Here is a 72,089-nt window from a genome sequence, read left to right as displayed (position 1 = left end):
TCGCGCCCCTGCCTCGCAACCAGCACGGCCATGGATGCTGCTTCGTTCTCGGGCTTGCTTGCTGCTGAAGCGGATGCCCGGGTTGGAGCAGGAGCCCGGAGAGTGGGACAGATGGATGGAACGATGATGATGCTGCAGCTGCTGGTTTGCGGCCATGGAGCTGGGGATCATGGGATTTTATAGCGTGTCAAGTCGATGGAATGCTGTTGGTGGTGTAGGTGCCGAGTGATTAACTTTAAACTGAGTAACATGCGTGGGCCTGGAGTATGGACGCGAGGACTGGCTGCCGACGTGGACAAGCCGAGCGGGTCGGATCTTCTGTGGCGTTGCCTCAGCCTCAGATTGGTCCGTGGAGTTTTCACTCCAACCAGCGCTGGTCTGAATCAGATATGTTCAGTTTTCGTACAAGGCTTTATTAGTTTGTTGGATATTTTTTACTTCTGTGAAAAGTCGGCCCGATCGGCGGGCAGAATTTTGGCTGAAACTGGCTAAAAAACATTGTTCCGGATGAATTATTGTGAGAGAAAAACACTGTTCCGGCTAAAAAAAGAAGCTGAACAAGTCAAATATGGGGTAAGCCGAACAGGAGGCTGATTGGCATTCTAGACTTCTCTACTAATAAATAATGGTGATTTATTTTACTAGACCACATGTTATTTTCGGTTTTAATCTGGATAAGAGTTCTCTTTGGGTAAGCCACAAATCCGGCTTTGATGTGTGTACATAAAAGAATAATAGTCAGAGTTATTTATTGCAAGAATTTAATTATGTTTCATAATTTTTCAACTTCTGACGTTGTCTTGACACCCACATTTAATTTAGTTCTTTTAGATAATCGGCATCCACATCAGCTACCGACGGCAGTAACATTTTTTATATTTAAAATACATACACTAGATAGAATGTGAAATCTCACAGATAGATTAAGCCATGCATGAACCCACAACTCTATGATTGTACCAAAGGTATAATAGATTTCACATGTAATGATTTTGGGAAGCTAGCATACATATGTAAGAGATTTAACAAGATCAAAAACTACTTTTGCACACTAGTTCTAAAAGGTTGGGAACCTTTCGGTTTATCTTCTAGAATCTAGAAAATTGGTGTGTGAATTGGTTGATCTAAATCATGTCCTTTTCTATCTAGAACACAGGGGTTGGAATTTTATGAATAGCCAATATCTACTACATATACTAGAATCCTTTCAAAGTTTTGTTGTATTAAACCACCAGCAACCACTGTTGCTTTCCATTGAGACATCACCATGGACTATGGCCCTGTTCGCTTAGCTGATAAGCCAGGCTGAAAAGAACTGTTGGCTGATTTGTTGTGAGAGAAAAACATCGTTCGTTCGCTGAAAAAGTACAGCTTATAAGACAAACAAATAAGACCTATAAGCAGATATACAGTCAATTCTTAATAGAAACACAATAAATTAAGAGGATATATCAATAAGTAGTTTGAAAGTAGCCGTAATTCACAAAATCAGGTAGGAGCTGATACACGTACCTATCAGGAGGATCACTAGCTTATGAGCCACAAGAATTCTATTGTAAAGCCTCTTTCCATGTACGTTGGGTGATTCTAGCGTCCGGACGTCCGGCGCGGGAGTGCGTCCGGACGCCGGTCCCTTATGGAACCCTGCCCGCCCCCCGCGGACGGAACCCCGCCCTCCCCCGTGTATAGAATGGAACCCGCCCCCTGTCCTCCGCTCCTCACCGCGCCCCTGTCCCCCGTTCCCCAACGCGCACCGTTCTCCCACCGCGCTCCTGTCCTAAAAAGAGCATGAAACACTTCAACTGCAATATTGCAAAACATATGGAAAAACTATGTAGTGTAATATCGGGTTGTAAATACTACAACATCGAAAAAATATGTAGTGCAACATTGAAAAACATACACTACAACATCAAAAATATGTACTGCAACAATGAAAAAATGTATTGCAACATAAAAAAATATGCACTGTAACATCAAAAGACATGTACTACAACATCGAAAATTATGTGCTACAACATCAAAATTTATGTACTACAACATCTCAAGCAGTAGTACTACAACATCGCAAAATTATCTGTTGCAATGACCCAAAAATCCCATTGCAACATTCAAAAATCATCTGTTACAACATCCCAAACACCCATTGCAACACGGGAGAAATAACAAAAAGTGTACAAACAGCCCCTGGCCCATCACCTTCGAGCTCACCGGAGGAAGGAGGGAATAGGACCCCAGAGCTCGCCGAAACTCTAACCACTCTCGTGTCCCTCAGATCCAGAGGAGGAGGAGGTGGAGGAGGGTTCAGATCCAAAGAAGAATCGACCTACCTCGTCGGAGCCGCCGCCGTAGTCCTCGTCTCCGGTGAGGGTCGCATGGAGGTCGCAGAGGGGGGAGGGAGGGAGGGGCGGCAACGACCTGGCCCAGAGAACGGCGTGCGACACGGCAGAGTGGAAGCGGAGGAGAGGTGTCGGTGTTTTCAGACCACCGACAAGTAAATTTCTATTTGCGCGTCTGGCTCGGATGGTATGCTAAGAGGATACAAGGGTTTATACTGGTTCAGACGGAACGTCCTTATGTCCAGTTCGCTGCTGCTCGTGTAACTGGCACATGGTTTATAGTAGAGGTTACAAACAGACGAGAGAGGGAGAGGATCCCAAGTCTCTGGTAGAAGGAGTGAACGGGTGCTGAGAGCTCGCTTGCCGCTTAGCCGTGTGCTCTTGTCGTGCTCTTGTGTCCCCATCCCCCTTTCATGGGGCGTCCTGTTTCCCCTTTTATAGATGAAGGAAATGCGCGGGTTACAGAGGAGAAAAAAGGGAAGAACGAGAGAGAGAAGAAGGCTTCCATGATTGTCGGGTCCTTCTTCTCCTTTATGTGGGTCCCACCGATCTTGTAGGTGTCAACAAGGGTGGCTCCATGTCGCGGCCCTGTTCGTCACTGGTGCCATGGGCAGACATCATCTGCCGGTCAATGCGTTCCACTCTGTCCCGATGGACGTCGTGGTGAACTGACACGCCTGTCAGCGTCCGTACGAGGATTAGGCAGAACAATACCGGCACGTCCGACACTGTTCTTGATGTGAATCCCCAAGTATGGCCCGTCATGGCCACGAGTTACATCGAGGCGTGCCAGTATCTTCCCTGGCATTAGAGTTTTGACCCAGGCCCATACGCTTGGACCTAGAGTGGTTGGTAGCGGTATGGGTCCCCGTCGGACGAGACGGAACCCGCGCCCTCGAGGTCGGGTGAGACGGAGCCCGCGACCTTGGGCGAGACGGAAACTGCGTCCTTTGGGCCGGGCGAGACGGAACCCGCGGCCTCGAGGTCGGGCAAGATGGAGCCCGCGGCCTTGAACGAGACGGAACCCGCGTCCTTGGGGTCGGGCGAGACGGAGCCCGTTGCCTTGGGGTCGGGCGAGACCTTTTAATACGTCTCGAGCCATCTGGGGAAGTCAGCGTGGGCGCTAACTTCCTTGCTTTGGGTATCCCTAATATCGATACCCGACGACAGGGGGGAGAGCGGGCGAGTGGAGCGAGCGAGTGGGCGCAGCGGGTCACGGATAGGATGAGATAAGGCGCAAGGGCACGTCGAGTCGTTCCCGTGTGCGGGTTCGTCCGGACGGGGCGGATGCCCACACCATATCATTATCGTTTTTGTTTTGTTCCATAACCTTCTTTGTAGCCATGAAAAAAAAAGACAAATAACCACCACCCAGAGGAAGCATCACCATCATCCGATCCAATCAGGTCGACATCGCCGGTTCATATAGACCGTGTCCACCAAGGTCAGAGCAGAAGATGCCCATGCCCCCCGTCCCGGCCCTGAGATCGTGGATCTATTAGCAGATGATAGCGAACAAAAGCGCGTATCTGCAGGGCGAGTATGGCCGCGCGAACGTAACCCGCCCTTCGCAGCTGCTTCTCTTGCAGTCGCAGCTCTCGTCGTCGTCGGCCGAGCGTCGTCCAAACCGGCGCGTACGCGCATATGCACGCACACGCACTCTCCGCTGCCCAGCCCAGCTCTCCTCCTCCTATCACCTGCGTATCAGGCAGAATGATGGCGCTTCCTTGCCTTAGTTGACAACCTGAAAGTCCATGGGCGCATGGCCAAGTCCATCTTTTCCATGCATGGCTGCGGCCGGCATGCTCGCTAGCTCTCTCGTATAGTATCACTCCATTCCTTTGTCTATCACAATTCACATATTCACATCGTCACTGACGTCGCTGCTGCGCGTGTTGCCCGAGGTGATGCTAGCTTTGTTTATTATTGATTTATTATACGTACGTGGAAGTAAGTAAACCATTTGTGTTCAGTGATCATGCTTGCGAAGCAAGTTGCATCATCGGCCCCTGCTGGTTATGCTATTGCTAGCTATGCATGCTCGTGGTGCCCACGCCACATGTATGTGCTCACTACTGTATGTGTTCTGTGTTGTGCTGTGCCCGGTTCTCCTTTTGGCTTTTGCTTACTTGTGGATGTGGAGAACTGGAACAGTTGCGCAGCCGCCGGCCGATGAGACACCAATTCAAACGCACTGCTGGCTGCCGACGTTCTTCCCCTTTGGAAGGCTCTTGGATCAAACGAACTTGCATTGGTTAGCAATGGCGCATGCAACAATTATACAGCCTGTCCGCTTGCTCGTAAACGATCGTAAATTTCCAGCCGGAAACAGTGTTTTTCTCTCACACCAAACCAGCCAGCAGTAAATAATCCACGATACGATACGGCCTCCCGAACATGCCAATAGTAAATACACACACACACGCGCGGTACTAGACTCTTCGATCGGTTGGCCTTTTGGCCACCGTGTGTACGTACTATCTAATACCCCTTAGCCGTCATTACGTCTCCCGGCCAGTAGGATGTGAAAAGCCGTTACGTACTGACGACGAGACGCACGTGCGAGTAATGCATTTGCTCCATGGGTGCGAGTGTGCGACGATGATCTGTCGTCATTTCTGGCGTTGTCACTGACGTTGCGGCATAGAGTAGAAATCGTGCATAGTTCGTGTACACGCCCATGAAAACTGGTGGCTATGTTGCAGCCAGGTCCGGGGCCATAAAGCCTAAAGGCGCGCACAAAGCAATCGTTGGAGTTTCCCGCAGCTAGGGGTCGGTGGCAGTCGGGCATAGCAGCTAGTCCTCATCCGGTCAGTCTTCCTTCCTTGAATCCGGTAAATGGCTACGAAGTTGCAAGAAAACAATCACCAAAACCGCACCAAAGCAAGCACGATGTGATCGATCGAGTGTGACGCTGACGACCCTGTGCGCGCGAAATCTTTGCCGAATTCGCTGGTGGCAGCGCGGAGCAATACACGCGGGTGTGCTAGCATTTCGATCGAGAGCAGACGTGACAGCGAGCTAGCGATCGATCATATCGCGTCGTCATGCAGGGGAGCAAGCCAGCCGTTCATCAGATCGGTCAGGGGGACATGCCGCGCGGCGCTGCGACCCAGCGGCGCGACCGACGCGGACGTGCGCGCGGCCGGCCGATCCCGGCCTGCAGCTCCACCCACCGGAATCGAATTAAACACCGCCGTCGCCGTGGCGACCAATCGACGGCGCGGCCGGGTTCTGTGCTCTCGACAGGCCATGCGTGCCAAAAGTTGATCCCGGCCAGCCGGCCAGGCATGCCGATCTGGGCCTGTTGGCGTCGTGCACGGTCTCCGCCACCGCGGGCATGCAATGATGGAGGCGATCGAGATTGATGGCAGGATAGCCCAGCCGGCCGGTAGCTGCTAGCTAGTGAATGCTGAAAGATAAGCTAAAGCCCAAGCTGGGGCCACCGTACAGGCATGCGTGCAGCTGTTCGATCAGTTGTTGCGGGTGTATCTCCGCTTTGTTTCCTTTCGGTTTCAGGTCATGTCGATCGTGCCTTGGATGTGTCGTCATCGTCGTCTATGGGCGTGTTTGAGAGGGTGGCTGAGGCCGGCTCGGCCGTCCGTCGAACCCAGGCCAATCCAGATCTGCCCCAAGTGGTGCAACAACTCATGTTTGGCATGGAGTATGAAACGGACCAGGCCCATTTGGAATTGTGTTTGGTTCCAACCATGCAGCCGGGCTAAGAAGCCAACTAACTTCAACTACCAAACCAAGATTGTGTTTGGTTGTTGGCTGTCTCAGCCAGGCCCATAATCAGAATGCAAAAATACAGATATAGCAATGGAATGATCAAGAATTAGAGATCCATTACAACATGTTTGAATAATTAAACCATACAATTAGTAAAAGCACTAGGCCTCAGACAAGTTAACCATGGAGTCATAGCTACTCTACATAGTATCAATGAAGCAAGGCAAAATAATAACATCAACAGTCTAATTAGTAAGTGATAGTACTAGAAGAACAGATAGGAGATAGGTAACAGAAATGGATTACACAAATTAGTAAGTGGGGCAGCTCATCCATCATCTAGTTGTAGTCATCACAGACCTAAGTGGGGCAGTTGTAGTGCCCAGTATTGCCCACCTTCATCCATAGTCCAAACATCAAGATAACAAGTGAGGTGATTAACACATTCTTCCATCAACCAGGTTTACCATTACCATCAGAAGGAGTAATGATTTGAGCAAAAGCATTCTGAGGAACCGGATCATAGGGGAGGTGAGTTGTTGCTGCCACAGATGAATTCATATGTCTCACTGATATCTGAAAATCTCTAACAATCTACTCATAGTTACTATACTTCTTGTATATAGCATTTCTCTCCCCAAAAACTTGTTTGTTGCACTCATGCCAAGTGAGGTAAATCCCAGGAGTCTTCCCATAGAAAACAATATAGCAACTGGCAATTTCTGTGAAATAAAACAGTGGTTTAGCCTTAGTCAAATATAATGCATGAAACTAGACATGAGTGTGGAACTTGAAGATCTATGGTTTGTGATGAAACAAATCATTGATCTCAAGTCCCTCACAGATGACCAGCATCATCAAGTTCAAATCAACAGTTATGACATCACAGGCATTGTAAGAAAAGATTGGCCTTAGCTTTAAAATCTGGTGTTGTAATTCAATGGCTAAATCATTGGTGGCTGCCTTACAAATAAAAAACCAGTAGAACAACAAGTTACAAACTACAGGCAATAGAAGAACCAAACAAGTACAAATCCAAGGTCATGGCTGTCATGGAACTCATGTGCACGTCCATTCACTGCCATCAGCACAAGAAAGAAGGGGTTGTTGCTAGGAAATGGATGTGTCACGTGGATTTGATGACATATATAACAAATCATAAGAATCAAGTAAACAAGGCAGCCACCTCATGTACAAATTTTGCATCATAGGCCATTTAAAATCCCCACAGTTACCAATAATGCAAAGAAACAAATCAAACAGTTCACAAGTAAGAGATTAAACATCAAGTGGTCTCAAATAAAGTAGCAAACAGAGGCTACAAATTGTCATTTACAACAACATGTTCTGCCCAACAGTTCTAGGCTCAAATGCCTACCATGGTGCCCTCTAGCACATATTGTTAGCCACCCTCCTAAGAAAGAACCCAAAAGGACAAGTGTGGGTTAGCCAAGTAACCTGCACAAAATACCTATAGCTCAACTGTAGTCAAAAGAGAGAGAGTGGGTGAGGAAGATGGAGGAACTATACATCTCGACAGTCAACCCTCTCAATGCACAGCTTGCCAACATGTACAGGAACTACATGTAGTAGTTTTTGGCCAGGTAGTTCCTAAGCCAAATGTCCCTATGGCTGCCACTCATGCCTACAAAGTCCCTGCCTTGGGCCTTGTTTTCTAGCAGGTAGGTGTAGGCAACTATCAGTGCCTCCTCAGTAAAGCCATGCATCTCCATCACATCAAGGTAGAGGTTAGTATCAACATGGGCTGCTCCAGTCTCCCTAAGAGCATTGGCAATATTGTTGACAACATCAGACATGTTGGTCAACATAAGCATCTCATCCTCACTGAAGTCGTCTCTCTTCCTCTTTCCACCCATAACTGAGGAGAGGAGCTCTGTGGCCTTGCTACTGCATCCTACATCAGTGTGGGTCTTCTCAGCTGGCACATGGGTAGAGGAAGGACCCTCTACCTTCGAAGCAACACTATCAGCCTGGTTGGCCCCTAGGGCTTCACCAGAAGCAAGTGCAAACCTACTAGTGGCCATAGCATGGCTAAAGATGAACTCCATCTCAGTGTAGAACCTTATAAGGCAGTTTAAAAACTCTGCATCTTTAGGATGGTCCTATATTAAGGGGGGAGGGTAGAGTTTTAGACAAGTAATTGAAAAACAGGTACAAGGAGACATAGGAAAAGAAATCAAAGTTCTACCTTGCAGTGGACAAGGTAGTGCTCCTGCTCAAGAATGATAGCATTGGTGTCACTATCCCATAGTGCCCCACTTAGGTCCTTGAGATTACAGACCCTAGACAACTTCTGCCTCCACTTCGTCAGGTGGTTGTACACTTGAGTTGGTGAAAGCTCTAGTTTGGTTTTGGTGAATTGATAAAACCCTAAGTACTAACCTAGTTTATCAAGTGATCATCAGATAGGTAGCACATTTCAAGTGGTAAAGCAAATGAAGATCATGACATGATGATGGTGATGCCATGGTGATGATCAAGTGCTAGGACTTGAAAAGAAGAAACATAAAAACAAAAGGCTCAAGGCAAAGGTATAAATGGTAGGAGCCATTTTGTTTTGGTGATCTAAACACTTAGCGAGTGTGATCACGTTTAGGTTCGATAGCCGTACTATTAAGAGGGGTGAAACTCGTATCGAAATATGGTTATCAAAGTGCCACTAGATGCTCTAACTCATTGCATGTGCATTTAGGATCTAGTGGAGTGCTAACACCCTTAAAAACATTTGTGAAAATATGCTAACACATGTGCACAAAGTGATACACTTGGTGGTTGGCATATTTGAGCAAGGGTTAGGAACTTCACCAGCGGAGTGTCCGCTCGTAGTGTGCGTACAGTCCGCCGGTGCCACTGGCACCCTAGATAGAAAAGACGAAGATCACTGTAAGTGACCGGACGCTGGTGTCTGAAGGACCGACATGTCTGGTCAGTAGCAGCAGAAGAAGCGCAGCATCGGTCGTCGACCGGACGTTGGCGCTGAAACAACCGAACGCTGGCTGGCTACGTTTGGTCACACTAACATGGTCATGCATAGGGGAGTCGCTGTGTGACCGGACGCTGGGTGAGTCCGATCAAGCATGACCGGACACGTTCGATCGTGAAAAGTCGTCTCTAGATGCTTACTGGAAACGACCGGACGCTGGGGTTCAGCATCCGGTCACTTTGAGCTACTACGTCCGGTCATCACTTGACCGTTGAGATCGGGCGATCAACATTTAAAGAGAGGGGGCATGTGGCACGCATTGCATGACCGGACACTGAGGTCCAGTGTCCGGTCACCCCGTGTTGTGCCCAGTGAAGGAGCACAACGGCTCTATTTTATGGGGGCCTCTATTTAAGTCCCATGGCTGGCTCAAGCTCACTCTCTTGGCCATTTGTATTGACATAGCATCCTTGTGAGCTTAGCCAAAGCCCTCCCGCTCATCTCCATCATTTATTCATCATCTTTGTGAGATTGGGAGAGAATCCAAGTGCATTGCTTGAGTGTTTGCATCTAGAGGCACTTGGTGTTCGTGTTTTGCTGTGGGATTCACTTGTTACTCTTGGTGGTTGCCACCACCTAGATGACTTAGAGCAGCGAGAATCATTGAGCGGAGGGTGATGATTGTCTCTGGCTCTGATCATGGTGATTGTGAGAGGTTCTCGACCTTTCCCTGGCGGAGAGCCAAAAGGTACTCTAGTGAATTGCTCATGGCTTATGTGATCCTCATCTTGTGTTGGTTGTGCGGCACCCTATCGAGGGTTTGGCGTGTGATGCCAATTAGCACGTGAACCTCCAAGTGAGTGAATCGCCACAACGAGGAGTAGCTTACCGGCAAGCAAGTGAACCTCGGTAAAAAATCATTGTGTTCATTATTTGATTCCGAGGTGATTGGTCTTCATTGGTATTTATTCTTGTGATTAATTGGCTCCTTCCTCGACACGGCGGTATAAACAAATTGCTCACTCTCTTTACTTTACCACAAACTAGTTGTCAAGCTCTTTAGTGTAGCTAGCTAGTTGTGAGAGCTTGTTAGTTTGGTTAGTGTGGCTCTTTAGTTAGCCTTTGAGAACACATTAACTTAGTATAGTGTCATAGCTTTTGTATGGATAGAAACTATACAAACTAGAATTGTGGTAGGTGGCTTGCTATTTTAGTAGGCTAGGGCAACACTTGCTTCGCCTCATAATTATCTTACCAGTTTGTTAAGTGTTGTTGTAGAAATTCTTAATAGGCTATTTACCCCCCTCTAGCCATTAGGACCTTTCAAGTGGTATCGGAGCCAAGGTCACCGTGATTTGAGGCTTAACAACCTTTTATGTAAAAATGGCTCAAATCAACAACACCAAGAAGCCACCCTAATTTGATGGCACAAATTATCCGTATTGGAAATCAAAGATGACCACACATATTAAGTCAATCAATAAAAAAGTGTGAAAGGTGGTAGAAACCAAAATTGAGATTGGTGATCCAGAGAATCCCACCGTGATTAAAGAAGTGCTTCTCCAAAATAATGACATTGCTCTAAGTGCCACTCATGATGCAATTGATGAGAGAATATTTGAGCAAATCAAGAATAATGAGATGGCTCATGAGGCTTAGAAGAAGTTGGAAGAATCATTTGAGGGCACTCAAGCCATGAAGGGTGCAAAGGTATACATTCTCAAAGAGAAGTTTGCAAGCTTCAAGATGAAGGAGGATGAGAGTGTGCCGGAGATGTTTCATAGGCTTCAAGTGCTTGTCAATGATCTCAAAGCACTTGGAGAAGAGGTGAAGGACAAGGACTTCTCCCATAAGTTCTTGAGATGTTTGCCTTCAAGATTTGGTACATTGGTCACTATTCTAGTGAGGAGCGGTTTGGACACCATGACACTAAACCAAGTGTTGGGAGATATAATGACCGATGATACATATAGAGATGATGATGATGAGAAGGAAGAAAAGGAGAAGAAAGATGAGTAGAAGGATGAGAAGAAGAAGAGTGTGGCATTCAAGGCCACATCATCCAAGGGCAAGGCAAAGCAAGAAACATCAAGTGAAGATGATGGCTCATGGGATGATGATGTTGATGATGAGAAGATGGCTCTCTTTGTCAAGAAATTTGGCAAGTTCATGATGAAGAAAGGGTACCATGGTAGAAGAAAGAAATCTTTATCCAAGAACAAGGAAGAGTCAAGAAGGTGCTTCAAATGTGGAAGCAAAGATCATCGTGTTGCTCAATGTCCATACAATAGCGACAATGATGATGACAACAAGAAGAACAAGAAGAAGGACAAGAAGGAAAAGAAAGAGAAGAATGACAAGATGACCTTCAAGAAGAAGAAGGGTGGTTCATATGTGGTCACTTGGGATAGTGATGCCTCCTCAAGTGATGATGATGATAGCGATGATGACAAGACCACCAAGAAGAAGGCACTTGCAAGCATGGCTATCAATGAGAAGTCTTCTCTCTTCGACACTCCATCGTGCTTCATGGCTAAGGCCACTAAGGTACAAACTTATGATGATGATGGAAGTGATGATGTACATGATAATAAAAATGATAGTGATAGTGATGATGATGAACCAACTAAAGATGAATTATTTGACATGCTAGAAAATGCCAAAGAACACTTTGACATTAAGAGAAAGGAATGCAAGAGCTTAAATAAGAAGGTAAAAGCCCTTAAGCAAGCCCTTGATGAGCTCAAAGCAACTCATGAGAGGAAGCCCATGAGAAGTTTGGTAAGGCTCACAAAAAGCTTGAAAAGGCTCATTCCTCTTTGCTTAATGAGCAAGATAAAAAGAAATATATTGAGACTTGTGATGTAGGTTTAATGTGTGATATAATTGATGAATCATTATCTATGTCTATCATTGTTGCTCCTAATAACCCTTCTTGTAGTACTTCTACTTCCACCTCATCTAGTAGTAATGGTCTCACTTGTGATACCTCACTAATAGTTGAGAATGAGAACCTCAAGAAGGAGGTCAATAAGCTCACACATACCTTGGCTAAGGCCTATGGTGGTGAGGACCGCTTGCTTATGTGCTTGGGTAGCCAAAGAGCTTCTCTCTACAAAGAGAGATTGGGCTATACCTCCAAGAAAGACAAGGTGGCCTTTGCTCCTCACAAGACTAGTTTTGTGAAGAACAATGGTCGGTTTTGCACTAGTTGCAAGCAAGTTGGTCATAAAGAGCATGAATGCAAAAACAAGAGCAAAAATGCTAATGTATCCTCCATTAAGTTTGATTCTTTCTATATGCTTACCAAGGGTACAAATGGTGTAAAGGCTAAGTTCATTGGTAAACCATGGATGGGCTCAAAGAAGAAAGTCATTTGGATACCAAAGAGCTTAGTAACTAACCTTCAAGGACCCAAGCAAGTTTGGGTACCTAAAAAGAATTGATCTTCTTTTGTAGGTTAATTACAAAGCCGGAGGAAGGCATTGGGTTCTTGATAGTGGGTGCACTCAACACATGACTGGTGATGCAAGAATATTCAACTCAATCAACACCAATGGTAATGATGTTATGATAGTATTATGTTTGGTGACAATGGCAAAGATAAGGTCAAAGGGCTTGGTAAGATTGCCATATCCAATGACATGAGTATTTCTAATATGTTGCTAGTAGAGAGCTTGAACTTCAACTTGCTATCCGTGGCTCAATTGTGTGATCTTGGATTCAAATGCATATTTAGGGTAGATGATATAGAGATCATAAGTGTAGATGGCTCTAATTTGATCTTCAAAGGCTTTAGATATGAGAATCTATACTTGGTTGATTTCAATGCTAGTGAAGCTAAATTATCTACATGCTTGCTCACTAAGTCTAGCATGGGTTGGTTATGGCATAGAAGGCTTGGTCATGTTGGAATGAAACAATTGAATAGATTGGTTAAGCATAACTTGGTTAGAGGCTTGAAGATGTTGTGTTTGAAAAGGATAAGCTTTGTAGCTCTTGTCAAGCCGGCAAACAAGTTGGAAACACCCATCCTAAGAAAAGCATGATGAGCATTAGTAAAGCTTTTGAGTTATTGCACATAGATTTATTTGGGCCAACTCAATACACTAGCATTGGTGGTAACAAATATGGCTTTGTGATAGTGGATGATTATACTAGATATACTTGGGTATTTCTTTCTAGTGGATAAAAGTGATGTGTTTGTAACTTTCAAATCATTTGTCAAGGACATTCACAATGAGTTTGAAACAACCATCAAGAGAGTTAGAAGTGACAATGGTAGTGAGTTTAAGAATACTAAAATTGATGAGTTATGTGATGAATTTGGAATTAGACATCAATTCTCGGCCAAGTACACTCCATAATCAAATATCCTTGTTGAGAGGAAGAATAGAACACTCATTGATATGGCAAGGTCTATGCTTAGTGAGTACAATGTGAGTCAATCGTTTTGGGCCGAAGCTATCAATACAGCTTGCTATTGTAGCAATCGCCTCTATTGTCACCCATTAAAAGAGAAGACACCATATGAGCTCTTGAATGGTAGAAAGCCTAACATTACATATTTTTAGATCTTTGGTTGCTAATGCTATATCTTAAAGAAAGACACTAGGTTGGGTAAGTTTGACAAGAAATGTGATGAAGGATTCTTACTTGGCTACTCTACTACAAGCAAAGCATATAGAGTTTGGAATTTGGATAGTGGTACTCTTGAGAAAGTTCATGATGTTGAATTTAATGAAACCAAGGGTTCACAAGTAGAGAATGAGAACTTGGAAGATGTTAGAGGCATTCAACTTTCAAATGCCATAAAGAACATGGATGTTGATGAATTGAGGCCTAGGCAAGTGAATGATGATGAAGATGATCAAGTGCAAGTGCTCTCTAACTCAAATATGCAAGATGATACAAATCAAGCTAGTACAAGTGGATCTCATGACAATGAACAAGATCAAGTGGCTAGTACATCATCTCAACCCTATGATCAAGCAAGTGCAAGCAATCAAGTTTCAATCCTCTAACCAACCAATATTGCAAGAGATCATCCATTGGATACTATAATTGGTGATATTTTAAGAGGTGTACAAACAAGATCAAGATTGGCTTCATTTTGTGAGCATTTCTCATTTGTGTCATCTATTGAACCAAAGAAGATAGATAAAGCATTGAAGGTTGTTGATTGGGTGAATGCTATGCATGAAGAATTGAATAATTTTATAAGAAATCAAGTATGGGAATTAGTAGAGAGACCAAAAGAACACAATGTGATTATAACCAAATGGGTCTTTAGAAACAAGCAAGATCAAGGTGGGATAATAGTAAGGAACAAAGCAAGATTGGTAGCACAAGGCTATACACAAGTTGAAGGTCTTGACTTTGGAGAAACATATGCCCCGGTTGCTAGATTGAAAGCAATTAGGATCTTACTTGCCTATGCTTATGCCTACAACATTAAGCTCTATTAAATGGATATCAAGAGTGCATTTCTCAATGGTTACATCAATGAAGAAGTATATGTTGAGCAACCTCCTGGTTTTGAAGATGACAAGAAGCCTGACCATGTGTACAAGTTGAAGAAGGCATTGTATGGCTTGAAGCAAGTACCTAGAGCATGGTATGAGAGATTGAGGAACTTCCTACTCTCTAAAGGGTTCATGATGGGCAAGATTGACACCACTCTTTTCATTAAGAAGATTGGAAAAGATTTATTTGTGTTGCAAATCTGTGTTGATGATATCATATTTGAATCAACCAATCAAGATTTTTGTGATGAATTTGGAAAGATGAGGGCTAATGAGTTTGAGATGTCCATGATTGGAGAGTTGAGTTACTTCCTTGGTCTTCAAATCAAGCAATTGAAGAATGGTACATTTGTGAGTCAAGGCAAGTATATCAAGGACATGATCAAGAAGTTTGGCATGAGTGATAGCAAGGCCATTAGCACACCAATGAGAACCAATGGCAACTTGGATAGTGATGCAAGTGGAAATATGATGGATCAAAAATTATATCGGTCTATGATTGGAAGCCTACTCTATGACCGCATCAAGGTTGGATGTTATGTTTAGTGTATGCATGTGTGCAAGATTTCAAGCCTCACCAAGATAAAGTCATTTGAAGGCTACTAAGAGAATATTGAGGTACTTGAAGCATACACAAAATATTGGTTTGTGGTATCCCAAAGGAGCAAAGTTTGAGCTAGTTGGTTACTCCAACTCAGATTATGCGGGATGTAAGGTTGAAAGAAAGAGCACCTTAGGCATATGTCAATTGTTGGGAAGATCACTTATCTCATGGTCATCAAAGAAGTAAAATAGTGTTGCATTATCAACCGCCGAAGCCGAATATATATCCGCCGGTAGTTGTTGTGCACAAATACTTTGGATGAAGGCCACCTTGAGTGACTTTGGAATCAAGTTCAAGAAAGTGCCATTGCTATGTGACAATGAGAGTGCAATCAAGTTGACCAACAATCCGGTTCAATATGCAAGAACAAAACACATTGATGTCCGCCACCATTTCATAAGAGATCACCTACAAAAAGGGGACATTTGTATTGAGAGTGTAGACACCGAAGATCAACTTGCTGATATATTCACCAAGCCATTGGATGAGAAAATGTTTTACAAGCTAAGAAATGAGTTGAACATATTGGATTTCTCAAATATGTGTTGATGCACCCCCCACTTATATGACATGCCTCTCCTTCGAGCAATCCAAGGTAAAAGTTGATTGGCATGGCATACATCCTTACTAAGGACATGTTTAGTGCATCTAGACATCTTTCATATTTAATAGGCTCATTCATGAAAATCAAATGAAATTGATGATTGTATGGTACCACTATTGCTTCTATGCTTATTTTGATCTAGTGGTAGCAGATGATATGTTTGTGGGCTTATAAATCTAGTGTTTGATCTAGAAAATGAGCTTTAAGTGTTTAACTCAACATGGTACAAGATAACTCTTATTAGGAGGTGTGAAAAAGCTTATCCTTGGATTAAACCAAGTTAAATGTCTTTGGCAAGTATTCTAGATTGAACCAAATTTGGGAAAATAAGCCTTAGTGGTCATTGATGACAAAGGGGGAGAAATAGTGCACAAAGATAGTGAAAAGACAACACAAAGGGGAGAGAAATAAAGATATAAGTGATAGGGGAAGAACTTGACATAAGGCGAGAAATATGACAAAAGAAAATGATCAATTAAAATTTTGAGCACACAAGTAGGGGGAGCAAGCTCATGAACTTGTTTGGTGCATTTGAATGTGCATTTCATATGTTTGCTTGCATGACACAAGTTTTAAATGTCAATATTCATGCTTGAGTGGTGTATGCTAGTTATAAGTTTAAATGATGAAATGAAAATCTAGCATGCATAAGTTTATCTAGTGATTTCATTTCTAAGTGTTTCTAAGTGGTATCAAGCTAGCCATGGTGCTAAGGATGGTATAATGGTGCACTCTGATTGATATCACGCTTCAAAGGTCCATCTCTTATACCTTAGCATCATTTGGTAGACATTGTCTCCTATATTTCCTATCTAAGCATATGTGCAAGCTATAATCCAAACTCTTAGCACATATATAGGGGGAGAAATTACTACCATTTGGGGTTCATGAAACGTGTCCATATCCTTTTACACATAGTAAATATACTTGGACAAGCAACATGGATTCAATTGAATTTTAATTCATATCTTTGTGATGGGGTTGTCATCAATTACGAAAAAGGGGAGATTGAAAGCTCTAGTTTGGTTTTGGTGAATTGATGAAACCCTAAGTGCTAACCTAGTTTATCAAGTGATCATAAGATAGGTAGCACATTTTAAATGGTAAAGCAAATGAAGATCATGACATGATGATGGTGATGCCATGGTGATGATCAAGTGCTAGGACTTGAAAAGAAGAAAGAGAAAAATAAAAGGCTCAAGGCAAAGGTATAAATGTAAAGCCATTTTGTTTTGGTGATCTAGACACTTAGCGAGTGTGATCACATTTTGGTTCGATAGCCATACTATTAAGAGGGGTGAAACTCATATCAAAATTTGGTTATCAAAGTGCCACTAGATGCTCTAACTCGTTGCATATGCATTTAGGATCTAATGGAGTGCTAACACCCTTGAAAACGTTTGTGAAAATATGCTAACACATGTGTACAAGGTGATACACTTGGTGGTTGGCATATTTGAGCACGGGTTAGGAACTTCACTGGCGGAGTGTCCGCCCATAGTGTGCGGATAGTCCACCGGTGCCACTGACACCCTAGACAGAAAAGACGAAGGTCATTGTAAGTGACAGGACGCTGGTCTCTAAAGGACCGACGCGTCCAGTCAGTAGCAGCAGAAGAAGCGCAGCGTCGGTCATCGACTGAATGCTGGCGCTTAAATGATCGGATGCTGGCTAGCTATGTTCGGTCACACTGACATGGTCATGCACAGGGGAGTCGCTATGTGACCGAACGCTGGGTGAGTCCGGTCAAGCATGACCGGATGCGTCCGGTCATAAAAAGTCGTCCCTAGATGCTTACTGAAAACGACCGGACGCTGGGGTTCAGCGTCCGGTCACTTTGAGTTGCTACGTCCGGTCGTCACTTGGCCGTTGAGATCGGGCGATCAACATTTGAAGAGAGGGGACACATGGCACGCATCGCGTGACCGGACGCTGAGGTCCAACATCTGGTCACCCCGTATTGTGCCCAGTGAAGGGGCACAATGGCTCTATTTCATGGGGGCCTCTATTTAAGTCCCATGGCCAGCTCAAGCTCACTCTCTTGGCCATTTGTATTGACATAGCAACCTTGTGAGCTTAGCCAAAGGCCTCTCACTCATCTCCATCATTGATTCATCATCTTTGTGAGATTGGGAGAGAATCCAAGTGCATTGCTTGAGTGTTTGCATCTAGAGGCACTTGGTGTTCGTGTTTCGCTGTGGGATTTGCGTGTTACTCTTGGTGGTTGCCGTCACCTAGATGGCTTGGAGCAGTGAGGATCATCGAGCAGAGGGTGGTGATTGTCTCCGGCTCTGATCATGGTGATTGTGAGGGGTTCTCGACCTTTCTCCGGTGGAGAGCCAAAAGGTACTCTAGTAAATTGCTCGTGGCTTGTGTGATCCTCATCTTGTGTTGGTTGTGTGGCACCCTATTAAGGGTTTGGCGTATGATGCCAATTAGCGCGTGAACCTTCAAATGAGTGAATCGCCACAACGAGGAGTAGCTTGCTGGCAAGCAAGTGAACCTCGGTAAAAAATCATTGTGTTCATCATTTGATTCTGAGGTGATTGGTCTTTATTGGTATTCATTCTTGTGATTGATTGGCTCCTTCCTCAACACAACGGTATAAACAAATTGCTCACTCTCTTTACTTTACTGCAAACTAGTTGTCAAGCTCTTTAGTGTAGCTAGCTAGTTGTGAGAGCTTGTTAGTTTGGTTAGTGTGGCTCTTTAGTTAGCCTTTGAGAGCACATTAAGTTAGTGTAGTGTCATAGCTTTTGTGTGGATAGAAACTATATAAACTAGAATTATAGTAGGTGGCTTGCTATTTTAGTAGGCTAGGGCAACACTTGCTTTGCCTCATAATTACCTAACCGGTTTGTTAAGTGTTGTTGTAGAAATTCTTAATAGGCTTTTCACCCTCCTCTAGCCATTAGGACCTTTCAGTTGGGCTCACTGCCCCATATTGTACTCCTTAAGGGCTTTGGCAACATGGTTAACATCTTTATCTTTGAAGACTTTGTCAGGTCTACTACCATCACTAACAAGCTGAGCCATCCTACTAAGGACAAAGCCAGAGGTGTTGTTCCACCTCATGGCCCAAGGGCCCCCCTGCACCAGCACCACCACCACCATCTCCTACTGCTACAACAGCCACACCAACAGCACCCCCTAGTAGCCCATTGACTACATCAGAAGCAGCCACAAACCCACCCTAGGCACCGAGCACATCAACTGGGAGTGGAGCCATCCTATTTGGTATTCCAATTAGAAAGTAGGAGAATAACATCATAATCATAAGTAGACATAAGCTGTGGCCACAGAACACAGCCATACAACATCAGCATCATAATTCATCTATGGTGCAACCACTATATGGCTAAGTTTCATGGCCAGAGACCATGAAACAGTGATAGATGATGAAATGTCAACATGAACCAAACAATAAACAGCTGAGTAGGATAATAACTTGGTCTCAAGATTGTCCAACAAATTATTACATAACCATCACACAAACATGAGTTCCATAGCAGGGTAAACAAACTGAATTTAATAACAAAGTTACTACATGATCAGATCCTATAGGTACCCCTCCCTTCCCACATAGGATTACAGATGGCATCCCACCTAAGTGCCATGGCATTGGAGTCTCAAGACTGGCTCTCAATATTAGGCAGGTTGTCAAGTGGGTTAGGTTGGCTACCAGTGAAACCCTCCTTGGGATCCAATTGGTCAGAATATAGCAGGCCAATACAAGCTTCACCTAAGTCTTGTATGGGTGAAAGGGCTTGTTATCTAGGATACAAAACATGCTCTTCAGTGCACTAAAAGCCCTCTCCACAGTGACCCTTAGTGATGAGTGCTTCAGGTTGAAAAGCTCCCTTGCATTGGTTGGGTGGTTCTGCTCCCAAACTCAGTCAACTGGTACCTGACCCCATGTAGGGGGTAGAAAGCCACTACGACATGCATAGCCAGCATCTACCAGGTAGAATTTACCTGAGTCTTGTATGGGTGAAAGGGCTTGTTATCTAGGATACAAAACATGTTCTTCAGTGCACTAAAAGCCCTCTCCACAGTGACCCATAGTGATGAGTGCTTTCGGTTGAAAAGCTCCCTTGCATTGGTTGGGTGGTTTCTGCTCCCAAACTCAGTCAACTGGTACCTGACCCCCTATAGGGGGTAGAAAGCCACTATGACATGCATAGCCAGCATCTACCAGGTATAATTTATCTACATTTGGACATCTACTATGAGTGTGTGTGCAAATGTTAAGGACATAAGTGCATTGACTAGGTAGTGCAGTTACCTTCAGGTACAGTGAACCCATCATTCCTCTCTATGGCATCAGCCAGGATAAGTGCATCATGGGTAGAACCCTCCCAGCTAGCAAGGATATATGTGAACTTCAGATCAAAGTCCATAGCAGCCATGATATTTTGTGTGGGGTTGTGTTTCCTACCCCTAAAAGTAGCCTGCATGTGTCTAGGCACCCTTGCCAACACATGGGTGCCATTAATGGCACCAATGTAGTCCTAAAAACCAAGGAAGTGAGATAATAGTACATGTGAATATGCACATCTACCTAATGAAGGAACTTGTGCTTCACAATTACCTTCAAGAATAGATCCATCTATGGCTCCAAGTACCTTTGGGTGAATGGTAGTGCTAGGAGGCTTGATCATCTCATTCATAAGCTCACCAACAACATATAAAACCTGGTGGAAGTGTCTGTGGACTATCTCAATGGACCTCGTAAATGATTGGTGGACAACTCTAAATCTTTGGCTGTGACCAACCACATGAAGGAACATTGCAACCTGCTCCTCTACTATCACCTCTTCTCTATCAAACACTAGGCTCCTAGCTCTAAACAGATTACATAAAGCAAAAAAAGTGCTCTGGTCATCCTAAGCATGGATAGGCACTCTCCATCATTGGAGTTATAGATTAGGTTAAGGGTCTATTGCCTGTGCTGCTCAGCTTTATCCCTAAGTGCATACAGTAGAGGGCTAGGTTCAGTATCAAGCCTTTTCCTTTTAAGCCTGATGGTAACAAAGGATACCATGACTACAACTAGGGCAACTGCTTGCCTACACATCATCTCACGGCTCACAGAGGGATCCATCTACATGCATATAACAATGTAACACAAACTCAGATCATCATACCCTGCCTAGCCTCAACATGATTGTACAATGATTCAGTAAGCAAATAAAGCATGACTGCATTTAGGTACATGCCTCCTGGTGCTTAGGACAACATCATCAACCATATCATAAAAATACAGAAGCAAACCATATGAAAATCATGAAATGCATCAAGTATACACAACTCAATAAAGAAGAAGCACATCATAATGGCAAGCATGAAAGACTGTAAGAACGACCATCACTGAACTATCATATAAAACCCTAATTCATCAAGAAACATCAAGTACTACTCAAATCAGATGAACAAACCATGAACAGCAGCTACAATATGAAACCTTAACATCATGGCCATCAAGTAGTATGGAGGATTAGGGGTCGATGTCACCTCGGGGTCGGCGTCGACGCAAAGGAGCGGCATAGCAGGAAGAAGAACAAGATCAGGCGAGGCAGCAGAAGCAGATCCAGTCGAAGAGGAAGCAGATCGGTCTGAAAGAACAGCTTAATCACCACTGCCCCCATAAAAGAAGACGGCTGCCAACATGGAGTCCCCGTTGCTGAAGGAGCGGTGTCGCCTCATAGCAGATCCAAGGCGGGGGAACAGAGATGAAGACCACCATGGGAGGACGACGCTGCAATGCACACCAGGTCACCAACATCGCTAGTATCTCACATGGCTAGAGGAAGGCGAAGAGCAGGGAGAGGAAGGAAGGAGAAGCAGCATCGAGGGCCGCTTATAAATGCAAAGGATTTCACCGGTGGGGAGAGCACACTGTAACACCCTCAGTATTACACCCTAAATCATTTATTAAAACATATCATGAGCATCATGTTTATGTGTTGATGCATATGATAAAGTGTGTAGATCAATTTCGGTAACTCAAAATGATCAATAAAAATGTTAAACGAAAGTTGCTCCACGATTTGTACGGTTAACAAGTAGGGGTGTAAACTAATTTTTATTGAACAAAAACACTATAGAACATGTGTGTGATACTTAAATAAAGTTTGAAGTGCAAACTTTGTAGATGACAATGAGATACTTGCTATACAAAAATAATGTTACTAGCTAGTATTTCTAATAGTCTAAAACGGAACTTGAAAACAAATCCAGCTCAAAAATTTAGAAATTTTCCAAGTCTGTCAACAGCTAGACATTGCTATGTTTAGTAAATTATTTTGAGAGATTGGGTTAAGGAGTGGTGTAGTGTTATAGCTCAATTTGGTAGTCTCATATGCCATCTTCAACATGGTGAAGATGGTTTAGATCCTGGAGCAACCGTTTAGTCATGTTGGGTGCTTTAAAATTAGTGCGTGTCACCTGTCTCGGGTTAGTTGGTGTTGTGTGCGCGGTCACCACGTGGCCTCCCCACGCCACGCACATGGTCGTGTCTCGCACGGTCAGCCTACGCCACCACACTAGGTCGATCGGGCCGCCTAGGCTTGGCTAAGGCCAGCCACAGCGGGCCACTGGCCCCGCGCCCGGTTGCCTAGCCTCGCGCTACCACCATTGGTGCCGCCACGGCCACGTTGTCACTGTTGTCGCATCTGCCCATTGCTACCTCATGTTGCGACGTTGCCACTGCCATCGTGTCACTCCCGTACTCGTGTCTGCTTGCTGCATCGTGGTGCCCCCTCCCTAGCCTAGTTGGGTGTCGTCTGCATGTGGCCGTGCACGCCGTCATCATGATATTAATGGCGTTGCACGCACACGGGCCATGGTCGGTCGTGGATGCTCACGCTCGTCGTCTAGCGCTTGGGCGTGGGTCCCTTGACCACAACCGCTTGCGTCCTGCCAAGGTGAGGACCAACCGAGCTACCGGTCATGCCCCGTTTCTATCTTTCTCCCTCTGCATTCCGCCGCCATCGAGTCACGGTCACGGTGGGCCAAAAAGTGAGCACCTCTTATCAATTCCTCGTGCTCGCGTCTATGCCTTTACGTCCTCTTGTCGACCGCCCCACCTTGCCTTGATTATGGCCAGGCCAAGTTGCAATTTTGGAGCTTTACTCCTGCCACCGCGCCATTAAGGCCTAGCTACCTCATCGTGTCCAGCTCTAACCACATCATCCCATGTCAAATTGATCGCACCACTAGCCCCACCTAGAACCCCTCTTCATCATGCACATGCTAGTCGTAGCTCTAGTGCCGTCTTCTCACCGCTGACGTGGCCATGCCTTTGTGATCCGCCATTCACCTCACAGCGTGCACGTGGCCAGCCTTGCTCGAGTCATCCCCATCTGAGCCAGCATCTCGGTTAGGTCACTGTTGAGTCGTCGTTGCTCACCCACTACCCCTACTACCTTGTTGTTGTTGCGGCTCCCTGAATGGCGTCGCCATTGTTGTAGGGTGTCCACCGTCGTGGAGAGGTCCTTCTACGGCGTCCCAGCTCATGCAACCGCCATCCATCGTCTTGTGTCTGAAAGGTCCTAATGGCTAGAGGGGGTGAATAACCTATTAAAAATTCTACAACAACACTTAGCAAACCCGGTAGACAAATATGAGGCGAAGCGAGTGTTATGCTAGCCTACTAAAAATACAAGCCACCTACCATAATTCTAGTTTAGATAGTCTCTATCCACAAAATGGCTGTCACTATACTAAGTTAATGTGCTCTCAAAGGCTAACTAAAGAGCCACACTAACCAAACTAACAAGCTCTCACCACTAGCTACACTAAAGAGCTTGACAACTAGTTTGCGGTAATGTAAAGAGAGAGGGCAAGATGGTTATACCGCCGAGTCGAGCAATGAACCAATCAATCACAAGAATAAATATCAATGAAGACCAATCACCTTAGAATCAAATGTTGACACAGTGATTTTTACCGTGGTTCACTTGCTTGCCGGCAAGCTAGTCCTCGTTGTGGTGATTCACTCACTTGGAGGTTCACACCCTAATTGACATCACATATCAAACCCTCAATAGGGTGCCACACAACCAACACAAGATGAGAATCACACAAGCCACGAGCAATTTACTAGAGTACCTTTTGGCCCTCTACCAGGAAAAAGGTCAAGAACCCCTCACAATCACCATGATCGAGGTCGGAGATAATCACCAACCTCTACTTGATGATCCTTACTGCTCCAAGCCATCTAGGTGGCGGCAACCACCAAGAGTAACAAGCAAATCCCATAGTAAAACACGAACACCAAGTGCCTCTAGATGCAAACACTCAAGCAATACACTTAGATTCACTCCCAATCTCACAAAGATGATGAATCAATAATGGAGATTAGTGGGAGGGCTTTGGCTAAGCTCACTTGGTTGCTATATCAATGCAAATGGCTAAGAGAGTAAGCTTGAGCTAGCCATGGGGCTTAAATAGAAAGCCCCCACGAATAGAGCCATTGGCTCCTCAGTCCACTGAAAATCAAGTCGACCGAACGCTTTGGTCAGATTAACCGGACGTAGGACCCTAGTATCTGGTCACACGATGCATGCCAAGTGGCCCCTGCTTCAAATGCTGATCGCCCGATCTCAATGGTCAATAGTGCACTTAAGTTGTGACTGGATGCTCTACAGTGTAGGACTAGACACAGGACCCTAGCGTCTGGTCACTTCCAGTAAGGTTCCAGTCATGACTGGACATGTCAGTTCAATCACAACCGGACGTAGGACTCCAGTGCCCGGTCACTTCCTGTAAGGTTCCAGAGGTGAAAATTTACGACCGAACGTGTCCGATCATGCCCGACCAAACTCGCCCAGCGTCCAGTCACTCACTGACTTCTCTATGCGCCGCCACATCAGCAGGACCGGACGCTGAATAGTGTTTAGTCAGAGTCTGATCGCCTGTGTCCGATCAAGAAACTGAGGGTCACCTTCACTACACGCCACTGACCAAACGTAGGACCCCAGCGTTCGGTCACTGCATGACCAGCGTCCGGTGCACTCTGTGAAACCCTGTCTTTTCTGTACAGGGCATTGGTGGCACCATTGGACACTCCATCGGTGAAGTTTCGAACCATTGCTCCCAAGTGCTAAACACAATATGTATCACCTTTGTGCATATGTGTTAGCATATTTTCACAAACATTTTTAAGGATGTTAGCACTCCACTAGATCCTAAATGCATATGAAATGAGTTAGAGCATCTAGTGGCACTTTGATAACCGTATTTTGATACGAGTTTCACCCCTTTTAATAGTATGGCTATCATTTCTAAATATGATCACACTCTCTAAGTATCTCGATCACTAAACCGAAAAGCTCCTATCAATTTTACCTTTGCCTTGAGCTTTTTATTTTTCTTTCTTCTTTTTAAGTCTAAGTATTTGATCATCACCATGGCATCACCATCATCAAGTCATGATCTTCATTTGCTTCACCACTTGGAGTAGTGCTACCTATCTCATAATCACTTTGATAAACTAGGTTAGCACTTAGGATTTCATCAATTCACCAAAACCAAACTAGAGCTTTCAGCATCGACCCCTTGGTGAGATTCGGCCTCTTAGCTAGGTTAGCATGGGTCCCGGGTGGACGGCGCTGTCGCTAGTGCCACCGCTCACTACGCCGGAGCGCGCGGGGGAGGCCAGGGACCATGCCATTGTAAAGAGGAGAAAGTATAAGGGTCTTTTTGCATAGGTGTTGTCTCTAGGAATAGTAACATGCATCACGAGTTGTTTTGTCCATAGTCTAGGGGCGTTTTTGCTAATATGGCAGCGCGTGGGGATTCCCCCACCGTGGGCCGCCTCGCACTGTAGGCTGGCCTTGTGTGGGCCGCCGCGCGCTCGCGTGCATGCGCTGCGTCGCATGGGCCGCACGTGTGGGCCGCGCGGGAGAATTTGTTTTCCTTTTTCATAAGGAATTAGAAATAGTTTTCTGATTTAATTTTAAGCTGATCTTTGGTAAATCATATAAAATCATGTAGGTATCCAAAAATTATGCAACAAATTTTGTTAAGTTCCTAAAATTGTGCTCTATCAGTTAGTGCATTTAGTTCATATATATATATATGTTGATACTAGAAGCTATTAAATCATTTAAGAGTGCTTAATATTATTAGGTTAAATATTATAGGAATTTTTGTGATAAATTGGTGGTAGCTTTAATCCTAAAATTTTTATGATAGTTTTATGATATTATTATGTGCTCACTGTAATTTTGTAGCTCTAGAATAGTACTTAATATGGTAGCTAAATACCCATTAGGGCTAAAGGAATAATGGCATGATGTTGGTTTATAAAAGTTAAGCACTTATAGGGTAAGCTTGAAATCTATTTGGTAGAGATAATGATTAGCTTAGTATCTTAGTCTTTAGAGCCAGCTTAGTAGCTTAACATGTGTATTCTTATTTTAAGTGTTGCTATTGCCAAAATACTAAGTGTTGCATCATCATTGCATGCATGTAGAGAACGAGTTGGTGAAGTTCGTGACCATCGGAGAGCAAGAGTACGAAGAGGTGATCGTGGAGTACGAGGAGGAGGTCCTCGTACAGGAGGAGGTCCCAGAGCCATCACTGATTGACTTAGCTGATACCCCGCCTGCCCAAGGTAAGTCCCGGTGCATAACCCTTATTTTGAATAATCACTGGATATATATATATTTGTGATGTGCATTTACGTTACATGATTTATATTGAAACTACATGTATAAATAAACCTACCTATGAGTCCTACTAGCATAGGTCGAGTAGCTGCTATGCTTGAGCTATCGGTAGAGTGGGTAACCTACCGTTACTCATAATATGTGATTATTATTATTAATCTCATGATAAAATGGTGAAAGAAAATAGAGATCGGGTAGGGATACGGTACGGGTATTGGTGGGTGTAATAGGTTGTGTCCCACGGCCAACGGGGCATAGCTTGGTTACACTATTTTCCCTGTCCGTGTCGGTTAAGGACCGTCCGTTGTTGTGGATTCTAGTCAGGTCATAGACTTATTATCCTGGGCATATACTTGCTTATGCGAGCGGGAAGGCTTGTTGCTCTGTTATCGTGGGTTCCGGCTCTTTCTGGACCGACTGATTGGAGGCGGAGATAGTGAATGTCTAAGCACCATACTAAGTCCGGAACTCAGGAGTGGAGGCTTAAAGTCCAAGTTTGGACGGGGACCTAGACCTCTTGACAAGAGAGTGGTGAGTTGGTCTTGCTTGTGCCTGGGGTACAAGCGGAGCGTGTATTTTGGGGTGTCCAGTTGAGATACATTGGTTCGTGAATCATTGTGTGATACGGTACGACTTGGTTATGGTCTAGCACCGTAGTAATAACTGGAAGATGAAAGATGATGAAATGGATCTGATTGCTCAACTCTTACTTGAAAGTAGAACAGGTGCTTACATAGAATGGTTACCTAATGGACTAATCATGACTGCTAATAAAACACATACATAAGGATTCACTACTGGTAATACTTTTCACAAAAAGGAAACACAGCAAACCATAAAGCTTATCATATCCTTTGGAGTCAAGAAATTAATTCCACTAGTCGGGTAAGTCTTGCGAGTACATTGTGTACTCATGGTTTATTTACCCCTGTTGCAGGCGCAACTTGAGGAGTGGCTGTTGTGTGGAGGATTCTTCTGGTGGGTATAGATGAATCCTTATATCTTATTGTTAGATGTTTAATTCAATTCCGCTGTTTAAATTCCGCACTCTGAACTTGGTATTGTTAGAATGTATTTCCGAGAACTCTTGTTGTATGAAATGGACTAAGTATTGTAAGCTCGTACTCCTGGGTGAAAGACTTGGATTGTGAGTTCTTCCTTGGGGTGTGCTCGACAGAACTGTCCGATATAGCTAATTTTTTGGTGCTTAGTGTCTAGTGTAAGACGAGTGCCTTCGAAAACGTGTTATTTCGGACGGTTCTGCCACATGCGCGTGGAGCTTTCCCTCTTCCCGCGCGAGCCAGCCGCCGCCACCGAAATTGCCCGCCCTCGCGCCGCTCGCAACCGCGCCCGAGAGAAACAAACCCTAGTTTTGTTTCCCCAGAGCCAGGCGGAGGGGGCTGTTTTGCACCCCGGCGGCTGGGCTGCTGAGCGGGCCAAGGCTCCCAAACACAAGAGTTGTAGCCCACCAGCGCAGTCAGGCTTTTGGACCACGCTCGTAAACGTGCCCTATGTGCTCTCTCGTTTATTCATCGTTTCTTTCTTTTTTATGTAACGGGTTTGACCCATTTTTCGTTAAGAGGATTCATCGTTTCTTTCTGTTCGCATGGAAGATGAAATCTCACGCTGCTTTTTCATCAAGAGCCTTTTGGAGTATATATATACTGTACGTATTTTCGTGGTAGAAGGAAATGTTGTCAGTACTGTACTCGAGTTATTTGACTGCTACCATGACCAGAAGCCGTTGGGTGACGCCTGACGCGACGACAACCGACGAAGACACAGAGATAGAATTATGCAATGGCGCACGGTTGTTGGCACGTCCGTGCCGGGCGTGTGAACGCGACGAATCTATATGTGCATGCATGCGACCAGAGCTGGAATATAAGACTGTCTCCAATAAAGAGATTTAAATCCAAAATAGATAGTAAGAGATCTAAAATTAGTCTCCAACAGAGTACCTACACGGGAGATCTATTTTGGGTTGCCTGAGAGATACAACCTAAATATGGGTATCCTCTCTCCTGAAAACCTATTTGCAGAAAGGATTCTCTTTTGAATCTTGTTGTTGGAGAAGATGTCGAATATGTATTGAACATTTTGCCTGTAGCGCTATCTAAAATACGAATGAGTCTTGTATTTTAGGTGGTGTCGTTGGAGATAGCCTAACCGCAGAGCGGCCATACTGATTTGCGGTCCTGCAGATATAGCTGCATTTTTTTTTTGATGCTCACGATTCGTGGCCAGTGTCAGTTCATACATGTATGTATCGAGCCAACAGACAGAGTCTGAAAGTCCAGCTCGAAATTGCGTCGCATGTACAGCCGCAGCCAGCAACTCGTCGGCTCATGCATGCACCACCCAAAATGTGCTTACCCTTTTGATTACCTCGACATGTACATCTGGGCACTGTCGTCTAGATAGGTCTCTAGAGTTGTTGGCCGATCCAAGAGCCTTTTTCTCATATCTTACCTCTTTATCAGTTTTTCCACCGAACCTTCGATTATCTTGAAAGTTCTTTGGTCACAGTCAATCTTAATCAGTCCCATGCTTGCTGATTGTCGTTCTCAACTCACACATGCAGACTACTGATCAGCAGCCAACAATAGTATTACCGCTGGTGCTGGTAGGTTTTGTTCACTTATGTTTAGACCCATGCATGGTGTTTCAACAGTATTAGAGCAGATTTCAAAGAACGGCAGCTCCGTGGTTGGGTAGCTAGGTTAGGCACTGCTTGCGATTGTGCTGCATGATCAGTCATGGCCTGAAAACACAGCTGTCTTCTTTGGGAGAATCTTGATTAGTCTCAAGGTTCATATTTTGCAAATCAAAGCCTTTGTTTAATCCACCGAATTTCGTAAGAATCTCAGCACGTAGGTCGTTAGGGAGGTATAACCACCCAAAATGCATGACAGAACTAGTTTTGAAGCTAATGGTCCATTATTTTGGCGATGGATTCGCGTGAACTAACGATCGCTAATGATGCACCAACAGTAGCCCTACATGAGTGAGATTCGGTCAGACCATCAGTTGTTAAATCATTGGTAGACGCCGGGGGAACCTTAACTGCCCATTTCTTCATGACTTCGTATATATATTCTGCATACATAAATAATGGTCGATTGAGAGCTTGTTCAACACATCCAACTTAAAGAAAGGAAATGTCTGCATGTTAGTGACATTTACATATAAGTTTTTCTGAATGAGCACTGCCCAGGTAGCAACTCTTGTTGTCTCACTTGTTAGATCCCTTGGATCTGCGTCCTGATCGGGGGCGCCAAACCACTACATTGTTGACGGGCCACCGTCACACAACGCCATATAAAAAGGAGGTGGGGGCCGGGCACAAGGCATGAGGTTCACCTGAGCCGAAAGACACCCCACCTACATCCTAACCCTAACCGATCTAGAGAGGGGGCGCTGCCAGCGACGGAAAGCACCGCCACCGGCCACCGCCGCCACTGCGACCGCGTCTTCACCGCCAGACATCACCGCGTCACCGACAAGCACCGCCATGGCCAGCTCGCCTTCCTCGAAGGCGGCCGATGGTTTGCATCTCCGCAACCCCCTCTCTCTCACTCTATCTATAAATCCCGTACAAGTTCATGTTTCAGGACTTGCTATTTATCTCAAATGTCAGTATACATGCTAGATCTATAGCTAGATGATTCTGTCAAGTCTATCAATGGTATCGGTCGCCTAATTAGACGTAGATCTAGCTTATCGGGGTAGAAAACCGACTAGAAGAAATTAGAAGGAGGTGATTCGAATCGGATCGAACTTCAACCCAAAACCCTAACCCTAACCCTAACCCTAGAAGAATGGACGGAGAGGGGAAGAGACCTACCTGGTTTTTCTCGCCGCCGTCACCACCACCATCGTGAGGGAAGAAACAACGCCGCCACCTAGCCGGCACGCGAGGAGATAGCTGAGCCACGCTCGTCGCCGTGCGCGCGAGCCCCAGTAGAGGGCACCGTCATAGGACCGCTCGACGGCGCCGTGCACACCCATTGGGGAGCACGCGCTCCGGCGAGGGGACCCGTGGCGGCACCAGTAAGATCTAGGGTTTAGGGAGAGTCCCACCACAGCGCATGTGGGGGATTAGGGCATCGTCGCCCAGACCGCTCGACGGCGGCGCACTCAACATAGGGTGAGCGCGCGCGCCGACGAGAGGACCGGCCACAGCACCACTCTGCTGCTCACTCCTCTTTCCTTTCCATGCGCGGCGCTAAGAGAGAGAAGGTGTGGGAGCGAATGAATTAGGGTTAGGGCATTTGCGCCGCATCGGGCCATTTATGTATCCACCGAGAACGACGTACAACCGTCCGATCGCGATGAATGGCTGAGAGCCATCGGGCCAGATACTGCCCAGGCGGGCGAATGAAATCCTGGCTCAGGCCTAGGTTGCGGCCTGGGCACAGGGGAGCGAGGGCGCGAGCCGCCGCCGCAGGCCGAATTCGCTGCTGGGCCGCGATAGTGCGCAGCGCGCAAGCAGTTTCGGCCCAAGTTGCATAGTAACCTTTTTGTTTTTATCTTTTAATTTTCAAAAGCAAATTTTGATGATTTTAGACTAGTTTAAATCTCTATCAAAATTTAAACCAACAGGATAATTTTTTTCACAGAGTAGATGAATGCTTCGGAAAAGTAGATAAAGAATTTTTCTATGTTTCTGCTGCAATGTTAAAGTTTATTATCTTCTAAGTAAATTCGAACCAACAGGAGAATTTAATTTGAAGAGCAGTTGAATTTTATTCAGTAAATTATAATATTGTTAATTTTTCTGACCAACGTTGATAATAGCAATATTATAATGATTATTCATAAGTTTTTCCATGCATTAATTCTATTTCTGTCCAACGGTGATATAGAATGAGTGTATAAGAATGTTGTATGTTTTAATTTTGACCAACGTTAAATTAAAGCATGCAATTATGATGTCATATTTTCTCACTATCTCTGACGGTGTTTTTTAGGACTCAACCCAATGGCTTTTATCTCACACAGGGGGCAACTACAGGGTATGACGATAGAAGTATGAACTAGCACTTGCGCTGTCTGAAAATGACATAGCGCTTATCTCCCCATGTTTGACTGAGCCAATGGACCCATTGAGGGAAGATAATGAGACTAATGCTGATTTTATTGCTCGACAGCGAGATCATGTAGAAGTGCGGATGAAATATGATCTCGAACGCAAGAAATGTGACATTTCAAACCACAAGTGCTTGATGGTGGCTAAGTCCACTATTTCAGATGTGATAAGAGGGTCTATCCTAAATTGTGATACCGCCACAGAGTATCTTAAGAAAGTGGAAAGTCAGTTTATTAGCTCTTCAAAGGCTTATGCCAGTACTTTGATCAAGAAATTGTTCAATGAGAAACACACTGGTGGCGGTATCAGAGAGCACATACTGAAGATGAGCAACACGGCTTCAAAGCTGAAGCCAATAGATTTGGGGCTCAAGGATGAGTTCCTTATTTATTTGGTTTTTGCTTCCTTGCCTAAGGAATATGAAACTTTTGTTGTAAATTACAACATGCAGCCCGATAAGTGGAATATAGAGTGTGTGTTCAAGAAGAGAAGAGGCTTAAAAGCTCACATAGTGACTCTGCTAACCTTGTGAAGGACAACAAAAAGAAGAATTTCAATAAGAATGCCAAACCATAAGGGAAAGCCCCTTAGAATGACCACCATCAGAAGAACAATAATGCTCAAGTTGAGAAGGATCGGTGTAAATAGTGCAAGAAGCATGCACATTACCAGAGGGACTGTCTAGACTTCCTGAAGAGTCTTCTAAAGAGAGATGAGGATATTATTACATTCATAGATGAATCTTTATTTTTAAGTTATGCAAAATCTACTTGGTGGATTGATTTAGGAGCAACTATTAATGTTGCAAATTCATTACAGGGATTCCGTACGAGGAAGACCCTACAAAGAGGAGAAAGAAGAATTAAAGTTGTAAATGGAGTTGAAGCTGAAGTGAGGCCATTGGAGATCTCTCTCTAGAATTTGATGATGGTTTTAGACTTCAGCTTTCATATATTTTTTATGTACCCTCTTTGCGTAGAAACTTGATAAGTGTCTCATGACTTGACGATGATGGTTATGATTGCCATTTTAGCAATGGCAAATATCGAATTGTGTACAATAATAAGTGTGTTGGTCTTGCCTTCCGACAAGACAAACTTTATTTGTTATCACTTTCTAAGAATATGAATGTTGTAAGCACTAATAATGAGAATGCTTCCTCGTCTATGAATGCAACAAATAAGCGGAAGAGAGTGCATGATGTATCTTTGAAATTATAGCACTGTCGTTTAGGCCGTATTTCAAGGGGTAGAATTGAGCAATTGATTCAGAAATTAATTCTTCCGCCTTTAGAATTTATAGATTTAGAGCAATGCATTGATTGCATAAAAGAAAAATACGTTAAGAAAATAAAGAAATATGCCAAACGAAGTGCAGGTATTTTAGAAATAGTTCACACAGATATCTGTGGTCATTTTTCTATGAAAAGTATGGATGGTTATGATTCATTTATAACATTCATAGATGATTATTCTCGTTTTGGCTATATTTATCCAATTAAGGAAAGATCGGAGGCATTGGATAAATTGAAGATATTTAAGGCTAAAGTAGAAAATCAGCACAACTTAAAGATTAAGGTAGTAAGATCTGACCGTGGGGGATAGTACTATGGTCGACACACCCCATATGGCCAAGTTCCTAGATCTTTTGCAAGGTCCTTACAGGAAAATAGCATAGTAGCCTAATATTCTACACCGGGTGAGCCTCAGCGGAATGGAGACCGTACCTTAATGGATATGGTGAAAAACATGGTAAGTTACTCTTCTTTACCAATAAGTTTATGGATAGAGGCGTTGAAAACTGTCATTCCTATTCTTAATCGAGTGCCAAGTAAGTCAGTGTCTAAAATATCTTATGAGTTGTGGAAAGGAAAGGAACCCTCACTTAACTATTTACGTGTGTGGAGTTGTCCAGCTGAGGCAAGAGTCTTTAACCTAAACATAGGGAAGATAGACTCCAAGACAGTCAGTTGCCATTTCATTGATTATCCAGAAAAGACAAAAGGTTATCTCTTCTATTGTCCTGACAAACAAACGAAGTTTATAGAAACAAGACATGTTGTCTTCTTGGGGGATGATATGATCAGGGGGAGCATGATAGCGCGAGAAGTTAGTTTTAAAGAGAAGCAGGTATATGTGCCCACTCCTATGGTTCAGGAGCCATTCTTCACGCTACATGTTGTTGCTGTACCAACAGTGCAAGACACTATAGTAACAACACCTGTTGTTAGTTCTCCTATGGCAACAATGAATGAACATGAGGAACCAGTCTTTCAGGATCCCTTAGAGTCCATTGTCACACACGATGAAGAGCAACAACAGCCTCATATAGAACAAGCATCATCTAACAAGGCCCCTAGATGGTCTCAAAGAGTCAGAAGATCAGTTATTCCTGATGACTACGAAGTTTATGAATGTGAGGAATTTCAAATAGAGGGTGATCCCACCTCATTTGAAGAAGCCATGAGAAGCGTTCACTCATCAAAGTGGCTTGAAGCCATGAAAGATGAAATAAAATCAATGAAAACCAACGGTGTTTGGAACTTAGAAACAATTCCTAATGGAGCCAAGACAGTAGGTTGTAAATAGGTCTACAAAATCAAACATGACTCCAAAGGGAATATAGAAAGATTCAAAGCACGACTTGTGGCGAAAGGCTTTACGCAAAGAGAAGGTATAGATTATAATGAGATATTTTCTCCAATCTCATGTAAGGATTCCTTTAGAATCATAATGGGGCTGGTAGCACATTACGATTTAGAATTACATTAGATGGATGTAAAGACGATGTTCCTAAATGGGGATCTGGAGAAAAATGTTTACATGGCACAACCGAGAGGTTTTGTTGTGGAAGGAAAAGAACGTATGGGATGCCGCCTTAAGAAATCCATTTACGGATTAAAACAAGCTTCAAGACAGTGGTATTTGAAGTTTACAATAAGAAAGTTTGGCTTTTAAGAAAATATAGAGAACAATTGCGTTTATGCAAAGTTCAAGAATGGGAAATGTATTTTCCTAGTCTTGTAAGTGGATGACATCTTGCTCGCTAGTAGTGATGTTAATCTACTACTAGAAACAAAGAAGTTCTTGTCTTTGAAGTTTGATATGAAGAATCTCGGTGAAGCTTCGTTCGTCCTAGGAATAGAGATTCACCGAGATAGAGAAAAGGGGGTTTTAGGATTATCACAAAAGGCATACTTAGAAAAAGTTCTAAAGAAATACAGTATGCAAAATTATAAGTCTTCACCTGCTCCCATAGTCAAGGGCGACAGATATGGGGAATTTCAATGTCCTAGGAACCAATATGAGATCGGTCAAATAAAACCAGTTCCATATAGTTCAGCTGTCGGAAGTTTACAGTACGCTCAAGTGTGTACTTGCCCTGACTTAGCATTTTGTTACCGGGTTACAAGGCAGATATCAGAGTAATCTAGGAATATAACATTGAAAATTAGTAAAGAAAGTTTTGCGTTACCTGCAAGGTACAAAGGGTCTCATGCTAACGCACAGAAGATCTGATTCTCTACACATAGAGGGATATACAGATTCTAATTATGCGGGAGATAACAGAAAGTCCACGTCAGGATACATATTTAATCTCGCAGGATGAGCTATATCGTGGAAAAGCTCAAAGCAAAGTGTCACTACATCATCCACAATGTATGCTGAGTTTGTAGCATGTTATGAGGCCACATGGTAGGTGAATTGGCTAAAGAAATTCATGTCCGGGTTGAAAGTGATAGATGACATACATAAACCACTTAAATTATACTACAATAATAATCCAGCAGTATGTTATACTCACGATAATAAGTCAAGTGGTGCTGCCAAACACATTGACATAAAGTATTATGTTGTGAAAGACAAAGTTCGAGATCATATAATTAGTTTTGAGCATATAAGAACAGAAAAGATGCTCGCGGATCTGCTTACAAAAGGCTTACCACCCAGCGTGTTCAAAGAACACTTAGCCGGCATGGGTTTAAGGGAAAGCCTATGATTCCTGGACAATGAGGGCCTAGTTGAGAATCTGTTTTAAAATAGAGAGGTGCATTGTAGCTGTTTAATCTAATGGCAACTGACCGTGACGATGAGGCACGCTCTATGCACTAATCTGTGATGGAATGGGAACAAGATAAAGTAAGTAAGTTAAGTTTAAGTCATAAGGTGAGATCAAGGAGGAGAATATTAGATTGATCTCCACCAATTGGCCCAACGACCATTTGAGCCCTTGGATCCGCGTCCTGATTGGGGGCGTCCAACCACTCCATGGTTGGTGGGCCCCCGTCGCACAACGCCATATAAAAGGGAGGTAGGGGTCGAGGCATAAGGTATAAGATTCACCTGAGCCGCCAGATACCCTACCTACATCCTAACCCTAACCGATCTAGAGAAGGGGCGCTGCCAGCGACGGGAAGCACTGCCACCGGCCACCGCTGCCTCTGCACCGCCGCCACTGCGACCGCATCTTCACCGCCTGACTTCACCGCGTCACCGACAAGCACCGCCATTGCCAGCTCATCTTCCTCGAAGGCGGCCGATGGTTTGCATCTCTGCAACCCCTCTCTCTCTCACTCTATCTGTAAATCCCATACTAGTTCATGTTGTAGGACTTGCTATTTATCCCAAATGTCAGTATACATGCTAGATCTATGGCTAGATGATCATATCAAGTCTATCAGTACTCTCATGTAGTGTACTGTAATGTTCTCCATACACAGTGTGCACGTGGGGTAGGAATAATCCAGGTTAACAGACGTACGTAACTTGGGCTAAGACTAATAGCTGAAAGTGGAGCATGCAGAAACTATTTCAAGAAATTGGCTGGTGATTTTCCATGAAACTGCGAAACTAACAATCAATCTGTCATGGATGATCGCAAGAATATAATGTGAGTTGAGGTCAACGAGATATGACGAATAATGATGGCGATCGATGGAACGAGCTAGTACATATTGTATGATTTTGCGAGTAACATGAGTTTGTAGTCGATCATCTTGGAGTCCCTGATGTAGTCGTCAGAAATCACAATCGGATCCAATTAATAGTTTAGCGACCCATGTGAGTTACTTGGAAGGTGATGACGGCCTGATTATATTCCTGTACCAATGGCCCTTATTAGAAGCAAATTGAGCTGCCCTGAATTGTACATACGGCATCTGCGTCATGCATAACATATGCAATTCATCAGTCTCCAGATGCAAACTGTGCAGATCTTGACCGTTCTGATTCATACCGATCTTAGCCCTTGTTTAGTTCAAAAAAAAGTTTTCCCAAAAAGTGCTACAGTAGTCACATCGAATCTTGTGATACGTGTATGGAGCATTAAATATAGAAAAAAAAACTAATTGCACAGTTTGGTTCGAAATCGTGAGACGAACGTTTTGATCATAATTAGTCTATGATTAAATACTAATTGCCAAATAAAAACGAAAGTGTTACAGTAGCCAAATTCTTAAATTTCACCCAACGGTGCCATATATTGAATATTTCCCACACGCATTCCTAGGCGGATCTCTGAATGTCTCAACACTGGCATGCATGCAGTAGGCAGTAGCAGGTGTGTGTGTGTTTCAGCCTAACTGGTGAACCTCACTGAAGAATCTCAGTCTATGTAGTACGTTTGAAGAATTCTTTCAAGTTTGTGCCCCCCTTTGTGGACTAGTCATTGGGTTCGCCCTAGTATCGACACTCTAGCTCTTCCATACTGAAATATTCGGCAGTGTTAGCTATAATTAGCTACCACATCCTGACTAAAAGCTTGTTACAATTACAACAGGGGCCATATGCATGCATCCAGAAGGCGATTGTTCAGTAGAACTAACCACATCGATCGACGCATGTTACTGGCCACATGGATTGTTTGACAATCACCGCTACCTCATTTGCCTAGCATATGGGCCGGCGGCGTGTGCAGCTAGCTAGGTACTCCAATCCCGCTAGAGAAGAGACCAACACAAACACAGCTGTGGATCGAGCTGGGGCATCCCAGTTGTAGATAATCATCGTGGCTGGAGCCTGGAGAGAAACAAATTAACGGGATATATATCTGCAGAGCAGTCTTCTATCGCTCGTCATTCACCAGAGGGAGTCCCTGAAAACGGAGGGAGGACAGTGACATGCATGGTCGATGACATGCCTGAGCCCCGCAACCACACATGTGGCTGTAAACCAGAGCGACACGGTTCCCTGATCGATCGATTTGGAGCGCAGCGTGGCAGCGAGCAATGCAAGACCCGTCACTGATCCTGACCACTGTGAAGTGTGAACGGCGCCCAAGCTCGAGAAGGACGGACGACACCGACCCTCATGTTCTTTTGTGGGTGTCGTGGTTAGTGGTTAGGGCGTGTTTGGATGCTGCCCTCGCTTGGGCTTGCCTGCCAGGCAAGCGATCGCAGCCCCAGGCGATCGAAATCGAATGCCTAGGAACGCTGCTTGGCGTCTGAGCTGCCTGAGAGGCAGCATCCAAACACGCTCCAGCCCTGGCTACCTCGACGATTTCTGACACGTCTCCACTTATTACAGAATCGCGTGGCTCCGGGGGCGCTCACGTGGCCGCGCCGCGCCGTGTTTCCACGGTCCACCCGCATGGTCGATCTGGGCCAGCTCGTTGCTGCTCCGCCGCATGTGACGGGCCCCGTGGAGTCCATGTCATCTTCACGCGCGGCGCGACGCGACGCAGCGGGCCATGCATTCGCATTCAGCCGGAGCCCGGAGGCAACTACCAGCAGAATCCTCGCCGGAGAAAGGTTCGGTTGGTTGGCGTCGAGACAAGAAGACACCAACAACTGGAGTCGGATAGGACAAGTTCCGCCGCGGCCAGAGCAGCGGCGCATGCAACTGACCATTCGGCTTGGGGGCTGAGAATTTGAGATAGGTTTGCTTTCTTGCTCGATCGGCTTGCGCTTTTCAACTCTTCTGAAGCGAAATCATGGGTGGGCGGGCGGGCGAGGGGGAATAACCCCTACCGCCTCGGGACGAGCGCTTGCTGATAAACAGATCAGGTCTGTGGACTAGTAGCGCGGATAAAGGTCGGGTGTGAATGAAGGTGACTGATGATTCTATTGGATTTGGAGACGACGACAGGCGAGGCCAGCCATGCGCAATACGGCGGGGCGGGTAAAGCCTTTTTTCAAGTTTATTATTATTGATTGACATTTTCTAAGAAAAGTATATATTGATTATATATAAAATATTAAATAATATGAGAAACATCCCATTCCATCCGTCTCTAACCGATACTGTCCATCCCTCCGTAATTACCTCTGTATTTGGGCTCAAGCGGACGACTCGAGTGGAGAAGCAGGCCGGTCGAGTTCGTCCATGGGGATCTGTATTTGGGCTGGAATTTCCGGCCTGAAAAGCCCCTCGATGTTCATAGGAGCAGGCCTGTACATCTAACGCGGGCTACGGATTTACAGCTCAGTTCTTTGTTTTCCCTATTTATTCCTTTTGATTTTATGAAGATCGATCTCGGTACTTTGAGCATTGATTTAGGCGGTGTTTCATATGCATTAAATAAGTTGTTACATAGCATTTTTTTATGGCATGGCAATCTATTTAACGAGAGAGAAGAAATGAATTTCATGGGGATACCAACTCTCTTTGAGTCATGAAATTAAATGTCTATAATACTATAACATCAAACTTTCCATTGAGAGTAATCCAAGTTTTATTCATTTTATATGACATGGCAGTGTTGAAAGCAATGCTACGAAACTATCCAGACTGGCCTTACATAAATCAGAAACGTGACCCTCTAAAAAAACATAAATCAGAAATACAATTTTCTCTTGGTACCTGAACTTGACCATGCAAAAATTCGCGAAATCAATCTCACAACTATACTCATCCGTACGGATATATCCCCTCCTGAACAATTCGGTTCCCTGTTATTCAGCCGTGCCAAAAAAGCGAGCCCCAGAAATGAACTCATTCAAAACACGTTTCGCCACAACACTGATGATGAAAAATAAATGGATTAACTCATCCGGCACGTTTGCCTTTGCCCTGCCGTACTCGTACGCATCCACCAACGCCTGCGACGTCGGCGGTCGGCCGATCCACCAGGCGTGGCCGGTTCCCCCACGTTTTACTCGTGTGGCACATGACGCTTCTTGACTCGTGTCACGCCATTTTCTGGACTCCTCCCCTCCGGCCTCCGGGGGCGGGGCGGGGCGGCGCTCCGGCTTCAGTGCTTCACCTCTCGCAGCTCACACAACCACGTGTCCATGATCCATCCATCATCCGGTACAACCCGACGCGCCCAGCCTTTTTTCCCCCTCTCGGCAACCCGCATGGCCGCATGCGTACATGTGCATGGTAAACGTTTCCCTCGCCTCGCCTAGCCGAGCCAGACGCGGCAAGCACGCGCACCGATCAGCGCCGTCGCGTCCCTCTCAACGCCGCGGCACACACATGGACGAACGCGAGTGCCGACGCCGGGAAATGCTCGTTGGCTGGAGCGGGCCGATCGGTCAGACGCGACGACGCGGCGCGGATCTGGTAAACGGCCGGGAGGGGAGGAGCGAGGACACGTGTCCGCCGCTCCTGGCCCTCGGGCGCGGACGGGGAGGAACCGACCCCTTCCCCCTCCTAGTTGCCCCCTATTTATACGTCCCCCGATCGAGTTTCCCTTTCCCTCCCTCCCATGCGCTGCGCCGCGTTCATCCAAATTCCAATCCAAATGGTACGGTAGAGATCACCTTCGCCGAAGAAAAGATTAGATCTTAGGTTACTCCCGTGAGAAATAAAAAGGCAGGCTGCTGAAATCAGAAGATGATGATGGAGAAGCAGATCAGGGAGCACCAGGAAGCAGGGCGGCGGCAGCAGCAGCAGGTGGTGGTGGTGCACAGCCAGGTGCGGCGGATCAAGCAGGAGGAGGACGAGCGGGCCACGGTGCACGAGACGTACCAGCACCAACACGCCTCCGAGATGCGCCTCGTCCTCCGGGACCTCGACAGGCAACGCTCCCGCTCCCCGCTCGGCCGCGTCGCCCGCACCGCCATCTCCATCGGCGGTGACTCCTAGTCCTATGGAATTCATTCATTCAAGCCGATCGATCCCCTCGGGGAGGGCCGGGGTGGTGGAGAAGGCGTCCTCGGTCGGCGGTCGTCGTCGTCGTCATCGTCTCGCCTTCGCTCTTCCCTCTTCCCTCGTTAGGGTCGATTGATCGATCGTTGTTAGGATCCGTTTCGTTCGTCGTCGTCTTGTTCTTGGCATGGTCGGAGTGCTCGTTGAGATCCACACAACATTTTTATTCTATTGTTTTTAGGGTGATATAATGGATCAATCATGTAAATATATTTTCTTACATCATTCGATCGATCTACAGGGTGATGAACAATTCTCTATTTGCTTAGGTTTCGGGGAGAAAATATGGAAAGATTTCTTCTCTGAGGGCAATTGTTTCTGTTTTCTTGGAAATATTTTTGCGGTAGCTGGGTAATTACAGTTTTCTCTAGTCATACCGTGAAAACATTTCTTTCTATGTGAAGCACCCCAGTTAATCGGAAGATAAGGAACTTCAGAATCAAGAATATCATGGTTCTGCTTCGCTTCATTACCGCCACACTCTTTTAAGGCTTTATTATTACTCTTCAGGAATTTCAGAATCAAGAACATCATGGTTCTGCTTCATTTCCACTACACTCTTTTAAGGCTTAACTCTTCATGTAGAGATCAGTTGAAACTTGTGCAAGACATTTAAACGTGTTACACACTGAGAAACACCCTTTGAGCAGCCAAGAAGATGCAACTAATTCGTGTTCGGCACACAGGAAGTAGGAAGAAAGAAAACGAAATGGTAGAAGCGTCAAAATTGAGGCTTATTATTATACGCAATAATCAGTACAGGAAACTAATTGATTGTTGGATGCAGATGTAACTTTTCAATGTCAGGCATTGGAAGTAGGATGACAAGAATATGGTACACAATCAAAACTGGGGCTTGTGATATCTGCAGTAGCCAGTACAGAATGGTAACTGATTGTCTGACGACAAATTAAAGAACTACGCAGTGGATTTCTGCGGCGATAGCAGCTTGATTCTCCTGCTGATATTCTGCATCACGTCAACGATCATGAACTTCTTCTGCAATCTAAACTGCCTCGTCGTCCATTATCTTTGTGTGGAAGTGTTGGAGAGCAATCGCACGAAGGGCAAGAACTGTTCGGAGTACTGATGCTTCAATAGCGTTGCCTAAAGGAACTTGCACATCAAGGGACATCAGTGTTTTCAGGTCATGCTTGTGCACAGCCTCTGGATCATCCGCAAGAAGCACCCTTAGAGCAGCTAACAAGCGTCCATCAACAATGTCTGGGCCTCCTAAGCTTACCTGAAAGAAATCACATGTATTGCCCATAGCATGTGTGAGACTTAGCATACATGAATACTGCATTCAATATTAAGTAGACGTGGACTCAGCACGTACCACAAGATATACAAGCAAGTTAAGAATGTGGGAAAAAACCTTTAAAACGGCACCCTCTCCATGCAGATTTAGCTGTGACAATATATCTTGTTGCCACTTGGCTGGCGCTGAAAAGTTGGGAGAAGAGACTCCTGCTGCCATGCCTGCAGCATCAAGAAGGGTTCCATCATAACTTAGTTCCACTTGATCGTAAGGATTCGGTGTTATCACAAATCCATAATCAAGAAGAAAGAAATCATTTGGGTGGCAGCCATAGTTCAGTGTTATTGATGCATTTTGCTCAATCTTCTCAGCGAAAACCTATATAAAGCAATATAAATGTGAAGACGAAGTCAATAGACTTATCTCATATTACACAAACAAGGAAATTATGGACTAAAAGCAATATGCTCCCGGTAAATCAGTTGACTAAATGCACTTTAATGTGCCACAACTTTGCATTTTTTGGTACTAATCGAGAGCATTAGTCACCTATAGGTTCAGAAGTGGCAAAATCTTTATTACAGTATGGCATTGCTCACTAGACGAACAGTGGCTAGCAATGGCACAGAGATAGCTTAAAGTAGGGTGATAAGTTGATTTAAGTGTTGCATGGCTAACAAGTGCATTCCAACATATGAAATTGTATATGAAAAAGAGTAGGGAAGAACACGACTGATACATGGATGATGGATGTTACAATTGTGCATAGAGATGTAAGGAATGAGCGTATCAAATGACAAGTAGAGATCGAAGTAGAAATTTTGTGAAAGGCAAATATTTTCATAGTAATAAGAATAATCCAATAATACCATCCCCATTTGAAAAGTGGATATGAGAAAGAGGAAAAAGATAGCTTGATTCTGGAACAAAATTTTCAGAAGTGTATAGATGGAAAATTTAGGAGTGCAAGAACATCACAGGATACTTACCTTTACTGACATGTCTAAGCTGTTTACACTTACTTCCTGAACAATCCTAGGGGTTGAAACTATGGTTGCACATATCAATAAGAGGCAACAACATTGAGATTTCACCATGCAATCGGAATGCACGAGAAGAGGCAGCTGACATAGCCCATCCAAGGGAAGATGAATTTACATCTTGTCCATAGAAAGGAGATCTACCGAGGGCACAGTATGAAGCTTCTGCTGTATCTCTTTCTCAAACTCAAGGAGAAAACGACATCTTTTATTAACCTGAAATAGAATCAGTTAGAAAAGTAAGGGCAAAATGATAGGCCTCCCTCTAGATACAACCATATGTATTTAACAACCTGGTGGAGGAGAGGAGCATACTGCAAGTTTTTTTATGTCTTCCTCAGGAAAGAAGATTGGAACAGTAAATGCCTCTGGCAAATTGGCAATATAAGGCCACCAAAATGAATCAGATTTGGCCCTTTCTTGAAGCAACCTCAAGCCCAGCTTCATAGCCCATAGTTCCTCTATGAAAATGATTGAACTTATTCATTGTTTGAATTTACAAGTAGAAATCCCCTCATATATCTAAAAGAGGGGTTTGTGGTAAAAAATGGCACATTCAGCATGCGTAAACACAACAACATTGTAGCATCAATACACACACAGATTATCGAGCGAACAATAACAGGAAAACCTCAACACAATCTTGTTCAAATCAATAAAATATCTCTGGAAAATATATGGATAAAGAAATATCAAACTAAGAAATGCCTGTAATTCCATTTTGAGCAATGGAAATATAATGTATATCCTCAACCACTTTCTAAGTACTAATTTACTAAAACTGAGTTGATTCATGGAAAAGAGTACACACTGCAGATATAAACTACACCTACTCATATACTTACTGGGGGCCTAATTCTGACAATTTTGGGTTGACTTCAACAATTTAACATATCTCCAGGCCCCATAACATTGTTATAAGAATGGGGATTGATTCCACAGTTGATGGCTTCCAACACCAAACAGGTAAGCAAAAACAATTCAGGACAAACCCTGGATGACATGTTCAAATTGACATTCTTATATCACAACAACATTATCATACTAATAACAGAAAGACTGTTCACTGCTGCCAAGTGCAGAAGTGACCAAGTGAGAAATTCAACCGTGACCAAGCGTATAAATTAGCATTAAAGCTTAATTTCAGTCACTTCAAAATCATTATAGAGGCTCAAAGCATTAGCAACCACTAATTTACCTAACGTTTGATCAAAGTTTAAGAAGACGCTAGGTGCTTTCTTGGGGGCCCCTAGCTTAGCGCCTAGGCTAGCCTAGGCGTTTTGCCAATTTATTTAGCGCACAATATATATATATATATATATATATATATATATATATATATATATATATATATATATATATATATATATATATATATATATATATATATATATATATATATATATATATTAGCTGAGTAAATTAGTTAAATAGAAACATAGAGTATCTGAATACAGTATATAAGTGGCTTACTGGCTTAGGCTCAATAATCAATAGACAGCTTGTTCCTAGTTCCTACAACAAGGATTAACAGCTTGTAAATACTCAATAGACAGCAAGCAGTTCATCGAAAAATAGAAAATAGCAAGTTGACATTTATCTGAATGATTTCAGCCATCTCACATCCATGAACATACCATATCAGCAGCTAGTAATTACAAATTTTGAAGCACAAACAAGTGGGCAGGACAGCAGTACAATTGCACAACACAATTCATAAATAAATGTCTTGTTTAGAGAGCACATAGTTCTCACAAAAAAAGAAAAACACAGTCACACAACAGCAGTTCATAGGTTTAAAACATACATGAATGCATCATAAAAGATAAACCATGGCATGATAAAAAGGCCCCACTACCATATCATCTTTCTTTTTCAATAGGGTTCCACATAATTATCCTCATCTTCATCAAACTCTTCTTCGGACTCAAATTCTTCTCCTTCATAAAGTTGTCTCACTCTTGCACTTCTACGCAGCTCAAGTGGTTCTTATGCTCCCACTGCATCTCCAAAGACAGATTCGCTCCCTCAATTTCAGTTTCAGGTGTAGGTAAAGCTTCTGTTGTTGAAATCCTGCATTCAAGAGTTCAGAGCATACATTTAGGTTTCAGAGTTCAGTGAGCAAACATTCAGATTTCAGTGACATATACATCAGATTCAGTCAATCGAAATCGATAATACATTCAGTCAATCAATAATACATTCAGGCAATCACAAAATATATCCAGACAATCACAAAAAGACAGATTCAGTATCCATCCATTCATTCAGTATTCATAGAAGAGAATATATTCAGTATCCATCCATTCATTCAGTATTCACTTGAATCACTTCAGTCATTCAGTATGCAGGGGAGAGGAGCAGGGGAGGGGAGCTTCGAGCAGGGGAGAGGAGGGGGCTGGGGCGGGAGGGGTGCGCCGGCGAGGACGAGCACGACCGGCGTTGGCGGGGACGAGGTCGTCCGGCGGGAGGGGAGCACCTGGCGGGAGGAGCGCGTCCAGCGGGGAGGGGAGCGCCCGGCGGGGATGAGCAAATGGCAGGCGGGAAGTGCGTCCTCTCCCTCTTATCCTTCCCGCCTGTTTTCGCGCGGCCCAAGCCAGCTACGCGCGCGCTCGGTCGCGGCGTCCGCCTCTACGCGGGAAGTCTTCACGCGCTCGCCCGCTGCAGCAATTTTTTTGCGCGCTCGCCCTCTGCGTCCGCTTCCGCGCCGCACAGCTACATAAGTTGCCGCACAAGCAACTGAATCAGAAAGGACATTACCTGGGACTTGCTGGGCGAGCTGCACAAGCACATCGTCCGCGGCACCGGTGGGGCGGCGTAGTCGTAAAGGGAGCCGACCCGGGAGCGCGATGAGGACGTCCCCAGGGGGGATGTCGCCGTCGGCCGCGGCGGCAGAGACTCCGAGCCCGTGTTCTGGGTGATTCGCGACGCGGAGAGCAGGATGGACGAATCCACCCTCACGTTGCACCCACCGAACCAGGTACGACGGCTGCGGCACGAGGCGCGGTGCGGCGGTGGACGCGGCAGAGCAGGAGAGGCTACTGCCACGTGTGAGTGAGGATGAGAGGAGGGTGACCGTAGTGGTGAAGAGGGCCTTCCTCGCTGTCGCCGGCGTAGCCCCCGCGGCGGTGGCCGCCATGGGGACGCGCTGGCTGGTTGGATGCGGAGCGGGTGCGCACTCCGCACCACTGCACCTACGATAAAGAGCAGGTGGTCACTCCAAACTTTGGCTCCGTTCGGCTTACCTACAAACCGGCTTATTTTATCAGCCGGAACAATGTTTTTTTTTCTCATAACAATTCAGTCCGAACAATGTTTTTCAGTCAGTTTCAGACAAGTTTCAGCATGTATGCACTTAAGAGAGTCATTCTCATTTGGCATGCGAGAAAGAAATTCGAAATATAAGATATTTGGACACTAAATTAAAGAGGTTGTTGCATTAATTTTTTTTACTAAAATCTCTTCCTAATTAGATTATAAAGAATCTCTGGGAGTTGTTCGTACCCCTTCGTCCCTTTGCAAATATAAGGCGTTTAGCATTAAATCTTTTTTGTACTAAAATTTCTTCCTATAATGATCTAGTACTCCATCTATTTTAAAATATAAATTTTACTTGTGATAGCCTCCAAAATTAGCTTGCAAAAATTCTATACCAAGAACCTTTGTGCCACTTCCGATCCAGATCTGGCTCACTGGTAAGCATTCATTGATAATCATAATTTTTTTTTTGTTCTAATACCTCCTAGGTCTTTGGGCCTTCTAAACCATTTAGCCATATCCGATATTGGACTACTCATGATCACTTTCGACATATGTTGTAAGTTAACACTTTTTAGTAGTGTACACTTCGTCATATTAAGGGCTTGCTTGACATGTCTCCTCTTTACTAAGTATTCCTCTAGAGGAGTCAGAGCGAGGAGTCATAAATTGCAATCCTTTCCCTAAAATATTTAGTACAACTCCTCAGAATCCTTGTAGAAGCTGTTGTCAGAACCAGCTAGAGTTGAAACCATGCTAAACATGCTAAAAAATTACTAGGCTCATATATACCGCTTGCTTGAGGGCATTTAGGACGTATTTGGTCGGCGACCAAAACTTGCCACGCCTAACCTTAGACAAACTAAGTGTGGCAAGCAAATTGAAGTCACACTTGTGGTAAGATTTGTCACGGAAATGAGTCTATGACATGTGGGGCAAGGTGCTAAGAAAGTTTGGCGTGTCACAATTGTGGCAGTGAAACAAACAGCTACCGAAAAAACTGTGGCTCAACTAACCTTTGGCATAACAAGCTTTGGTCTCCAACCAAACACGTCGTTAAAGTTCTTGAGACGAGCTTGACGCTAATAATCGGGAAATCAGAAAAATACCCATGTTGCTCAAGTTGCTCCAAGAAAACTTCGGGGCAGGCTTTAGAAACAATTTCCAATTGAACGATCTGGCAAGTTCTAATAGAAAAACGCCTATAAAAAAGTTCTATATACAAAGGGACAAAAACTCTCGACTATCCTGAAAGGAAATACCGACGCTTGCAAAAGTTACTCTAGGAAAACTTTTATTTTAGATATATTTCGATTCTATTTCCAATAGAATAATCTGATAATTTATTATATATAGAGAGAAACAGAGCCAAAAACCTCTCAAGTCCCACCAAGTAAAAAAAAAAACTCTCAAGTCCCGAATAGGCCAACAGCCCAAAACCCTGCTCACCAAAACGAGCGAAACCATCCCACGCCGACGCCGTCACGCGGCAGCAATGGGTCTCGTCGTCTCCGCCACCTCCTCCTGCGGCGACATCTTCGGCCGACGCCGCTCCCCAACTGCGCCTCCCCCAACTCCTACCCCCGCGGCTAGCAGTAGCACCCCACCACCCACGGACACAACACCGGAGCCAGAGCTCGTCCGTGTGTTCCACCACTTCGACGCGAACGGCGACGGCCGCATCTCGGCGGCCGAGATGCGCGAGTCCTGCGGGTGCACGGCCGCGGAGGCGGAGGAGATGGTCTCTGCCGCGGACCTCGACGGGGACGGGTTCATCAGCCTCGAGGAGCTCGGGGCGCTGTTCGAGGACGGCGACCAGTCGGACACGCTGCGCGCCGCGTTCGCCGAGTACGACGAGAACGGCGACGGCGTGATCACCGCGGAGGAGCTGCGCCGCGCGCTGCGGAGGCTGGGGGTCGTCGGGGAGGAGATGACGGCCGAGCGGTGCGTGGAGATCGTCGCGGCGGTGGACCGAGACGGCGACGGGGTCATCTCCTTCGACGAGTTCAAGGCCATGATGGCTACCAAGCCGGCAGCGTGAGCCATACGCGCCCGGCGCCCCCACACCACACGTACGTGTACGTCTTTATCTCTGATTGTTCGTCGGCGACATGATGCACGTACGCAACTATTGTCGTAACCCTAATTAGCAGATGTAAAATACTCCATTAGTTTTAGGGTTTCACGTTTTACACTTCTACTGGTCGGTTCTAGTCTAGTTCGGGATTAGTTTGTGAAGCCTTATTGCTCGGAGAAAAGTTTTGAGTTTGATGTGAGGGCACTAAACTGAAAATTTGGAGGTATGCAGTTCAGCAGTTCAGGAGACAGATGTGAAAAAATAGCTTTGCTCGTACTCGACCATGATATCTCCTTATAATAATTTGTGTTGTGATCGATTGATTTCGACCCTTTCCTTTAATTTCTCACCCGTTTATAATTTGTGTTGTGATGTGCGCGATTGATTTCGATCCTTTCCTTTAATTTCTCACCCGTTGGACTATAGAATTTCAATTTGATTCCGCTCCCGGTCCCAACTGCCAACCCCACAAAAAAATTCAGTAGCAATATTGCTTGGTTGCTTGCGTGAATCATGATACTTTTCTATCCATTGTTTTAATTTTCTCTACCATTAGGGCAGTCCCAACAGTTGAAACTACGCTCGATATCCAAGATGATGACATCAGTAAAAGTCATCTATAGAAACTATGGGCATGTTTGGTTACCTGACTTCCTGCCTGATTACGAAATAAGTCAGGCTAGCCTAAGACTGCCTCCAGCAGCCAAGATAGACTTGTTTAGTTGCCTACATTATCTAAGCCTGGCTACCAACTAGTTTGTTTGGTTGCCTCGTTTGGCTTGGATAGAGTCACCTCTTCTTTAGGCAGGTAACTTCACATCTTTGAAGCAATTCGTCGAACACCTTTAATGCGGACAGACATAGCGGAGGAGAGCAGAGGCCATGGCCAATCGAACCGGCCGATGCCTCCCGAGAGGAAGGGTTGCACAGTTCATAGAATCATCAATGCATGCGAACAATAATGCAATTTCACATTTATTCATTATTGTTTACAGACGAAGCTGATAGTCCAACAATATCCCTTGTTCGCTTGATGACCGTGACAGCAGCAGTAGCAGAGCATCCTCCTCCTGCCGACAGGACACTAGCAGCATGGAGGCTCGGACTTGCAGCAACCTGGTGGTGGAGGAGCAGTAGAAGGGAGTGACAGTGCCGTCGGAGCTCGTCCCGCTCGGCGAGCGCGGAGGACACGAGCGCCACGCGGCCTCGGACTCCATGCGCCAGAGCCTCGCCTGGTGTGTGGCACGCGACGCATGGAGCTCGGCCAGCGCGTGGACCAGCGCTCGCGAGAGCTTCGGCGCCGTGGTCAAGTCCAGCTACTGGTGCGTGCAGGTACGTGTAGAGCCGTCGCTGCTCGAGTCTCCGGATCCCGTCGCGCTCCCGGAGTACGAATTCCGCCGGTGCCATGGGACCTCAACGCCGGGGACATGGTCGGAGTGCTTGACGACGACGACTGCGGCAGGGGGCGAGGGCTGGAAGAAGCGAGGGAGGTGACGTGATTCATATCCGAGGCCACCGACGGGCTAGCTAAGCCAGGCCAGCGAAAAATGGATCCCCGACTCATTTTTCTAGAGCCAGGCCGGGGCATCCAATTTGGCTTAGGGCCTGTTTAGTTGCACCCCAAAACGCTAAATTTTTTAAGATTCCCCGTCACATCGAATCTTTGGACGCATGCATGAAACATTAAATCTAAATAAAAAATAAAACTAATTACACAGTTTAGACGAAATCCACGAGACGAATTTTTAAGTCTAATTAGACTATAATTGGACACTAATTGCTAAATAACAACGAAAACGCTACAGTAACGTTTTGCCAAAAATTTTGGCATCCAAACTGGCCTTAGATGGACCTAGTTTCGTACTGTTTACAGGTAACCAAACATTTAGAAGTTGGTTACGGTGTTTAGCCACCCAACCTACCAAACAAACAGGCCCTGTCTCTCCCGATGCCAGTGTCTTTATGTAATAGATATTAGACTTTTTTTCTGTCTCACTTATCCCTTTCTCCCTCCGATACTCTCTCTCCTCTCTCTGAATCTCTCCCAGCCACACACGAGTACACGACGCAGAACACCCTCCGAGCACGGCGGCGCGGGCGTGCACTCGAGGCGGCTGGCGAGTTTTGCGGAAGCGCGGGCGAGCGCGCGTTGCTGCCGGCGCGGCCGGCGTGAGCGAGCTGGTCGGACGCGGCCGGCGCGAGCGGGTGGGCTCGGCCGAGCTGGGCCGGCGCGGTGGAGCAGAGCGGGCGCGGCCGAGCGGAGCGGACGCGGCTGGCGCGGTCGGCGCGAGCGGGCCCCTGTAGAAACCGGTGGTTTCTTCTGCGTTGACGGAAGAGAAGACGTCGTTTTTCTCTTTGCAAACGATTTCTACGAATTTTTCTTATCTTTTCTTATTAATTAGTCCCTCAGCATTTTAGTTAGGTGACATCTTATTTATTATTTAACAGAGATAGAGACCACCCAGACTCAGGGACGAAGCTATGAAAAAAATTAGAAGAGACTGAACAACAGCAATTAGCAAGAAAAGAATTTTAGTAAATCTCAGCTCCTCTTACCTGTACATCTACAGTTGAAATTTTAGACAACGACTCTACGAGGATTCGCTTTCTCGCGAGCCGTAGGGGGGGAGGGGGCGCTGAAGCCCCCTAGCCCCACCGCTGGCTCCGTGCATGCCCAGACTGCCCTTACTAGGCTCAGGCCACTTCGCTACCTGGTGGATCTGACACGTATGCTCGTTGCTCGCCTCAATTATCACTGGAAACCATGCGCGGCGTTGCCGCGCTCCTGCCTGTCTTGGGCCAGTTCATGATGTGTGTGTGAGTACGTGGAGACCATTCGTGTGTGCGGCAGCTCATGTGCTTGGATGATGTATAAGAATATCCATCGATATTATTGATTTCTGAATTATACAAATACAATGATGCAAAATGGTAATAACTGAAAATAGGAAATAATTACCTTTGATATTATGATGATAAGAATATGAAATTTGCAATTTTCTAAAGGTCGGCAAGTACAGATCTTACTTTGAGTGTGTAAATAGCAAATAAACAATCAACTCACAGTCCCCATCCTTGTTAGAGCACCCAATCGGGTATATTTTGAGTCCTGTTTCGATGTGGCTGGTAGATGTATCTGGACTCGAGGACACGTGTCTAAAGTTTTTGACATAGAGGAGCAACATGTAACTAATAAATATAAAAATATGTGCAAGCTGATAATGTTGGCAACTGAATATTCACTTATGTATTTTTCTGCTTAGTTGCCACACTCTTGCAAGATCAACTACTAAAAAAGCTAAGAAAGGTTATAAATGATATAATTTGCATGGACGTTTATGTATAGATATACTCATAAGGAGTATAATAAAACTGGATTTTCATTTTTACAATTTTTCTAAATTTTTCAAAGCTTCAACTGATTATATGCATAAAAGGGGGAAAACAGAAAAGAAAAGTATTTTGCATCGGCGACCCTGGTGTTTTAAGTAATTAACCCACAACATCTGTGTACTCACATGAGTCACGGAATTTGCATCTGAGAAAGAGTTTTTAATCATTTTTTTAGTAAAGTGCACCAACAGTTACAGCTGTGTCGTCTCGGTCCCTAAACTCATAAATCGATCGTTTAGATCCTCAAACTTGTTCATCCGTGTCATCTCGGTCCCTAAACTTGTTCGGCTGTGTCATCCCAGTTTCTAAACGGTCAATTTATAAATTTAGGGACCGGAATAACACAGCGGTACAAGTTTAGGGACCGCTGGTGCACTTTACTCATCATTTTTCTTCCCTCTTCCTTAACCTTACGAACAGAGCAGCAGGGTAACGGGTTCACAGCGCGATTCCGGCCGGTGGGGTGGCTCACCGTCGACGAGCGAGGGTGCTCGAGCATCAGCTTGCCGGCTCGCACGCAGGGTGGTCAGTAGGGATGAAAACGGATCGGATACGGACGGATATCACCGATATTATCAACTATGTCGGATAGAATATGATTGGATATCGACGTCATAAATATGTGATTTGAGTATTCGGATACGGATACGGTATCGGATGTTGGATATCCGGACTCGGATACGAACAGATCTGAATCCCTCTAAACGGATTCGGTTTCGAATACGGTCGGAAAATATCCGTACCGTTTTCATCCTGGTGGTCAGGGACGGCCTAAGGGAGCTGGGCCACGCGCACGTGCGTCCCGAGCAGAGGCCACGCTGGCACCGGTACCGGCACCGTCGCTGGAGCTCGCTGGGTGGCGGGCTGTAAGGACAGAGAAGTGGAGGGCAGCGACATCGTGCTGCGGGAGTCCGGGGCCGTGACGGTGGTGGCGAATCCGGCAGCGGCGGCGGCGTCTGCACCCATCGCGGCTGCTCACCGGCGCGGGCGTGGCCAGCTCTCCTGCGCGCAGGATACAGCCGACGGTGATGTGCACGCAGGCAGGGCGAGCGAACAGGCAGAGAAGCTGCGGCCCGTGAAGCTTCGCGATGGATCGGTCACGCTTGAAAGATCGGTCTAGAAAAACAAAAAACAACATAATTCTATCTTCGCTGGACACGACGCGTGTTCAGGTTCAGAGCTAAAATTACTTTTTTTTTTGGTTTTGACGGAGGGAGTAAGTACCTACGGTTCTGCCTCTTCCACCCGGGCTCGGTGGCCGCGTCCCAGTCTCCTCGCTTGTCCTGTCGCTATCCTGACTGAGAGATTCCAGCTGAGGCGAGGATCGTTCAAAGGGAGAATCTCTCGAGAGGAACACAATCTCTCACTCTCACTGCCGCTCCCACAGTAATAAGTGCCAGCGTGTCACCTCACTCTATCCTCGCCGGAAGGGAAGAAGACGATGGACGGTGACGCCGACATGATCCTCTCCTCGCCCTCCGCCGAGACATCGTCCTCCTCGTCCGATATCGCCACTGAGGTTCCTTCTTCTTTCACAACCATTGTGCATATGTGTGCATGAGCAGAATCTTTGAAATCCTGGTTTTGGTTTCTGTTGCCAGTCCACGGGGTCGTTTTTTCGGGACCGGAGCACGACGCTGGGCACGCTGATGGGCGTGTCCCTCGCCGACGAGGAGCAGGAGCAGGGGCAGGACCACCACCACCACTACCGGTCAGGGCAGGATGCTGTGGATGGGACGGGGACGGGGACGCCGCGTGCTCCGGTGCATGAGGATGAGGGGGAGGGGTGGAGGTGGCGCCGCAGGTGGAGGCGCCGGCACTGGCGCAGCGCCGCCGGCGGGTGGTGGAGGCTGTGCAGGGACGACGTCCGCGTGCCCACGTCGCTCGGCCACTTCCTGGACATGGAGAAGCAGCTCTCCGGCGCCGGGCTGCTGTGCGGCGGCGACGGCGCGGGGGAGCGGGACGCTGCCGCGGCGGCGGCTGTGGCTGTGGCGGCGGATGAAACGGGGAGGTGGAAGCTGCGGAGGCCGGCGCAGGGGACCTCGTCGTCCCTGGCGAGGCTGCCGGTGCTGCTCACGGCAATCTGCAGCGGTGGAACCGCGTAACCTTACCTGCCCCGCGGCCAAGTAGAGCGGTTCAGGTATTCAGTTGTTTGTCATGCTCACCGGTTAATTTGTCACCTTCCCTTTCTAATCCAAGTCGATCAGTGTCGGACACCTGATGTTATGGCTTGTTTTATGATCCATACTTTTCAGCTTATCTTTTTAGTTGAAATTATGTTTTTTCTCTCACAACAAGTTAGTCGGAATCATAAATATATTTATTTTTTTAGCGAAATGAACTGGGCCTCAATGATTGTTTAAATTTTTTTCGATTCAATGTAACGAGTGTGATAACCGATGAAACTTTGACATGATGCAATCATGCAAACTAGCATGATGTAGTGAATGAAATATGCAGTTGCTTGTCGCCTTTCTATACTTCAATCTTGGATGATCTAGCCTGGTTTGCTTGAGCTTACTCAAAACTTTTTTTTTAGTCATAGAACAGTATTTTTTCATAGCATTTCAGCATAAACATCAGTATAAGCTAAATTTTAGCATCAGCGAACAGGGTAAAAGAGTTCACTTGTTGGAAGCGGATCGCCTTTGTCAGTCAGAGTCAAGCTCTTAGACTGTCTTCAACAACCGCGACCCAAAATACAAGACTCATTCGTCCTTTGGGTAGCGTTACAGACAAAGGGTTCAATACCTATTTTTGGTCTTCTCCAACAAAACCCAAAAGATAACACTTTCTGCAAATAGGTCTCCAGGAGAGAGGATAGTCAGATTTGGGTTATACCTCTCCTAGCACCAAAAATAGGTCTTTCATATAGATACTCTGTTGGAGGCTATATGTATTTGGTTAGAGACTCATTTTGGTTTTAGGATCCGTAATGGGTCTCCTGTTGAAGGCAGCCTTAGGCCTTATTTAGTTCCCCCCTAAAGTTTACTCCATATGTCATTGAATGTTTAGACACATATATGCAGTATTAAATATAGACTAAAAAATAACTAATTGCACAGTTTATGACTAATTTACGAGACGAATCTTTTAAGCTTAATTAGTCCATGATTTAAAAATGTGGTGCTACAGTAACACGTGTGCTAATGATGGATTACTTAAACTTAATAAATTCGTCTCACGGATTACCGACGGATTCTATAATTTATTTTTTTTATTAATATTCGAACACTCTATGCGACACCCTATGTTACATTTGATACATTCGATGTAATACCCAAAACTTTACGCACTGTATTTATAGGTCTTAGTATATGCATTTCGATTCGAGCGTGCGGCCGTGCTCGTGCCCGTGCACGGCAGGGGAGATTAAACTTTGACATGATGCAATCGTGCAATCTAGCATGATGCAGTGAACGAAATATGCAGTTGCTTGTCGCCTTTCAGTACTTACAATCTTGGATGACGCAGTCAGGCTCTTAGCTTACGCATTTCGATTCGAGCGTGCGCCCGTGCTCGTGCCCGTGCACGGCAGCGAGATTCGCCATCCGTGAACTTGAGGCAGTGCAGCTACATTTGCACATGTGACCTACGGCTCTTGTCGTGCCTAGGCTAGCTCGTTTTTGTCAGAGTACAGCTACAGAGTCACATAATATACTGAGACAGGCACAAAGCGTCACGCACTTGGCAAAACACCGTACACAAAGTGGCACGCAGACGACGTAGGACACTTAACCTTACTACTAGTGTATATAACACCTTAATAGTTAATACTAATACAATCTTGGAGGGAGCCTACCAATTCCTCTTCCCTGATCTTTTTTGCAGGTAAGGGAGTGGCTCTGGTTAACTAGTTACAGCTACTCGTACGGAACTACGGATACACGCACACCCGTACACCACCAGGCAACAACAATGGCACCCCAATCGGGCCCGAGCAAGACAGACCAAAGCCCATGCAAAATACCCAGGCCCATACGTTCGTCATCTCTCACTTGTCACTTCTAGTCGCCGCCTGACTCGGCCGGGTTGGGATGGGCCGAGAAGTAGGCGAGGAGGCCCATGAGCGGCGCGTTGATGTACGTGGTGGGCTCGGACTGCTGGAACACGGCGCGCGCGTCGGGGAAGGCGTCGGAGGCGTCGCTGGGCCCGCCCACGACGGCGCCCACGAGCAGGTTCGGGTTGGGCGCCGGGCTGGCGTAGTAGGCGGCGCCGGCCTTGCAGCCGATCCGCGCCGGGTGCGCCGCCACGGAGGGCAGCGAGCTGGCGCGGTGGTGGATCCGCCGCGGGAACCGGGCGCCGTACCCGACCATGTAGGACATCCGCAGCGGGTTGTCGCCCAGGATGTAGTCCACCTGCCGCTTGGCCACGCGGCGGAGCTGCACGGGCGACGCCGACGACGAGCCGCACGAGACGCGCCCGCCGGCGTGGCTCAGGTAGTTGGAGTAGGCCAGCAGCAGGAACGACAGCTGCGTCACGTGCTGCATGTTGCTGCTCCCGACCTTGAACAGCAGCCCGCCTGCATTGCATTGCATGCGGTTAAATTCATTATTTCCGGTCCGATCGATTCGATGCGGTAGAATTTGAATCGGATCAGGGTTAGTGGTGTAGTATGTGATTCTGAAGCGAGCGGACCTGGGGAGTACTGGATCTGGGGGTGATTGGAGATGCCGGGGAGGAGGGTGCACATGAAGTTGTCGGCGTTGACACGGAATGACTGGAAGTACTCGTCCTTCCCCATTAGAACCTCCTGGTGAACAATAAAAACATTCGGGAGAAAAGAAAAAAAAAACAGGATTAGTGTTTACTGTTTAGCATTGGCAATCTGCTTTGATACTGACTGTTGAGGGCATTTTGGGTATCGTTTCGGTACAGTACACCCGTGATGCCTCTGAAAAGGCTTCCTTTCCTTCGCTGGAACCCTCTGCTGCTATACGCCTACGCTACTACCGTGCGCTAGCTGCTCGCGTCGCCTGCTCCGGCATCATGCGCGGGAGCACAAGGGCCAAGGAAGGAGACCGAGATTGTAGCAGACACGAGCATGTTCCTACAGCCCCACCAGTGGTAGGGTAGGTTGATGAGTACTGATTCTATAATACTCCGTACTAGGTTGATGAGTTGTTTACTGCATCTTCAGACAATGTTTAAGCTAAACTGTCCACCACAGAAAATATACCATGCATCCTAGATTCAGTTGCCCGCCACCGCCGTCAGAAACATGCGAGAATGTTGGCAAGATATCACGCGGTAAAGCTAGAAAACAGCAATGCGGTACACATATAATCGGCATGTCATCGAGGATTCAAGCTGAAGCAGTATGGCTAGCAGTCCTGATGGCTAGACATTCTAGTGCTAAGATAAAATACTGTCATCGAGGTTTTTCCTAACATTGCCAAGTAGCCAAGGACATGCCCCGAAGCCCACCGAAAAGATGATGACACCCTCTCGATGGGGGCGAACCATGTGCTCGCCTGTTGTCTGGTACGCAACAGAGACATGGCAGCATTATAGAGGTTAGAAACGGCCAATAATAAGGCACACCGCCCACCACGCTGACCAGTGCTGATGACTGTCTAATAATAGCAAAGGATTTGGGTGTGGCCAGTGCTTCTGACATCAGCGAACAGCCCAAATTTGTGGCACTCCGTCTCCCTCCGTGACACTGGCACATTAGTAGGAGTATACTCTGCTTCTACTTGCGTGCTCACTCAGGGTCAGGGAGCAGCACGCACAGCCAGAGTAAGTAAAGAGTTGTAACAACTCATTAACGTGGCAAGGCAATGGCAAATGTTTGCGCAAAAAAACGAGGAAGGAGAGGCGATGGAGGATGGACCTTTGAGATGAGGACGTTGATGCCGGCGTGCTTGTTGTCCCAGCCGAACTCGTTGATGGCGTCGCTGGCGCCGAGCACCACCTCGTTCCTCTTGATGTACTCGCGGTACTCCCGCCGCCGCGTCGCCTTGTGCAGCCACGCCGCGCTCCACAGCAGCTCGTCCTGGTACCCGGAGTAGTCGCAGTAGCAGGGGCACACCGCCGCGTGGAGGCTGCTGCTGTAGGGGCCCCGGTACTTGTCCGCGAACTCGAACACCTACAGCAACACACGGCTTTTGAGTTGTCATCGGCCACAGAGTAGCTCTGCTAGGCTGCGCGCGCTCTGTCTCTTACGGCGACGGCGCGGTCGAGGAGGCGCTTGGAGTAGGCGGGGTCGGCGTCGCGGAAGACGATGGAGCCGGCGGCGAGCGCGGCGGCGGTCTCGGCGGCGACGTCGGAGCCCGGATGGGACGGGTCCACCTTGTACACGGTGCGCGGGGTGTCCATGTCCTCGGGCCGCTCCCAGCACGCGTGGTCGCGGAAGGCGTTGCCCACCTGCACGTACACCGTGTTGGGCTTCGCCGTCGCCTTCATCAGGTAGTCCGTCGCCCACCGCACCGCCTTCCGGGCCTCCTCCCTGTGGGGGCCGAAGCTGCGCCCGAAGTCGATCAGGCCCCACGACATGAGCGTCGCCGTGAACGCCATCGGGAACCCGAACTTCACGTTGTCGCCGGCGTCGTAGTACCCGCCGGTCAGGTCCACCTGTTACGTTCCGTTCCGTTCGTCACAACACAGCCAATGGCGCAATGCTGACATGCCTTGCTTGTTCGAATAAAGAAGCCAAAGGCAACTAGAGTAATTTATTAGGACTGGGTGCACGTACCCCGGCCGCGGCGCCGTCGTGGAGGCCGGAGTCGCGGCGCCAGCGGAGGCGCTGGTCGGGCGGGAGCCTCCCCGAGCGCTGCCCCTCGAAGAAGAGGATGCACTTGTGCAGCGCGTCGCCGTAGTCGTGCTGCGCAGCCGCCACCGCCGAGGTCGAGAGCAGTATTGCCACAACGGCTGCGGCCGCCGCCATTGCCCTGACACTCCGCGACGCCGCCGGCATTGCAGCTAAAAGCTAGCAATGGCAATGGCCACCCAGCAGTGAATACTAGCTCTGCCGACTGCCCGTACACACACAGCTGGACGCTTCGGCAGGCGACTGAGGTGTGCTCGGCGGCGTACTAGCTGCACTGACCGTGCTCGGCAGCAGTCGGCGGGGGAGGCTTATAATGGGCGGGGAGGCGAGTGAGGTGGTGGCCGGTCGGCCGAACGGGAAGGAGGGAGAGCGGTAAATATGGCACGTGAGCGCCCGCAGACACGGGCCGATGGGGAAAGAAGGCCTAGGATGCCGGAGCGCGGGACCAATGCGGAGACGCCGCGTGGACGTAGCGAACGTTGCGGCGCCGGAGGCCAGCTCGGCTTGGCTGGGACCCGAGACACTGAACGGTGGGGCCAGCGCAGATGGCTCTCCTGCCGTTGTTTGGTTCGTTTTTGGCTGTTGGTCCTGTTCCTGTCCAGAAACGGTCTCCACACCTACCTACCAGTGTATCTCACTTGGTCTGGGTAGGCGCAGGACAAGGCCACGACACATGGAGGACAGTGCACATGCACGTCTTGGCGTACGTACGTACTAGGATTAGGATCTACCAAAAGAGTACCTACCGGGCACGTACAGCTTTTCTACTTTATTAAACCAAAGATCTATTGCTCTCAACTGAATACATTTAAGGTCCTCTCTTGCAAGTTTGGGGCGTACGAGCGGTCAGGATTAGCGGAGTAGCAGCAGTAGGCTACTAGTAGCAGCGCCATTTCTTCGTCCGTATGGAATTCGGGGGCAGTAGCATGTTCGCTTGCCTCGTAAACGATCGTAAATTTCTAGCTGGAAACAGTGTTTTTCTTTCACATCAAACCAGTCAGCAGTAAATAATCCACGATATGATACGGCCTTCCGAACAGGCCGAGTATTTTCGGTTCGGTTGGTTTCGTCTCGCGTTCCCGTGCGACGCGACGCCGGCTCGCATCGCACTGGTGACTGGTCCGGTGTCCAGTAGATGACGCTGCCACACAGACACCGGTAGCAGTAAAAACTGTAGTGGTCCTGTGCTCGGCTCGTGCTGCGCCGGTCACTGCTGCTCACTCAGGCCATTTGCTTTTACAGTGTTTCCGGTGCTGGTAGGCGGTTGGTAGCTCGTTGCTTCGCTGACTTCCCCGGATTTCTACACACAAAAAAAATGATACCGTAGTTATGAACGAATGAGTTACTGATGAGGCTTTAACGGCGTACCAAATGACGTCCATAAGTACATACGATGGCGTCCGAGATGGACCCCGGTGCATTGCAATCTACGATAGCATCAGAGCACGGCGATCCAGCATGCATTTCCTGTCATCAGTGCCCGGAGATCCGCCGGTTTTTGTTAAATGAGACCGTTGGGCAACGTAGGGGGACGTAGGGTGGTGGGACTGGGTCCCGCCGATGCCTAGACCGAGACTCACGGAGGGCATAGGATGGGATGGGATGGGACGGGGAGCCGTTAAAGCGTACGATCGCCATTCAGCACGGCCACGAGACGTGAGAACCTGGCGTCCCAAAGCAAAGGGCTCGCAAAGGGCCAAAGGCGTGACGAGAACCTACGCTAGGTGCTGCCCTGCTTTGCGTGACGAGAAATGAAGGGATCATCCAGCAGGTTAAGCCGTTAAACGCGCATGCCATGCCCCCTCATCAAACAAAACCTTGGATTGGATCCTCGACAGACGTGGTTAATTCACTTGGCAGACGGCGAGCGCAGCAGCCCTGTGAGGCTGTGACCCTGTGCCGCTGGCTGCGTCGCCTGCATGCGCGCACTCGAAAATGGCCCAAGGCTGCGACGGGGCTGCGGGTACACCTCCACTTTGCGGTGGCCAGCGCCACTTGGCCGGCATGCACACCCAACGGCACGGGCACGGCAGCCGTGGCTCCTAGCCGTAGGTGTGTGCACCTGCTGCTCGGGAATGGTCGCTGCGTGCGAGCGTGCGTGCTTCGCCGCTTTTCAGGTGACCGCGGTTGCAGGGAGTGAGGTCGCAAAAGGCGACGACGGGTTTCTGACCGAGTAAACGCTGGCTGCTGTTGCACAGTGTTCTGAACGAGACCACCACCACCACCACTCGGTGGAAGCACACTGACAACCCGCCGTTTCCGAACGTTCGAGAGCTCTCCCCCTCTCTGCTCCCGTGGCTGGCTTTTATTGCCACGCGCCGGATACGACCAACGGTCGGAACCAGGAGCACAAACGGCGGGCTGCCATTAATCCGTTCCTAGGAAATCTCCGCCAACGTCTGGGAGGCCGGCTCCCGGGGTCCCGCCGTCCCGGAGGAGGAACACACGAGTACACGACGAGACGAGGACTCCATCCGGATCCCGTGATTTCTTCCGGGTCACGGCGCACGTTGGTCGGACTCGGACCTTCTCTTCCGTCTTGTTTGGCAAAAAGCAGATACATCAGGCAGCTGGTGGAGCGCAGCCAAACAAACCTATAATTAGAGTAAGTTCGATCACGCCTTGTTTAGTTCCACCCTAAATTCCCAAAAAGTGCTACAGTATCTGTCACATCGAATATTTGCAGCCCGTGCATGGAGCATTAAATGTAGACGAAAAAAAACTAATTGCACAGTTTGGTGGGAAATTGCGAGACGAACGTTTTGAGCCTAATTAGTCCATAATTGAACACTAATTGCTAAATAAAAACGAAAGTGCTACAGTAGCCCTAAATTCCAACTTTCTAAAACTAAACACGCGCTCAGTCTACTGGATATCTAGTTTGACCTATGGAAACAGCACTAACAGGTCATAAGGACTGACTTTAAAATCAAAATGGGTTGACAGAGCTAAAACACAACCTAGAGCTAAAACTTGTTGATCTAATAAGTAAGTTAGACCGACTCAATCATTACATACAAACTTTTATGTAATTATTAGCATCGAAAATGTCCTTTACTCTTTTTGGGTGCCAATTTGCCATCGGGAAGACTAAGACATTGACTAAATGTTGACTTAGTTCAAATAGTGACGTACTTGTGCATCTCTTTTATCGTTCCATGGAGCAATCAAACGAGTAGTTAGTGGTGATCGAGATTACTTCATATGCTAATCAGGAGTAATCATCGCGGTGGCCAACTGCATTTCCCTTGTCCAATCGGACTCCTCCACTGGTGCACGAGATAAGGTAGGCGCCTGAGCCTCGCGGCTCTCGAACGTTCATGTTCCCCGCCCCTACAACGTTCCCCGCCCCTACACGCACCAAAGTTGGAAGAGCATGCCTCCGGCATTAACCTCCGTCTTCGACACCTACTCGGGTGTACAAAGGAGCAGGTTTTTGGGGAGCGTATGCGTGATTGCTTGTGTTCTCGGTGACAGGAAAATATGCTTCCTAGCAGCAGTGAACGTATATTTCTTGACGACATTTAGGCGAGTGAACTCCTATTTCTGGTGGATGTTTTGCTATATCTATTGGTGAGAACGACATCACCGATGCCCTCAGCACCGGTACCATGCTAGGGTATTATCTCTCGAATTGCATCTGTTTTCAATACGTTGATCATCATCTTTGGCTCTTTGCATATACAAGGAGATCGCATAATTACATATACACATGTGATGTCACAGGCGCCTCAACGGGTGAGGCGGTCTGCGTTCATGGTCGAGATCTCTTGGTCCACGTTGTGGGTACGGTGCCGGCATCATCACGCTCAAGTAGTTCCTCGCCAACCCACGGCTTCCCACCCGCTGAGGCGTCGATGACACCAACCTCACCGCGCCCATGGTGGCAGCCTGGCCCCTCGCTGGAGATGCGAGCTCCAATAACGCCGGTGGATGGTTCGGATGAGTGAGGACTACTCATCAACAAGGGTCAAGGGAGGAGGAGCCCAGCGCGAGCTGGGGCAATTATAGATAGGACAAACCCGGCCAAAAATTATAGATAGGACAGATCACTTTTCATGTGATGTAAATAAATATTGAAGACGATGGTTACTCCCTTTGTCCCAAAAAAAATAGATAGGATACCCTAAATCTGGAATATAATCTTTCTTAGCGTGAACATGTGCTAGTATACTTTTTATCTGGAATCTATTCTTTCATGACGTGAATATGTGTGGTGTTAGTGGACTGACAAAGGTAGAAAAAAAAGACCCTTCTGCTAGTGGTTCGGCTTTTTTCTGAGCAAGGACGGAGCCGTCGAGTGAGGATTGGCTGAGCGTGCTTTCGCCGCTCGTGGTGGAGTACTCTTTTAATTATTCGCTCTATTATTACCTCAGGATGTGATCGGGCAGTGCCTCTCGCATAAAAAGCATGTAAGAACAATTCTGATCTACGGTCCATATAATTCACATACATGATATATTAAATGCTAAAAAAAGCATAGATAACCTGCAATAAAATAAACTTAGTAAGCAATAGTTGAGTGAATATGTAAACAATTATTGAACGTATACCGTTACCAAAACACTGGCCTTGCCGTGTGCTAGCTGATGGGCTTCTCCTCAACTCGTTAAAATTTGGCCGGTCCAGCTTACCCCTTCGTTCCTTGTCTGTGTCGTCTTCCTCGGCACTTCGCTGCAGACTCACGAGGAAGGAGGAACAGCCATATTGTTTCCAAAAAAAAGGAGGAACAGCCATGACGGGCGGCAAAAACTCTTCTCCGGGCCTCGACCTCTGCCGGATGGACGGGAACGAGAGGCGGCGGGACCGCGGAGGAGGCCAGCCGAGATGTGTCGCACGCTGTGCCATTGTCGCTTTCGTCTTCAACCTCAGGCGATCGGCAGCTCGGTTCCTCTGCGGTTGTCCGGGGTCGGGGCCGGGGTCAGGGCTCAGGGGAGGGGAGGGTCGGTCCGCCTATGTTCGACACAGCCAGTTGCTTCTTCTGTCTGTGTTGGTTTCGGACAGAACCCGAATCCAATCAGATGTCTTCTCACTCCGGCTATAAATATGTGGCGAACCGAGAGCGGGGCAGGGAGGGACACCACATCATCAGAGGTAAGAGCACAACCAAAAAAAACCAGAGAAGATAGGCGGGCCTTTGGCCTTCCCAGTGCCGTGCCCTTGCGGCGGTGCCTTGTCAAGATTAATGACACCGCTAAACTAAGATTGCATCCAGAGATGTCTAAGCGCCGGGCACAAGACAGCCAAAGTCAGGGCAAAAGACCATGGCCGGCGATCAAGAAGCACCTGTACCTGGTGTTGGATGACTGGGAGAGGGGATACTCCATCCGACAGATCGACCCTGACACCATGCTCTCGGTCTCGGACACCGATGACTTAGCTTGCACCAATCGGGACCCAACGCACCTCCCCGAGCCCGCAGCGTTCCGGTTCGTGGCACCTGCCTTGGACACGCAATTCATCGCCATGGGCAGCAACATCGTCGTCGTGAGTAGCAGCGGAGGCGCAGAGGCTCCTGTTGTGCTTATAGGACCACTAGGATCATAGATCTAGCCGGGTACTCGTTATTGAATAGAATCATGAATCATAAAACACGTTCTAGACTGAGAGACAGAGACACAGAGAGGATAAATGAGGGCTGACGAAACTGACACCGTGGATGGGGATGATACAGAGGCCGTCATCGGGTTCGTTGGTGAAGTCTGCGCCCGGACACTGACGTTCGGGGAAGAAGTTGATGAAGTCGTCGACGTCGGTATAGCGGGGGGCGTGGCTGGTGGCTTTCCGTCACTGGCTGCGCCCCTCTCAAGATCGGATTAGGGTTTAGGTGTCGTTGGGGAGCTCGGCTCAGGTCAATCCCGTGATAAGAGCCGCTGGCCCCCACCTCTTTTTATAACGCAGTGTGACAGGGGCCCTCCAACCATGGTGAGCTGGGCGCCCCCGATCAGGGCGCGAATCAAAGGCCCAACTAGGTCGTTGGGTCCAGTTAGGATTAGATATTAATCTAACAATCTCTCCCTTGATCTCCTTCCACTTTTATTTTCATATCATTTACTTTAGTTCATTCCATTACAGATTAGTGCATAGAGCATGTCTCATCGTCACGGTTCATTGCCGATAGATTTAACAACTACGATACACCACTCTGTTCTGAAATAGATACTTATCTTTGGGCCTTCTTTTGTCCAGGAATTATAGGCTTTCCCTTAAACCCCTGCTGGCTACATGTTCTCTGAACACGTTGGGTGGTAAGCCTTTTGTAAGCAGATCCACGAGCATCTTTTAAGTACTTATGTGCTCAAGACTTATGACATGATCCTGGACTTTATCTTTCACAACATAATACTTTATGTCAATGTGTTTGGCAGCACCACTTCACTTATTGTTGTGAGCATACTATACTACCGGATTATTATCGCAGTATAACTTAATTGGTCTATAGATGTCGTCAACCACCTTCAAACCGGGTATGAACTTCTTTAGCCAGTTCACCTACCCCGTTGCCTCATAACACGCTACAAACTCGGCATACATTGTGGACGATGTAGTGATGGTTTGCTTTGAGAGTGAATATATATCCATACGTGGATTTTCTATCATCTCCTGCATAATCAGAATCTGAATATCCCACTATATGGAGTGAATCAGATCTTCTATACGTCATCATGAAGCATTTCGTTCCTTGCAAATAACGCAAGACTTTATTTACTAATTTCCAGTGTTATGTTTCAGGATTGCTCTGGAATCTGCCAAGTAACCCAGTAACAAATACCAAGTCAGTGCGCGTACATACTTGAGCATATTGCAAGCTTCCGACAGTTGAAGCATATATGTCGGTGTTTTGGACCGAGGGGTCCGTAACCAACTAGTAAATTTGTACTGCGTGTTTCTGATCCCGGATGGTGATGCAAAGAGACACAAGGCTTATACTGGTTTAGGCGATCGGTGCCCTACATCCAGTCTGAAAGATTGATCTTGTATTCCTTGCACCGAGGTGCTCGTAGTAGGGGGTTACAAGCTGGGTGAGAGAGGGAACCAATCCTAGGTCTCAGCACGGAGTGATGGGGGCTGCTTGAGACGTTGCTCTCAGACAGCAGATGAGTGTGTGTGTGTGTGTTATAGGGTGTTGTTTTTGCATGTGCCTGTGTTCCTCTCTTCAAAATGGCCCAAGTCCTCTCCTTTTATAGTCTGAAGGGAGGGCAAGGACAATACATGTGCTAACTATACAGTGTCGTGTGAACAGAGGCGGTGTGTCTGAGCCCTGTAGCCCGTTCTTGTGGCGGTGTGATCGTCGGAGTGGTCCGTCCTTGGAGCGCTGGGGCGACGTGCTGGTCACATCCGGTCCTGTGCGTCATGGAAGCTCCTGGGCTACCTCGGAGCTGGTGCAGTGGTCAGCGTGTGGGTCGCTGTGGATTGACTATACGCGAGGCCGAGGCTCGGTCAGTGCCGAGGCCGAATCACGGTGGGGGGGTCTCGGTAGACGTGAATCCCGAGATAGCCGAGACCCTGGTGCAAAGTGCCGGTTCGGAGGCGATGATGACCCAGGCCAGGCTGCCCATGTCGTGTTGTTTTCGAGGCGGGGATCGCGGGGCACAGTGTAGTGCGGTCGCCGATCGTGGGCACAGCGTCAGAATATAGTCACCGGTAATCCCCGTCATGCTCTGTCTCAACGGTATGGCGCTGATGCGACCTCATGTCCCGTCGGCCACTCCGCGGTGTCAAGCCGCCGTCCGGCTGATATTTCGGGAGTGGTTGACGTATTAATGGGATATGACATGCTGTCGGGAGGACCGATCGAGGCGGGGGCGACGGGCTATCGACAAGCCAGCCTCGAGCGATATGGAGAATAGCTATCTCATTCAAGGTTGTATGCACAGGGCCTCGGGTGAGACGGAGATTGGGCTCCTTGCCGAGGCCTCCCGTGAGAAGCCTCGCGCGAGGCGGAGATTGCGTCAGGACGCCGAGACCTCCTGTGCGAGGCTCGAGGCGAGGTAGAGAGCCTGGTGGGCTCGGACGTGGCCGGTGATGAGCCCATGACTTACCCTCTAGCTTTGTTTTTGATGGGATTTAAGTGATCCTTTTGGTGTATGCTCGGGGTACCCCGTTCTATGGTACCCGACAATATGGAACCACTTTCATTTGATCGATCCCATATTGGTTCCTGGGGCATTGAAAATTCTCATATCTGTCGCCCTTGACTATATGAGCAGGTGAGGGATTACATTTATGCATACTGAATTTCGTTAAGATTCTTTCTATGTATGCCTTTTGTGACAGTCCTAATACCCCTTTACTTCTATCTTGGTGAATCTCGATCCCTAGAACGAACGAGGCTTCACCAAGATCTTTCATATTAAATTTTGAGGACAAAAACTTCTTTGTCTCCAGTAGTAGACTGACATCACTACTAGCAAGTAAGATGTCGTCCACATACAGGACAAGGAAGATAAACTTTCCATTCTTAAACTTTGCATAGACACAATTGTTCTCAACATTCTCTTTAAACCCAAAATTCCTTATTGTCTGATCAAACTTTAAGTACCACTGTCTTGAAGCTTGTTTTAATCCATAAATAGATTTCTTTAGGCGGCATCCCATTCGATCTTTTCCTTCCACGACAAAACCTTTCGGTTGTGCCATGTAAACATTTTCCTCCAAGTCTCCGTTGAGAAATGTCGTCTTTACATCCATCTGATGTAATTCTAAATCGTAATGTGCCACTAATGCCATTATGATTCTGAAGGAATCCTTACATGAGACTAGAGAAAATATCTCATTGTAATCAATCCCTTCTCTTTGCGTAAAGCCTTTTGCCACAAGTTGCGCTTTATATCTCTGTATATTCCTTTGAGAGTCAAGTTTTATTTTATAGACTCATTTATAGCCTACTGTTTTGACTCATTTAGGAATTATTTCCAAGTCCCAAACTTTATTAGCATTCATATATTTCATTTCATCATCCTTGGCCTCAAGCCACTTTGATGAATGATCACTTCTCATGGCTTCTTCAAATAAGGTGGGGTCATCCTCCATTTGAAATTTCTCAGTGTTGTACACTTCATAATCAGTAGGAATAGCTGATTTTCTAACTCTTTGAGACCTTCTAGGGGCCTCCACATTTGGCACATCTTCTGTTTGAGGCTGTTATTGCTCCCCCTCATTTGTGGCAATAGGTTCTATAGGATCCTGAAGAATAGGTTCCTCATCATCATTCATTGTTGCCACAGGCAGAATAATAGGTGCCAGCACCATAGTATTTTGCACTGTCAATGCAGCAACAGCAGGTAGTGAGAAAAAAGGCTCATGAATCATTGGAGTGGGCGTATACACCCGCTTCTCTTCAAGGTCAATTTCTCAAGCTACCATGCTCTCCCTCATCATTTCATCCTCTAGGAAGACAACGTGTCTCGTTTTCATAAACTTTGTATGTCTATCTAGACAGTAGAAACAAAAACCTTTTAACTTTTCTGGGTAACTAATGAAATGACAACTCACTATTTTGGGATCTAGCTTCTCAAGGTTTGGGTTAAATACTTTAGCCTTAGCAGGACTCCCCACACACGTAAGTGGTTTAGTGAGGGTACTCTTCCTATCCACAACTCATACGGTGTTTTGGGCATCGACTTACTTGGTACTCTATTGAGAATATGAATGGCGGTTTTTAACGCCTCCATCCATAAGCTCATTGGTAAGGTGGAGTAACTTATCATACTGCGCACCATATCCATCAGGGTACGATTGCGCCTTTTAGCTACTCCATTCTGCTGAGGTTCGCCTGGTGTAGAATACTGGGCTACTATGCCATTCTCCTATAAGAACCTTGCAAAAGGTCTAGAAACTTGGCCATATAGGGTATGCCGACCGTAGTACTCCCCCCACGGTCGGACTTGACTATCTTAATCTTTAAATTGCGTTGGTTTTCAACTTCTGCCTTAAATATCTTAAATTTATCCAATACTTCTGTTCTTTCTTTAATTGGATAAATATAGCCATAACGGGAGTAATCATCTGTGATTGTTATGAACGAATCATACCCATCTACACTCTTTACACAAAACGGACCACAGATATCTGTGTGAACAATTTGTAGAATTCTTGCGCTTCGTTTGGCATCTTTCTTAATTTTCTTTATATTCTTTCCTTTAATGCATTCTCTGTATTGTTCTAAATCTAAGAGCTCTAATGGAGGAAGAATTTTATTCTTAACTAGTCTTTCTATTCTCCCCCTCGAAATATGGCCTAAACGATAGTGCCATAATTTCAACAATGCATCGTGAGCTCTCTTTCATTTTCTATTTACATCCACAGACGAGGATACATTCATATTGTCGCACGCAACGTTCCCATCATCGCATACAACATTCACATCATCACGTAGTGATAACAGATAAAGCTCATTTTGTAAGATAGCAAGACCAACACATGCATTATTGAATGTTATCTTACATTTACCATTTCCAAAATGGCAATCATGTCCATCATTGTCCAAGCATGAAACACTAATCAAGTTTCTCTGTAACGAGGGAACATAAAGAATATCTCTCAGTATAAGTGTGAAGCCATTAGCAAGCTATAGAGAAAGATCACCAACGGCTTCAACATCTGCTCGGACTCCATTTGCAACTTTAACGTGTATTTCACTTCTTTGCGTAGTCCTCGTCGAACGAAGTCCCTGTAAAGAATTAGCAACATGAACAGTTGCACCTGAGTCAATCCACCAAGTAGATTTTGAATACTGTATGTACAAGGGTTCATTTATGAACGTAATAATGTTCTCACCTTTCTTTGTCATGATCATCTTTAAGTAATCGGGACAATCTTTCTTATAATGTCCTATCTTCTTACAATAGAGCACTGGTCTTTCTCTACTGTGAACTTATTCTGCTGAGGCTGATGCAGCATGGGACCCTTTCCCTTTGACTTTGAGGAGAAGTTAGTATTATTATTATTTTTCTTATTGTCTTTTAGATAATTGATAGAGCCACCATTGGCAGCTTTCATTTTCTCCTCTTGTACACACATAGCCATGAGCCTCTCCATGTCCCATTTTTCGGGTTGTATGTTATAGTTGACAACAAAAGTGTCAAACTCTTTTGGCAAGGAAGCAAAAATCAGATAGATAAGCAACTCTTCCTTGAGAGACAAATCCATTGGTTTTAGCTTGGATGCCAAATTGCTCATCCTTAGTATGTGCTCTCTTATGCCACCATTACCTGAGTATCTCTCTGTCACTAGCTGCTTTATCAGCTGGTTAGCATATGACCTTGAAGAGCCAGTGAACTGACTCTTTATTCTTTCGAGGTACTCAGTGACGGTGTCACACTCTGGGATTGAGCCCACAATTGTAGGCTCAATCGTGTTCTTTATCATAGCCAAACATTTCTTGTTGGCAGTGACCCACTTCCTATGCTTAAGGTTATAGGACATTCTTTGGGATGCAAAATCCCTCTCTTTGGTTGCCCAACCGGCATCAGCCTCGTTTGTCTCCCTCACCGGTGCCACAGGTTCAGTGGGACATGGTGAGGTGACTACCCAGTCCACCTCAGCCAAGATGAAGGCTAGGTCAATCTTTTTCTTCCACTCCATGTAGTTATTACCTTTAAGAGTGGGGATCTCTTTCATACAACCCATCAGGTTGTATCCGCCTAAAAACACAATTCATATAGAGTGTCGGTGCAGAAAGTGACCAACTAGTGAATATTTGTAGTTTTGCTGTACGTTATGATCGGAGATGGCCTAGCACTCAATGATATATGATTTATACTGGTTCAGGCAACGTGCCCTATGTCCAGTCGGGCTCAGTCGGTGACTTTATTCCTAAGCCTAGGTGCTCGAAGTTTACAGTGGGGTTACAAACAAGAAGGAGAAAGATGGGGTGTATAAGAGGTCCGGTCTGCTCCAGTCGGAAGGACCGAGAGTGACAGGAACTTTGCTATGAGCTAAGTGTTCAAGCGGGTGCTTGAGGTCTGAACCTGGCGGTTCTGTGGTTGTGAGCTATCGATCTAAGGAACTCTGATCAACTGGAATCGGTCCCCTTTGTTGGAGGAAGCACACCCCCCTTTCATAGATGAAGGGGGCGACTTTACAAGTGAGAGGGAAAGGGTGCGTATGTTATCAAGCCTTGTTGCCCATGTCTACCGAGGCTTGTTGCCCACACCGGCAGGTACAAGATAATGGTAGGCGCCTATAACACTATTGATGTTACTATAGAATGTTAGATGCATGTGGAAGGTCATGCTGCCTTCTTCAGAGATGGCAGACGTTGGTACCTGCAATATTGTTTGATGCCTAGAGGCATGTGAGGAGTCTTGCTATGTTCACCCGGTACGGTAAATACTAGCGCCCATACCGCTATCGATGCCTAGAGGCACGTGAAGGGCCTTACCGTATGAGAGTTTTAGCGGCCCCTACAATACTGTAGAGGGAGATATTGGCGCCTACAATACTATTTGTGTTAGGGTGGCTACAAAGTACTATTCCATGTAGGGTATGGTCCCTGGTACAGTGGTTTTGACCTGTGAGCCTTGCCTTGCTTTTCTCCGCACATCTCCTGGTTCCTACCGAGAGGGCGTCCCCGGTCGGATGACTCTAGTCGGCTCTGAGTGTGCCAGTCGGAGAAGAGCAGTGAGCAGGGTCCCCACGAGCCCCGGTCGGAGGGACGTGGGGTTGGAGTTAGAAGTATCACTTTGGGCTAGGCCTTCTGATAGGAGAGGGCGTCCGGAGGCGTCTGGAGGCCGAAGCGAGTGCTCCAATCAGAGTGGTGGGCCGAAGGGGTCGACAAGCGGGCGCCGCTCCTTTTGGTCTAGACCTTCTGGTCGGCGACTAGGCTGCCCTTCTGGCCTGTTGTACTTAGACTCTTGGGCCGAGCCTTGGCATAGAAGCTGGTCCCCGAGGGACCTCAGGTTTATGAACCCAACAAAAGCCCCCGAGTCCCCGGGCAATTCAGGTCGAATCGTTCGTGGGATTTTTGTCTTGCCGATGGGTGCGCTCGAGCGCACCCACGAGTGTAGCCCCTGAGCCCCCGGGCGGTTCGGGCAGAACCGTCTGGGGGGGTTTCTGTGTCATCAGGGGAGGTTTTCCATTTTGTCGGCAGGTGCGCGTGAGCGCACCCACGGGTGTAGCCCCGAGCCCCCAGGCGGTTTGAGCAGAACCATCTGGGGGTGTTGTTCTGGTGGGCGTGTGTGCAGGTTTTTAGTCTGAGATGGAATTTTGTCGCTTGAGGCGTCGTTGTGCAGCCGAGGTGGTTTTTAGTTTGTTTTAAGAGATTGAGTGAGAGGGAGCTTGTGGATCCTGATGTCGGTGCACGTCATGGGATCGAGCGAGGGATTCAATCAAGGGTTTTGGATGAGATAGAGCTCACTAATCCTAGCATCGATGCGCGTCGTGGGATCGGGCGAGGTAGTTAGTTTTGGTTGAGACAGAGCTCACTGATCCTGGCGTCGATGCGCGCCATAGGATTGAGCGAGGTAGTTAGTTTTGGACGAGACAGAGCTCACTGATCCTGGCGTCGATGCACGCCGTGGGATCAGGTGAGGCAGTTAGTTTTGGACGAGACAGAGCTCACTAATCCTGGCGTCGATGCACACCGTGGGATCAGGTGAGGCAGTTAGTTTTAGACAAGACAGAGCTCACTGATCCTAGCGTCGATGCACGTCGTGGGATTGAGCGAGGGAGTCAGTC

At 46.6% G+C, this 72,089-nt stretch overlaps 3 protein-coding genes and 2 pseudogenes across 3 annotated transcripts; 2 read left to right on the top strand and 3 right to left on the bottom strand.

The window, feature by feature from the left end:
• LOC136464391 (nudix hydrolase 18, mitochondrial-like) overlaps positions 1–394 on the bottom strand; it is a 1,444-nt pseudogene extending 1,050 nt beyond the window's left edge.
• Positions 395–40,156: 39,762 nt separating this feature from the next.
• LOC136464390 (uncharacterized) lies at positions 40,157–40,914 on the top strand. The gene has a single exon (XM_066463345.1). It carries the CDS (start codon positions 40,294–40,296, stop codon positions 40,543–40,545), a length of 252 nt encoding a protein of 83 aa, XP_066319442.1. The 5' UTR covers positions 40,157–40,293; the 3' UTR covers positions 40,546–40,914.
• Positions 40,915–41,365: 451 nt separating this feature from the next.
• LOC136464389 (uncharacterized) lies at positions 41,366–48,181 on the bottom strand (annotated as a pseudogene).
• Positions 48,182–52,852: 4,671 nt separating this feature from the next.
• Positions 52,853–54,009, top strand: LOC136464388 (uncharacterized protein At3g17950-like). Its single transcript, XM_066463343.1, has 2 exons — positions 52,853–53,156; positions 53,239–54,009. The coding sequence occupies exons 1-2, from the start codon at positions 53,079–53,081 to the stop codon at positions 53,740–53,742; spliced, it is 582 nt and encodes a 193-aa protein (XP_066319440.1). The 5' UTR covers positions 52,853–53,078; the 3' UTR covers positions 53,743–54,009.
• Positions 54,010–55,369: 1,360 nt separating this feature from the next.
• Positions 55,370–58,741, bottom strand: LOC136467678 (endoglucanase 6-like). Its single transcript, XM_066466445.1, has 5 exons — positions 58,335–58,741; positions 57,806–58,213; positions 57,474–57,728; positions 56,276–56,390; positions 55,370–56,159 (listed from the first exon to the last, which is right to left on the bottom strand). The coding sequence occupies exons 1-5, from the start codon at positions 58,554–58,556 to the stop codon at positions 55,645–55,647; spliced, it is 1,515 nt and encodes a 504-aa protein (XP_066322542.1). The 5' UTR covers positions 58,557–58,741; the 3' UTR covers positions 55,370–55,644.
• Positions 58,742–72,089: the final 13,348 nt, after the last annotated feature.

Source organism: Miscanthus floridulus, chromosome 7, assembly GCF_019320115.1.
Source record: "Miscanthus floridulus cultivar M001 chromosome 7, ASM1932011v1, whole genome shotgun sequence".
Taxonomy (NCBI): Eukaryota; Viridiplantae; Streptophyta; class Magnoliopsida; order Poales; family Poaceae; genus Miscanthus; species Miscanthus floridulus.
Note: the sequence above shows the minus strand (reverse complement) of the source record. Positions and strands in the feature narration are given on the sequence as shown.

What these genes read in the sequence shown, in the direction of transcription:
- LOC136464388 (XM_066463343.1), top strand. Translation starts at nt 53,079, where the DNA reads ATGGACGGTGACGCCGACATGATCCTCTCCTCGCCCTCCGCCGAGACA. An exon ending in CGTCCGATATCGCCACTGAG is followed by an intron (nt 53,157 to 53,238) that starts GTTCCTTCTTCT and finishes TTCTGTTGCCAG; the next exon opens with TCCACGGGGTCGTTTTTTCG.
- LOC136467678 (XM_066466445.1), bottom strand. Translation starts at nt 58,556, where the DNA reads ATGCCGGCGGCGTCGCGGAGTGTCAGGGCAATGGCGGCGGCCGCAGCC. An exon ending in TCAACGTCCTCATCTCAAAG is followed by an intron (nt 56,391 to 57,473) that starts GTCCATCCTCCA and finishes ATTGTTCACCAG; the next exon opens with GAGGTTCTAATGGGGAAGGA. An exon ending in CCAGATCCAGTACTCCCCAG is followed by an intron (nt 56,160 to 56,275) that starts GTCCGCTCGCTT and finishes AATGCAATGCAG; the next exon opens with GCGGGCTGCTGTTCAAGGTC.
- LOC136464390 (XM_066463345.1), top strand. Translation starts at nt 40,294, where the DNA reads ATGATGATGGAGAAGCAGATCAGGGAGCACCAGGAAGCAGGGCGGCGG.